General features: G+C 36.4%; 1 protein-coding gene, 1 long non-coding RNA gene and 1 pseudogene across 14 annotated transcripts; 1 reads left to right on the top strand and 2 right to left on the bottom strand.

Annotated features, from left to right (window-relative positions):
- Positions 1-11,598: 11,598 nt before the first annotated feature.
- LOC107780585 (uncharacterized) lies at positions 11,599-17,248 on the top strand. 9 transcript variants are annotated; one of them, XR_001646858.2, is made up of 6 exons: positions 11,599-12,021; positions 12,123-12,240; positions 12,346-12,421; positions 12,661-12,822; positions 16,275-16,372; positions 16,888-17,248. It is a non-coding gene; the product is annotated as an uncharacterized LOC107780585 (long non-coding RNA). The 9 variants fall into 9 exon arrangements; XR_012705201.1 differs by having other exon boundaries at positions 11,600-12,021; positions 12,669-12,822; positions 16,275-16,351; XR_001646861.2 differs by having other exon boundaries at positions 11,600-12,021; positions 12,661-12,791.
- Positions 17,249-27,836: 10,588 nt separating this feature from the next.
- Positions 27,837-31,400, bottom strand: LOC107767394 (cathepsin B-like protease 2; annotated as a pseudogene).
- A 12,712-nt stretch (positions 31,401-44,112) lies between these two features.
- On the bottom strand, positions 44,113-66,708 carry LOC107767387 (uncharacterized). Of its 5 annotated transcripts, none has more exons than XM_075243745.1 (18): positions 66,431-66,708; positions 65,240-65,374; positions 63,707-63,798; positions 56,090-56,134; positions 55,664-55,704; positions 55,482-55,563; positions 53,022-53,066; positions 52,734-52,790; positions 52,499-52,558; positions 52,274-52,401; positions 50,232-50,499; positions 50,085-50,151; positions 49,361-49,431; positions 49,195-49,284; positions 45,996-46,104; positions 45,501-45,592; positions 45,066-45,171; positions 44,113-44,530 (listed from the first exon to the last, which is right to left on the bottom strand). In XM_075243745.1, exons 3-18 carry the CDS (start codon positions 63,743-63,745, stop codon positions 44,406-44,408), a joined length of 1,425 nt encoding a protein of 474 aa, XP_075099846.1. In that variant the 5' UTR covers positions 63,746-63,798; positions 65,240-65,374; positions 66,431-66,708; the 3' UTR covers positions 44,113-44,405. The 5 variants fall into 5 exon arrangements, with proteins under 5 accessions (XP_075099846.1, XP_075099848.1, XP_075099847.1 ...); XM_075243747.1 differs by having other exon boundaries at positions 63,678-63,798; positions 65,240-65,364; positions 66,431-66,637; XM_075243746.1 differs by having other exon boundaries at positions 63,678-63,798; positions 66,431-66,579.
- Positions 66,709-72,089: the final 5,381 nt, after the last annotated feature.

Genomic DNA, 72,089 nt, shown 5'->3' with positions numbered 1-72,089 from the left:
ATGAGCATTTTTAAAACATTTTCAGTATTTTGTTTTGAAACATTTGTTTGAATCATTAAAAATCGCTTTTGTTTGACATCTTGATAATTATCAATGGTTTGCTATTTTATTATTTATTACTATTCTCTACATTTTTCTTTCTATAGCATTACTATTTCTTATCGTGATGAACCAACAATTGTGACATGTAATGAGACAACGCAACATAAGGATAGTGACTCAGAGGAAATAGAAGAAGAGAATATAATACTCGAGGAAATTGTCAGAGAAGTGGAAATCTTTGAAAACAAGCCTAAGTCCAATTTGGATGAGACTGAAACAATTAATCTAGGAGACTCCGAAACAGTCAAGAAAACACGTATAAGCATCCACCTATCACCATCAGAGAAGGCAGAGTATGCCTAGTTCTTGAAGGAGTATGAGGATATCTTTGCATGGTCCTATGATGATATGACCGGTTTGAGCGCGTCTATAGTGGCTCATAAACTACCTACCAACCCAATGTGTCCGCCGGTAAATCAGAAGCTCAAATATTTCAAGCCAGATATGAGTTTGAAAATCAAAGAAGAAGTTACCAAGCAGATCAAAGCTAAGGTTCTCAGAGAGGTTGAATATCCAACTTGGTTGGCTAACATCGTGCCAGTTCCGAAAAAGGAAGGAAAAGTCAGAGTATGCGTCGATTATCGGGACCTAAACAAAGCAAGTCCCAAAGATGATTTCCCGTTACCTAACATACACATACTGATCGAAAACTGCGCCAAGCATGAACTCCAATCCTTTGTGGATTTCTTCGCAGGATATCATCAGATCTGGATAAATGAAGAGGATGACGAAAAGACAGCTTTTATTACACCGTGGGGGGTGTACTACTATAAAATGATGTTGTTTGGTCTGAAGAATGCTGGGGCCACTTATATGAGGGTCATGACAACTATTTTCCACGACATGATACATAAGGAGATATAGGTATATGTGGATGATGTCATCATCAAATCCAAGAAGAGTACATATCACATAGCAGACTTGAGGAAATTCTTTGATCGGCTTCGGAGGTACAATTTGAAATTGAATCCCGCAAAATGTCCCTTCGGGGTCCCCACTGGAAAGTTATTAGGATTCATCATCAGCCGCCAAGGAATTGAGCTAGACCCATCAAAGGTCAAGGCTATCCAGGATTTACCACCTCCAAAGAACAAGAATGACGTGATGAGCTTCTTGGGACGTCTTAATTACATCAACCACTTCATAGCACAATCAACCGTGATCTGTGAGCCGATTTTCAAAATGTTAAAGAAGGATGCTGCAATCAATTGGACTGAAGACTGCCAGAAAGATTTTGACAAAATCAAAGAATATTTGTCCATACCGCCAGTCTTGGTCCCGCCAGAACCTGGTAGACCACTGCTACTCTATCTCTACGTATTAGATGGGGCTTTCGGTTGTGTCTTGGGACAACATGATGAGACAGGGAGGAAAGAACAGGCCATATATTATCTGAGTAAGAAGTTCACACCCTACGATGCATGATATTCTCTGCTAGAACGCACATGTTATGCTTTGACCTGGATAACCCAGAAACTGAGGCACTACTTCTGTGCCTATACCACGTATCTCATATCAAGGATGGATCCTTTGAAGTATATCTTCCAGAAACCCATGCCTACAGGGAAACTAGCAAAATGGCAGATATTATTGAGTGAATTTGACATTGTCTATGTGACTCAGAAGACGGTTAAGGGACAAGCATTAGCGGATCATCTTGCGGAAAAGCCTATAGGAGGAGAATACGAACCACTAAAAACATATTATCCTGATGAAGAAGTATCATTCGTATGAGAAGATATCGCCGAAGCCTACGATGGATGGAGAATGTTTTTCGATGGAGCCGCAAACTTTAAAGGAGTGGGTACTGGAGCCGTTTTGGTGTCAGAAATAGGTCAACATTATCCGATATCTGTGAAACTCAGATTTTCGTGCACTAATAATATGACAGAATATAAGGCTTGCATATTGGGGCTCAATTTGGCCGTTGACATGAATATCCAGGAATTACTGGTAATTAGTAATTCAGATCTTCTGGTACATCAGGTGCAGGGAGAATGGGCTACAAAGAATACCAAGATATTACCATATCTATATCATGTGCAAGAGATGATGAAGAGGTTCACGAAGATAGAGTTTAGACATGTCCCGAGAATACAAAATAAGTTCGCAGACGCATTGGCCATTTTGCCCTCCATGATACAACATCCGGATAAGAATTTCATCGACCCCATTCCGGTAAGGATTCATAATCAGCCAGCTTACTGCGCTCACGTTGAAGAAGAAGCAGATGGGAATCCATGGTTCCATGATATCAAAGAGTACTTGGCAAAAGGAGAGTACCCGGAGCATGCAAATCGTACTAAAAAACGCACGCTCCGAAGATTGTCCAACCATTTCTTCCAAAGTGGAGGAATTCTGTACAGAAGTACTCTAGACTTAGGGTTATTATGGTGTGTTGACGCCAAGGAAGCTTCCAAACTGCTCAAAGAGATAAACTCTGGAACTTGCGGACCACATATGAATGGTTTCATTTTAGCCAAGAAGATACTGAGAGCAGGTTATTTTTGGATGACTATGGAAACAGACTGCATCAGGTATGTCTAAAAATATCATCAGTGCAAAATACACACAGATATGATACGGGTGCCGCCAAATGAACTCAATGCAACGAGTGCACCTTGGCCTTTTGCCGCTTGGGGAATGGACGTCATTGGACCAATCGAGCCCGCCGCTTCAAACGGGCACATGTTCATTTTAGTGGCCATAGACTACTTCACAAAATGGGTCGAAGTTGCATCCTACAAAGCTATAACCAAGAAAGTCGTCGCATATTTTGTCAGACATCGTATTGTTTGCCGATTCGGGGTTCCAGAGTCCATCATCACCGATAACGCCGCCAATCTCAACAGTGACCTAATGAAAGCTATGTGCGAGACCTTCAAAATAAAGCACAAGAATTCCACAGCATACTGGCCTCAAATTAATAGAGTCACGGAGGCCGCAAACAAGAATATCAAGAAAATACTGAGGAAGATGGTAGACAACCACAAGCAATGGCACGAGAAGTTACTATTTGCCTTATTGTGGTACCGTACCGCAGTCCGCACATCAACCGGGGCAACTCCCTATTTGCTGGTCTACGGTACCGAAGCTATCATTCCTGCCGAGGTTGAAATTCCTTCTTTAAGAATTATACAAGAAGTCGAACTCAGTGATACATAATAGATAAGAAGCCGTTATGAACAATTAGCTCTCATTGACGGGAAAAGAATGAATGCAGTGTGTCATGGTCAACTCTATCAGAATAGGATGTCTAGAGCTTTCAACAAAAGGGTCAAACCTAGACAGTTCGCACCGGGGCAGCTGGTACTGAAGCGGATATTCCCGCATCAAGATGAATCCAAAGGAAAATTTTTGCCAAATTGGCAAGGGCCCTACATGGTTCACCGAGTACGAATAGGAGGAGAACTCATACTCGCAGAAATGGACGGAGAGGTTTGGCCAAGGCCTATCAACTCAGATGCAGTCAAAAGATATTATGTCTAGAATGTTTGCATTTCTTCATCTGATGTAACTGAACTATACTTGACCTGATTCCCGTTTAAGAGGGGATACGTAGGCAGCCCTGTGGGTTCGGTCACAATTCAATAAAATTTTCATTTTCCCCACAACCAGAAACTGGGGCAGAATTTTGAGGAGGACCCTCAAAATTCCGGAGCAAGTCCAGCCAACGTCATCATATGCAGAACGGTCAGAGAATCGCCTAAGTAAACTGGGGTAGAATTTTGATAAGGACCCTCAAAATTCTAAGGAAGTCACAATCTCTCTAAAATGTCACAGTCATTGGTTCATCTAATTTATTCGATATTGCATACTAATATATTTTAAATAACTATATTTATCATATGCACACACATTTTTCGAAAACTTTATTTTATGAAACAACTAGATGCTACCCATGGTAACTCGAGCAGGATTTCTATGCAGAGCAAGGGAAGGAAAGCAGGCGAAGGCACGAACCAACCTTCCCCGTAGAACTCACGATTTTCCTTTGGATGCAGGAACAAGGAATATTCGCAAATACGTACACACCTCAGGATCACTATCTTCATAACGACAAAGCTGCCAAACGCGAACGCATTTCCAACTAAGAAATACTCTGCTACTACTTATTATTTGTTCATTTCATGAGACTAAGCATTGTCTCCATCTTGTATGAGGCTAAGCCATGCCTCCTCAATTGCATAAGGCTAAGCACTGCCTTCCCTTGCATGAGACTAAGCATTGTCTCTATTTTGCATGAGGCTAAGACGTGCCTCCTCAATTGCATAAGGCTAAGCACTGCTTTCCCCTGCATGAGACTAAGCATTGTCTCTATTTTGCATAAGGCTAAGCCTTGCCTCCTCAATTGCATAAGGCTAAGCATTGCCTTCCCCTGCATGAGACTAAGCATTATCTCCATCTTGAATGAGGCTAAGCCCTGTCTCCTTAATTTCATAAGGCTAAGCACTGCCTTCCCCTGCATGAGACTAAGCATTGTCTCCACCTTTGCATGAGGCTAAGCCCTGCCTCCTCAATTGCATAAGGCTAAGCATTGCCTTCCATTGCATGAAACTAAGTAATGCCTCCTTAATTGCATAAGGCTAAGCACTGCCTTTCATTGTATGAGACTAAGCACTGTCTCCAATCTATGCATGAGGCTAAGCCATGCCTCCTCAATTACATAAGGATAAGCACTGTCTTCCATTGCATGAGGCTAAGCCCTGCCTCCTTAATTGCATAAGGCTAAGCACTGCCTTCCATTGCATGAGACTAAGCACTGTCTCCAGTCTTTGCATGAGGCTAAGCCCTGCCTACTTAATTGCATAAGGCTAAGCACTGCCTTTCTTTTGCACGAGACTAAGCATTGTCTCCATGCCTGCATGAAACTAAACATTGTCTCTCCTTGCATAACCACAAATGTTATGCTATTCGAAACCTTGCGCTATTCTCTACCTCGGGGCTAAGATCTGCCCCCGATCTTACACGAGACCAAGCTCTGTCTTGTTTCGTTTTGCATCATGTCTTTGCATCTCATGGGCTGAAATATCGCCATTCTGTCCAAAGGCGTCATAGTCCGAAGGCATCATCCTCATAGCCGAAAGACACCATGCCATGGCTCGAGGATCTCTCAATATTGCACATCATTATTCAAAGGTGTCATAGTTCAGAGGCACCATCCTCATGGCCCGAGAACATCATTTCACGGCCTGTGAATCCCCTATCTCACGATTCATGGCCCGGGACATCATGGTCTAAGGACACCATCCCCATCGTCCAAAGACAACTTTCATGGTCCAAAGGAAATTTGCATCATGCTTAAATTCTCACAATAATCCATATATACTTGCATGCATTGTGTTTTAAGTTTTGCAGGTAATCCAGGAAATAACCGTTCTCCTAACGGGAGCAATCTTTGCTCCAGTTTTCGTTCAACGTTCATATCTTACAATTATTTCAAACGTAACCAACCACCGCCCGTTACCCGTTCCCATCTGATAATCACTCAAATATCCATATCCACCCCCTAGATACATCCATTTACAATCCTGATATCATCCTATCCAGAAAAGCTTGTCTGTTCCTACAATAACTCCATCAGTTTATTCCACTGTTGGATCCAGAACTACACATGACCTGATTCCTGTAAAACCAAGGATATGTAGGCAACTCAGAAATCAGGGTTCGGCCTATATTTTTCAAAATCACCCCATTCGGTTATATATATATATATATATATATATATATATATATATATATATATATATATATATATATATATATATATATATATATATATATATATATATATATATATATATATATATATATATATATATATATATATATATATATATATATATATATATATATATATATATATATATATATATATATATATATATATATATATATATATATATATATATTCAAAATAGTGCATATGCATCATCATTTGATTTATAAGCATACACAAGTATTTTTCATAATTTTTCATGATTTTTAAAGACTTTAAACCAATTTATTTCTGCATTTTTATTGTATAAATATCCAATAATTATCCTCCAAATTATTTTATGATTATTTAATCATCTAAACTTATCATTTATACCAGAATGAGGTTTTAAATATTTTTTCAGTGCATTTCTTATAATTACATTTGCATTTTAAGGCTAAATTGCATATTTTGCAATAATAGCCCACATGCATATATAATTACATTATTTATGTAGAAAATGACTTTTTATACTTTTATAATATTAAGTAGTTATTTCTAATCACTTTATTACACAAATAATATTTTTTATATTTATTAATTACTTTTATAAATTATTTATTTATTAAACATTGGGTATTTAAAATTTGGCCCAAAACTTACCTATTTTCGGACCTAGACCACCCAGTCCCAGCCCAATAAGATCTAAGCCCAAACCAAATAACCCCCGACCCAATCCAATTAAACCAACCCAACCAATTAAACCAACCCGACCCAAGACCTCCAACCAATCATGGCCGTTGATCTTTACCCTAACACTCCCATAACCCTAAATCACTTTCACCACCGGCCTCCTTTGAACTCTCTCAAACCCCCCTTCTCTCTATCAAACCCTAGTCGTCTTCTCCCCCAAATCCCTCGCCTAATCCCACCAGACATGGGATTATACGGCCATTTCTTGCCATATACGACTCTTCCCTGGTACTGGATCCTTCTCTAAACCGCTTTCCTAAATATGACAAGCGTATCTCATCAGAATCGAACAAGCGTATCTCATCAGAATCGAACCAAAGTAGGTTCAACTTCTTGACCTTTCTACTATTCTGTCTATGTTCATTCTTGCTCTATTATGGGTATGAATCTCTGTGTATCTCTGTTGATTCTTACTTACCCTAAAATTAGGGTTTCATATCTCTTTAGATCGAACCAAAATTGGTTTGATTCTTTGATTTTAAGCGATATTTCTGTCTATATTCATCTTATTCTGTGCAACGTTTGATTTTTTATTTTTTAGATTCTGCCGATTTTTGTACTTTCCCTAAAATTAGGGTTTTGAAATTTCTCTCTTTGCATTACTGATTCCGATTGCATGTGATGTTCTTTCCTTTCTAGTGTTTGATTGATGATTTTCCTTGTTTGGGTGTTCGATTTCTACTGCTATATAAACCCCTCCCCATTCCCCTTTAGGAGAAGGGGGGATCATTAAGAAATTTACTAAAAAAAATTAAAGTTGCGTGCTCTTTGTTATCTAATACTCTTGCTTTATATTCTGGTTCCTGGCCGGCTGAAAGCCAAGGCCAGAAATTATGGGTTCTTGCTCTTTGTTGATATTCATAACACTGTCGACTTCCGTTCTTTTTTATTCTTCACTTAACTAATGAGTTACCAAACCTTTGTCATTTCATTCCTATTTACCTGTTATTAGCATATATTTTCACTTCTGAAAATTATGGTTTAATGCATTTCTGGGCTGTTCTCGTGTGCAATTCTGACTGTCTTACTTCAATTTTAGGCATTTCTAATCTTAATTCCATTACGTTTGTAGTTTGAGACATGCTTAGACCTGACTTGAGCTAATTAATTTCTTTTTAAGTCTGCCTAGCCTATGTGTTACTAATGTTTAGAACCTTTGCACTTTAGCCATCTCTTTAGTGTTTAAATTTGCTATTAACCCTGTTACTTGAACATGCTTTCATATCCCCTTTTATGGATTAGATGACCAAGCATGAATGTATTCACTAAGTATCTAGCATAAGTCTGTTTCTGAACTTGTTGTGATGACATGTAGCATGTTTGATCCTGTATGCTTCTACCATGTCTTGACTTCCCAATAGCTGCCTTAATTTGTTCTCATTCTGTTAAGTTTTGTTACCAATTTATATGATCCCTTCTAGGGACACTAGCATCTACACTTAGCATAATCTGAACTTTTTTCTTACGATGAGTCTGTGTACATCAATCTTGCAAACCTGTCTTGTTAGTATATGCATTATGTGTTGAACTTGTTTTTCTGAAACTTTGTTAAGTCTGTTCTCAAAACCTAAGCATGTTCTACTACCTGTTCTATGTGCTCAACTTGAATCTGCTTGTATCCCTCAGTGTTGTCCCTTAACCTTAGTTTATTCCCTTACTGCCTGGTCTCTTTTGAGTTCTTATTCTTAGCCGGCTGAAAGCCAAGGCTACTTAGGTTCTATCATTTGACCTCCCTAGTGTGAGCACTACTCGGCTTCCTATTGAGACCCATGTGAACTCTGACACACTAGGATTTGGTCCTTAGTCTTTCTCCGAATTTCCCCTATCAACCTCCCTAGTGTGAGCACTGCCCTGGGTTCTTGAAACCCTTAGGAACTCTGATACACTAGGGTCTTGGTTCTATTTGCTCAACTCTATTTTCTACCTACTGGATGAATTAATTGGTTTCTGGCTGCCTTATATCAATGAAGATGTAATTTTTGGGCTGTTGTGAACCATGGGAATGAAGGCCTGGCCTGGCTGGGTATATCTTTGGTCCTGCTATAGGCTCACTATAGTTATTTTATTCTGTAATTTATGCCATTCATTGGGTCTGTAATAATGTTATTATAACAATTGGGGATATTAGTAAAACTAGGGAAAGGGGGTTTATCTTAACATTTGCAGTGAAATAGGTAGAGATCCTGCCTATAGGTGCTCTACTTTGCTCAAATGTATTATTATGCTCAAATGTGTTCAGTTATTATGCGTTAGAAATCCTGCCTATAGGTTCTCTACTTTGCTCAAATGTGTTCTGCTTTTACCTATTAGAAACCATGCCTATAGGATACTAAATGACCAATATCCCAATGTGCACATGCATTAGGCTGTATAGGATCCTGTTAATTTACATGCTACCTAATCTGCAATTCAAATACCATGCCAATAGGATCTAAAATCAGTCTTAATTATGACTATAGAAATCCTGCCTATAAGGTCTAAAACCAGTCTTAATTATTATCCTGCTCGTTTCTTTCAAGTGCTAATGTTGAACTTTCAACACTATTTCGTTGTCACTATTAGAAAGCATGCCTATAGGACCAAACTAAGTAATTCTTAATATCTACCGTGGTTATCACCGCCAACTACTGCGTAAATCACCTAGATAACATGTCTATAGGTTTAATTGCTTATAAAACGTAATTAGTAGGCAATTGTGTAGTCACTTAGAAATTGTATCTAAGGTAGCATCTTGCATCTGAAACTGCCTGCATGTTCGAATCCCAAGGTCACATAGAAACCATGTCTATAGGGCCTAATGGATTTAATTTGCCTCAATCCTGAAATTGTCTAACGCTTAATGTGAAAAATTTATTCGCGTGCATTTGTTGTCTAAGTGTAGAGGCTAACTTAAGCCCTTATTTGCTTTTACATGAAGTCCAACTTGTTTTGTATATCACCTAGTTTTATCATTTCTGAGCAGCCTAAGCTAAGTCTAGAAACCATCCAAAATAGAGGTCCAAACGCCTCCTGGGCCATAGGCATGGGACGGGTAGTGCACGCATAGGGCACTGTTTAGAATCAACTAATGCGCTTTAGGTAAAAGCTTAAAGATAGTAATCGTGTAGCAGGAGATGATAGTCTGTGCCCGCTGAATAATACGAGTAACACCCCACCTCGAGGGAGTTACGAAGTATTATTTATGTTGCACGAGGTGATCATTTAGGCTAAAAAAGTTAGGACCCCCCATCTTGTCTTTAAACCAATTATCTGTGTTTACTCAAACACTTTCTAATAGTGATTTTTTTAAAACTTCTTGTTTTTCTCTCTAACTATTTGACTAATTCATATAATTCAAGTTCGGTCGGGACCCACAGTTATGGACCCCGAAGAGTGCCTAACATCTTCTTTTCGAGGTAATTTGAGCCCTTACCCGATCTTTGGTAACACAAACTGGTTAAACCAGAGTTATTTACAAATAGGTATCCTAACACACCTCAAACCCGTTAGGTGGTGACTCTCTCTAACACCCTTCCTTTTAAAGAGTTGTCACGTATCGAATCCCGATTTTACGAGAAAGAAGGGGCGCGACAACAGTCCCTCTTCACGGCCTCGAGGTGGCTCTTTGTTATCGAGCACATATACATCGACACATGCTCATATCGGCCCGGGATCGATGAAGGGTTTTCAACCTTGAAGTCAGATTTTAGAGTACACGGGCCGGGAACATACTCGTGGAGAAGCGGCTCCACCGCCGCCTTGCCGCCAGACGGCCGGGAAGAGGAGCAAGAAGCTTTCTCCTTCTGCGGTACGGTCTTTGAGGTTTTTGCCATTTATATAAGTAAAGAAGAGCGAAGGAAGATAAAAAACTGGTGGTCTCAGTTCTAACAAAGATGGCTCTACAGGCGGCGAAAAGGAGGAGACGAAAAGTGTGAGAAGACCTAGAGGTTTGATTAGAGCAAAAGTAAAGTTTGATTCAATGAAGGAGCGGGTATTTATAGGCTCATGGCGACGGTTCGGTGGCGCTAGTGGCCAACCGCTAAACTAACAGACTTTAATGATTTGGGGAACTGAACCAATGGGACATTTCGATCACATCTGTCACTTACGTCATGAGGACTACATCATGATCGAGGTTTCGAAAAATCAAGGCTCAAACCGTTTCTTATCATTTTATTCCAAGAAACGCGGGGACTATCTGTATACGGTCGAAATCGGGCATGTCATATTTCGTAGGTACGAGGAGCTGTCTCGAAGAGTAAGCTCGTAATAGACCAGGCTCGGGCTCAATGGCAGAGTATGAAGCACGAAGATTGAAGTGCTCGCTGAAGATCGAGATCGAGCATGACCGACTTCGAGTATGGCATAATAACGGAATGACGAGATATTAGCAACCGACCAAAGATCTCGGCGGAAATTCCGGAACAGATCAAATTAAACGGTTATTGACGCCAATCATGGGATTTATTTTCGTTATTAGAATTGTACCTTATTTAGGATTCCTCTACTATATAAAGAGGGACCCAATTCATTTATAAGGGGCATTGATTCACTGAAAAAGATATACAAAAACGTTGCTCTCTATTTTACTGACTATCCATTATTGTTCATCATTGTTTATCCTCTGTTCTTCACTATTCTTCTTACCCAATCTCGAGATCATCTCAAATCGAGGTCGAAAGCGCTGCTAGAACACTGGTTTAATTTATTTTACTATTCAGATTATCTATTCAATTCCTTGTTTGTCAGTTGGTATTGGATTAAATCACGTATCCTTAAAACCATTAAATAAGTTTAATTGTTACTCAGATTTCTGGATAAACAATAATGCAACCATCCAATAAGATTCAGAAGGAAGACACTACAAGAAATATGATTTTTTATGACGACTTTTAGCAGCGAGACATATAATAGCCACAAAATGAGGGTTTTTGTGGCGACTGGAAAAAGTTGCCACAAAAGTGATAGTTTTAGTGGGGATTACAGTTGCCAGAAAAAATAACATATATAGTAGCGACTATATGTATGCCGCCCCAAAATATGTACTAATTTTTTAATTACGTATATGGCTGAAAAAGTATTTGCAGCCAACAGTCGCCTCTAAAAGAGCTCTTGTGGCGACTTCTTCGCTACTAAACGTAGAGTTTTTGTGGCAACCTTTTATGTCGCCTCTAATTCGTTTATTTTGACATCGATTTCCGTTTTGTGAAAAACGCAAAATGGTTCACCCCCACCAGTTCAGACTCAAAATTTCCTCTCCCGTTCCTCCTAAATCCCATTTTCCCCGATTCCCTCTTGCCCCTTCCATATTTCATATTCCTAAAAAAATAGATTAATGCTTCTCTCTCAACTCGTGTTCCCCAACATTAAAGAAACCCAATTTCCTCTCGGCCGAGAAAAAAATACATCTCATTTCTAAAAAGAGGAGTAGATTTGAAGGAGGTAGGAGAGGTCTATTTCCCAAAAGCTAAAATTTGAGTAACATTGAGGTACACATCATTCTTTTGTGTTGGTTTGATTCAGCTTCTTTTGAGTCGATTTGGCTTTTTTTCTTTCACATCATATTTCATGAAAATACTCATATTTCCAGTCAATTTCAATTTATGTGCTATCGAAGCAACGAAATAAACATATTTCGACAATTCCATATCTTGTGACTTCCTATTTCTGGGGTTTCGTTGGTTCTCACAGCTATTGTTGCACGGGAGGTAAGCTGAGGTGTTTCCTTTCTATTTTAGGGTTTGTTATACTATTTCTGCATTTTGTCGATCTTTCTCGATCTCTGAACAACTTTCGTTTTGTTGCCCTTGAAGGTTTTTCTGCTTATAAAACAGGTGATCGACCGCGACCAGTACCATTTTTCTTCAGTTTGAGAAAATTTCTTTGGGGGTAAGTCAAATCTAGTTCTTTTAATGATGAATGGAATTTAGCCACTGAATTGTGTATGTATTATTACTACATCTAATTAGTTGTTTCTTTAAATTTTTATTTCTATCAATTCTTTGTTCTGCTTCTTCTTTTGTTTATTTCAATTCTTGATTTTGCTTATCTTTACTCTCTTTGTGTGCACGTGTTTGTGATTTTCGTTTTGGCCTTTTATCTTTTTTCTTGGTATCTCATTCTTTAAGCTCTCAAGGGTATCTATTTGTACGACAAACGAGATAGCGTTAGTCAAGAATGGAGTTCCCTAGCAGACCACACAATAACTAAAAAGCAGCATGCAGTACAACAGAACATTAATGAAGTTGAAGAGAAGAAGGTGTGTGTTACTAGTGGCATATCTTTCCTAGGTATAGCCATTGTTAACTAACTCCTACTCTGTGGCTACTATGTTCGTGTCATTGTCGACAACCCAGACACCTACCATTTTCTTCTGCTCAAATTTCTAAGTACATATTCTGTCCTCCATCTATTTGGCGTTAAATTACTCAAACGAATAAGGAACACAAGTACAACCAATTAAACAAGTCCTTCAAATATAAATCTTTCACATATAATTCTTTCAAATAAATACCTTCCTAATATATTTCTTTCAAATAAATATCTTTCGGATATAAAATTCTTTCAAATAAATATCATTTGAATATAAAATTCTTTCTAATAAATATCTTTCGAATATACTTCTTTCAAATAAATATCACTATGTGACACCTCATTTCATAAACATAAAATACGGGTCTCAGCCCACTTTCATATTTTTGTAACACGGGTCTCAGCCCCCTTTTCATATTTTCGTAACACGGGTCTCATCCCGATTTCATATTTTCGTAACACGGGCCTCAACCCACTTTCATATTTTCGTAACACGGGTCTCAGCCCACTTTCATATTTTCGTAACACGGGACTCAACGCACTTTCATATTTCCATGGCACCTCGTGCGTATATTTCTATCAAAACCGCAAGGACAACTCACGTGCCAATAATAATAATAATAATCATATTTTTCATATTTCATATCTGTTGCGGCGTGCAACCCGATCCCATATAACATAATCCGCTCAGCAATAGCCACTGACTCACAATTTCAACATAGATCAGACTATTATCAAGTTTACCGAAACAACAAGACAAGTTGCACAAGGTATAAAAATAAACACAAGGAAAATTACAACACCACATGAAAATTACCAACGCAATAACCCCACATCATCACATATCATCCATGACAATAGCCACCATTATCTCTACTATAGCAACCCTTATCACTCCTATAATAGCCTCTATTATCCCTCCGCCCTGACAATATCAATTGCCACCCTTATCGCTCATATAGGCACCCTTATCACTCCTATAATAGCCTCACTTATCCCTCCGCCCTGACAATATCAATAGCCACCCTTATCACTCTTATAGCCACCCTTATCGCTCCTATAGTAGCTTTCCTTATCCCCCGCCCTGACAATATCAATAGACACCCTTATCACTCCTATAGTCACCCTTATCGCTCCTATAGCCACCTTTATCGCTCCTATAATAGCCTCCCTTATCACTCCGCCCACACAATATCCCAACACACATAACAATAGTGAAATGCCACCCTTATGCCCGCATAATGTCAACAATGGAATGCCACCCTTATACGCCGCATAACAGTAACCCAAATCATACAACAATTCACACAGGATATTATCACAATATCACATCATCATCAACTCATATTTACAATTTGTCCGTAGGCCACAACATTTCCAAAGGTACAACAAAGTCAATTAATTTCACAACAGATAGTACATGGCTCAATACAATGTATATAAAATCTCAAAAACAACCACAAGAATGAGAAAATAACTCATCATAGGACAACGCCTTCTTTAATCTAAATTTTAGATAAATATATAAACGCCTCAATTTAAAATTATTTAATTAATTATTTGCAGATGAAAAATCCATAATGTGATTATTTCCAAGAAATATCAAATCAACAAACACGCGGAATTCACATAAAAATCCAAGTGGCAATCACACCAAATTATCATATACAATACAAACTCAACAAACAAGGAATGAGGCATGAAAAATCAAGGATTTACTATAAATCCAATTTAATACATAAGGGCGTCTACAAATTCCAAACAATATAATTTGCACATATAAACTAAGTACGTACTCGTCACCTCACATACATGGTTTTCAATTACATAATTTCCACATAAGACTCAATGCCTAAGGGGTAATTCCCTCACTCAAGGTTAGGAAAGATACTTACCTCAAGTAACTCAATCCACCGGTAAGCCATTTTTCGCGATTATCCAACTCCGAATGGCTCGAATCCAGATGAATATTTCCTTGAAAATGCTTCGGCAAAATCGCTACAAACCGAGCTTTCTTGATTCAGCTCTTTAGTGATATTAAAACCTCCAACTACTCTTACAACTTCGATCTACATCAACATAATTCGGTTGGACCAATATCAGTAAAATTTCCAGGTTTTAGGTTATTTAGGCAATTTATCAAACACCTAGTAGGCATCAATCTCTACATCTCTTAACCATAGAATTAGTTCAACCAACTACTACCATTTACTAACAATTTATCCCACCATCATTCTTAAACAATTCATAACTTCCAACATCACATACATTGACCATCCATCCATACCTAACCAACAAAATTCCATCAAATAGTTACCTTTCAATCTCTACAATAGTTATGTATTTAAATTGGGAACTTATTGCTTCCAATCATCATACCATAAGTTCCAATACTTAATTCATACTCATATTCCCATAATATATCCATACATGTAAATCTAAGGGTGTAGGATTACCTTTTGGAATAAATCTTGCAAAACCCTCCTTTGAGTTCTTGAAGAAATTTCTTGAAGATCTAAGTATTTTATGTGTAGATTTCATCAATACTAGTGTAGAAATGATAGAATTTCATACCAAGATAATGAAGATTGCTTACCTTGAAGAAGAGAGGAGTTGGTGGTTTTGAGAGAGTAGAGAAGAGCTCCAAAATTCATCGAAATAAAATGGGGAAAATGAACCCCGAATTGGCTTAAAAGAGCTGGAGCTGGGGCACGTCTACTCTAGCGAAGCGTGCCTCACTTCGCTGTCCACTGCAGGCACAAGATCCATGTCTGGTCTGGCGAACTGTCCGCCAAAATAACTGGGTGATCTAACTTTGGTAATTTGATTATAACTTTTAGTAGGAATGTCCAAATGACGAACGACTTGATGCGTTAGGAACTAGACTCAAAGGGCTACACTCTAGACGCAAAATTCATGGAAAGTATCTTCACATTATGAGAGTTATACCCATTCAAAGGTAGGTGTTGTGCAAATTAAGACACATTTTCCACTTAATATTTCTAACTTTTGCCAATTAGTGTCGAAACATTTTAGACCTATCCAAATGCAAATCCGGGCATACGCCAAGTCCAAAATCACCATCCGATCCTAACGGAACCATCAAAATTTCGATCCGAGGTCGAATACTAAAAAGTCAAATTTGATCAACTCTTTCAACCTAAGGCTTCCAACATGGAATTTATTCTTCCGAACTAATCCCGAAACACTTGAAAATCAAAACCGACGATTCACACACGTCATAATACATCATATGAAGCTATTCAAGACTTCAAATAGTTGGAAGGAGCGTAAATGTTCAAAACGACAAGTCGGATCGTTACACGAGCGTAAATACCTAATGATGGATATACATGTTATAATATAAGTACTCCGTATATTTATCATTTATTTTAGATTTGTAACTAGAAAAACTGAATCGAAATTGCAGAAGTCTTGGAAAAGTTAAGAGACATGGAAATATCTGGGAAAATGAGAGAGTCCAACAACAACATAGAAGCAGTAATGGCAAGTCTAACTCTTCATCTGGTAGTTTGTACTCTTATGAAAGATAGAGTTATATGCCTGCATATGAAAGTTTACTTTGTACTCTTCATCTAGTATTTCACTTTGAAATTAGTAAACTATAGCTGGAAAGCCTATTAGAAGAAGAAACAGAGAGAACATAGTGCAAATTGGGACAGCCTTAGGAATATGAAACATGACTCAATTTATATCAGCTACTCAAGAGTTATTTCAAATAGTATGTTGTCAAACTATTCTTCCATCACAAAACTATAATATGATATTTATGAGGTTTGTTCTTTTACAGAGAATATGATTAGTGTATAAGCAGTAAAGAAAGTTCATATTTTATATATCTATCACTGGTTGTTGGTATGTGTTGATCGGTTTTAATAGTTTGGGCACTTACATGTGAAATAAAGTAATTTTAGTCATCATTGTTAACGTGCTTTTTAAAAATATATTGACATGATTACATCATTTCACTTTCATGATATCTAATGTGTTTTCTAACAAATCTCTCCTAATTTCTTTTGTAGGTAGTAACTAATTTGTCCAATATTTAAGCAAAAAGATAATAACGTGCCTTCTCATGGAACATTATAAAAGGAACCGCTCTTGGGAGTGGCTAATATTATTTCCTTCTGATTTTTTTGCTCCCTCCTTTGGCTGCAATCTAGGACATGGGAGCTTCTTGCTGCATTTTGAGGCCATATATTTTTCCGGAGGAAATGATGCTAGCAAAGGAGCTCGAATAGACTTTATTTTTGCTTTTTTTCGACGTTTCATGTGTGCACAAATTCTATGTTATGAATTTTTAATAAAAATCCTTGATCATTTTGTTTGACAAATGCTTTGAATGGTGCCTCTTCTAATATATTTGTGTAATTTAAATACAAATATTGTTTCAACTTAATTATTTTTAGAAAAATAATATTTATTGAAAAAATAAGTTTTAGTAGCGACCAAACTTTGTCACAGAAACTATTAGTATCTGTAGCGACTAATCTCGCTACTAAATCTCATACTATAGTGGTGATAAGAGCTGCCACTGAAAGTATAATAGTTGTTGTGGCAACTATAGTCACTACAAAAAGTTATTCTTCAGTGGCGACCTTACACAAATCTACCTTGTCATTGCGGATTTTTCTTACCTATTGTAGCGCCTAAACCCGCCATTAATGGATTCTTTTTGTGGCGACCTCTAAGAGTCGTCACAAATAACATCGGTAACGGCTTTACTTGGAACGACCCAAATGTCGCTACTAATTAGTATCAGTGGCGACTGTGCGTGCATTTGTAGCGACTTCAGTCGCCACAAACAATTTGATTTCCTGTAGTGAGATATTCGGGAGAAGGTGGGCGTGGCTCCTATGGATGCCATGATGCGAGAAGTGAGCCTTAGATGGTTCGGGCACGTACGAAGGAGAAGTTTGGATGCCCCGTTCAGGAGGTATAAGCGGTTGGTTTTGGTGGGTACGAGAAGAAGTAGAGGGCGATCTAGAAAGTATTGGGGAGAGGTGACCAGATAGGACATGGCGTGGCTTTAGATTTTCGAGGACATGACCCTTGATATGAAGGTGTGGAGGTCGCACATTAGAGTTGTAGGTTAAGAGGTGGCTGAGGCTAGTCTGATAGGATTGTCTCTGACTGCTAGTGGTTAATGTTGTGTTCGCACTATTCTCCGTTTTCGTTGTGCCAAGCTTTATTTTACTGGCTATTGTTATTGCTTTACATCTATTTTCTGGTTCTTATGTTGTTGTCATTATCTCTTGATTTTTCTATTGATGGTACTGATATAGTATTTCTTTCGTCGTCTTAAGCCGATGGTCTTTTAGAAACAGTCTATCTACCCCGAGTAGGGGTAAGGTCTGAGGAGGATAGTGGAGAAGTGTGCGTACAAACAGCCCTCCTCATACCCCACTTATGAGATTTTATTGGGTTGTTGTAGTTGCATGCAACAACCATCCAAACAAACTGTTAGTATATTTTTCACATAAATTATTGGTCTTGTATAATTAGGTATTGACCTAAAACAACACGTTAAATTTCATAACAAGTTTGTAATATTACTGAAATTAAATCAGAAACATGCTATAATTAGTCAAATTACAGTGTTAGCATAAGGGAAAGAGCTGTGAACGGAAAAAAGCCAAAGACCAGTAATAAGCCTCTACTGATCCATAGTTTGATCCCATCTGAATAAATAATTTCTTCAACATCCGAAAAGGACACGCCATGAACCGCCAGTAGACTACCGCCGGCCGACATCCGATGCAGAATCGCCGACGCTTGCCTAGCCGAACATAGCTTCCTTTTCTCCTCCTTACACGTCGGCGCCGCCTACACCACCGCCGTATCACAGTGGAGTTGGACCATAAGGAGATTTCTACACCACCTTTCTTAAGCATTTAATATGAGTTTGTAACTAGTGGAACAATAGTTTGTTGTTGATATATATGTAAATTGGTGAAGTTTAATTTAATTAAAAATAATGGTCATTAGTACGTTTATGACTTTATGTACTGTGTATTTCTAGTAATGCCACATGGAAGTGTAATGGGCAAAATCACTTTTAGCCTGCAACCGAAACTATTTATATTCGGTAATCGCAAAAGTATATAAAATTTGTGTATTTTTTATATATAATATATAGAAATATATATATATGTATATATATATATATATATATATAATATATATATATTTTTAAGTTATTATTTTGAAAACAGCTATAGAGTATCATTTTCCATTATAATATTCTTCGAAAAGTAAGGAATTTGGTCTTTTTGAAATATGTATAGAGCCGGAGGTGTCAAGTGAGTGTCATCATTTGCAGCATGTTGTTTTTTTAAAAAAATAAAAGAAATGAGATTTTGATGGATAGAGATGCGGGTTACAGGGAATATATAGTTCACTTTCTGCTTAATTAATTACTTCTTAAGCAAAGTAATTGTAATATTTTAAATTTGGACGGTGGGATTAATGGGAATTTTTTTTTTTCTAGTATCTACCGGGAAAGAGCAATATGTAAAACATGCATTGCAATTTGCAAGTCATGTAACTAGAAAATGAGGATTTTAATTTTTAATAAAATTAAAGTTATATATAGTGATAACCATGACTTGCGAGTGCGTTCAAGGTTTGAATTACAGGTTTGGAATCCTATGCTTATATATACAACTAGTGAATTTGACCTCGCTTCGCTCGGTCATAAAAAATAATTTTTTGAAAGATAAAATTGTAAATTCATTGATAAATGAAAAAGAAATATACAAACTTTTTTTAGTTGTTGATAAGTAAAATAAAAGTAGAAAGAAACTAATTCATACATTTACATCATAAATGCGTAAGAAAGTAAAACTAATATGATAATAAAAATAAAAGCTTTACTAAAAAGGAAAATAAAAGAAAGAGATCATTGTATTCTTGCTTATACCTAATTGATAATCCCAATACAATCATCTGAATCTTCTGAATTGAAGTTTTGGAAAGCTTTAACTTGGAAGTTATGCACAATATTTGGCACCATTTATGGCTTTTGAGAATTGGGCCGTGGAACGTAGGTACATTGACGGGTAAGTCTATAGAGTTAGCGAAAATCCTCTAGAAGAGGAGGGTCAATATAACGTGTGTCCAAGAGACTAGGTGGGTAAGGTCGAGGGCGAAGGACGCGGACGGGTATAAACTTTGGTACTCAGGAGTCCAAAAAGGTAAGAATGGAGTGGGCATCTTGGTGGATAGGGAACTCAGAGAGTCTGTGGTCGAGGTTAGACGAGTGAATGATAGATTGATGATTATTAAGTTGGTGGTTGGAGAGTACACCCTAAACGTCATTAGCACCTATGCGCCGTATGTGGGCCTAGATGAGGAGGTTAAACGACACTTCTGGAAGGGGTTAGATGAGATTGTGCGTCAGGTTCCGCCTACTGAGAAGCTATTCATAGGAGGGGATTTCAATGGGCATATTGGGTCGACTGCAGGTGGTTATGGCGAGGTGCATGGAGGCTTCGATTTTGGGGAGAGAAACGGATGAGGTACATCGTTGTTGGATTTCGCTAAGGCTTTTGGGTTGTGATTGTGAACTCTAGCTTTCCAAAGAGGGAGAGGCATTTGGTTACTTTTCAAAATGCGGTGGCGAAGACTCAGATTGACTATCTTCTCCTCAGGAGAGGTGACAGAGGAATGTGCAAGGATTGCAAGGTGATTCCGGGTGAGATACTCGAGACGCAACATAGGCTCTTGGTGATGGACGTTGGTATTATGTTAAAGAGGAGGAAAAGGTCTACTCGAGGAAGTCCAAGAATCAGGTAGGGAGCCTTAACTAAGGATAAAGCCCAAGAGTTGGAGGGGCGGTTGTCGGCTATAGGAGCTTGGAGGAGCAGTGGTGATGCGAGCACTATGTGGTCAGCGATAGCAGACTGAATTAGGGAGGTTGCGAGAGAGGTGTTAGGAGTCTCGACGGGCATCTCTAGTGGGCACAAAGGAGACTGGTGGTGGAATGAAGTGGTTCAAGGTAAAGTGGAAGCTAAGAAGGTGGCGTACCTGAAGTTAGTGGGGAGCATAGATGAGGAGGAGAGGCGAGCATGCATGGAAAGGTATAAGACAGCTAGGAAGGAGGCTAAGATGGCGGTCACAGAGGCTAAGACTGCGGCATATGGTCGTATGTACGAGGAACTGGGGAAAAAGGCGGGGAGAAGAAGTTATTCCGGCTGGCCAAGTTGAGAGAGAGGAAGGCTCGGGATTTGGACCAAGTGAGATGCATCAAGGACAAAGATGGTAGAGTATTAATGGAAGATGCCCAGATTAAGAGGAGATGGCAGACTTACTTTCATAAACTTCTGAATAAAGAAGGGGATCAGGATATTGTGCTAGGCGAATTGGAGCATTCCGAAAGTTACCGTGACTTTGGGTACTGCAGGCGTATCGAGGTTGATGAGGTCGTGGGAGCTATGCGTAAGATGAGTAGGGGCAGAGCGACCGGGCCAGATGAGATTCCGATGGAATTTTGGAAGTGTGTGGGGAGAGCAGGTTTGGAGTGGTTGACTAGGTTGTTTAAAGTTATTTTTAAGGCGAAGAGGATGTCGGAAGAGTGGAGGTGGAGTACGGTGGTCCCATTGTATAAGAACAAAGGTAATATCCAGAGTTGCAACAATTATAGGGGTATCAAATTACTAAGTCATACTATGAAAGTGTGGGAGAGGGTGGTTGAAGTGAGGGTAAGGATGACAGTATCTGTATCTGATAATCAGTTCGGGTTCATACCGGATCGTTCGACTACAGAAACTATACACCTTGTTAGGAGGTTGGTGGAACTGTACAGAGAGAGGAAGAAGGATATGCACATGGTCTTTATTGACCTAGAGAAAACGTATGACAAGATTCCTAGAGAAGTTCTCTGGAGATGCCTGGAGGCAAAAGGTGTATCGGTTTCGTACATTATGGCGATTAAAGACATGTATGATGGGGCTAAGACTCGGATTAGGACAGTAGGAAGTGACTCTGAGTATTTTTCGGTTGTAATGGGGTTACACCAAGGTTCTGCGCTCAGTCCGTTCTTATTCGCCCTCGTGATCGACGCGTTAACACACCATATTCAAGGGGAGATGCCATGGTGCATGCTATTCGCCGATGACATAGTTCTGACTGATGAGTCGCGAGCCGGTGTTAACGAGAGGCTAGAGGTTTGGAGACATGCTCTTGAGTCTAAGGGTTTCAAGTTGAGCAGGACGAAGATGGAATACCTGGAGTGTAAATTCAGCGCTGAGCCAGGGGAAGTGGGCGTGGATGTGAGGCTTGAATCACAGGTCATCCCGAGTAGAAGCAGCTTTAAGTACCTTAGTTCGGTTATCCAGGGGGGATGGGAAATCGACGATGATGTCACACACCGTATTGGGGTAGGATGGATGAAGTGGATGTTAGCATCTGGAGTCCTGTGTGACAAGAGAGTGCCACCAATACTCAAAGGTAAGTTCTATAAAGCGGTGGTTAGACCGGCCATGTTGTATGGGGCTGAGTGTTGGCCCGTTAAGAACTCACATATCCAGAAGATGAAAGTAGCAGAAATGAGAATGTTGAGGTGGATGTGCGGGCACACTAGGATAGATAAGATTAGGAATGATGTTATTCGGGAGAAGGTGCACGTGGCTCCCATTGATGACAAGATACGGGAAGCGAGGCTTAGATGGTTCGGACATGCTCAAAGGAGAAGCCCAGATGCTCTGGTACGGAGGTGTGAGCGGCTGGTTATGGAGGGCACGAGAAGAGGTAGAGGGCGGCCTAAGAAGTATTGGGGAGAGGTGATCAGACAGGATATGGCGAGGCTCCAGATTTTCGAGGACATGACACTTGATAGGAAGATGTGGAGGTCGAGTATTAGAGTTGTAGGTTAGGATGTAGTTGAGTCTTGACTTACTTCGTACCATTGTGGGACTAGCCACATAGGATTTTTGTCTAGGATAGCCAGTGACAATGTTGTGTTTTACTACTTCGCTTTTCAGTGCATGTCCTATTTACTAGCTATCGTTTTTGCTTTGCATCTTTCTTCTGCATTTTATGGTGTTCCTATTTTTTCTATGGTTGTTGTGGTGATACTAATATTGTCTTCTCTTGTCGTTTTGTCTTTTTGTTTTTTTGAGCCGAGGGTCTTTTGAAAACAGTCTCTCTACTTCTTTGGGGTAGGGGTAAGGTTTGCGTACACACTACCCTCCCCAAACCTCATTAGTGAGATTCTACTAGGTTATTGTTATTGTTGTTGTTGTATGTCTTCTTCAAGCCACCTAGCAACAAAAACATTCAGTTCAAGTAAGAGTAGTAGTGTAAGGCCAAATGGTGAAAAATCTATATGAATAACATAAATGCCCGTGTTAAGTTTTGCAAGTTTATTTATATCTATCACATTTATAGCTGACTTCATTCATGGTAAAGAATTTCTACTAACGTTATGTCCCACAAATAAGAAATTATCAAAATAAGATAATCATCTGCTGTGACATGTTTTGGATAACTGATCACGCCCAATTATGCCTCCTAAGAGATTTAGCGGTCGTTACAAATATGATCTGGTTTACAAGTCTGGAGTCGAATCCCACAGGGAATTAACACACTAATCACAACCACTAGTTTCGCAAGAATTCAAGTAATCAACCTTCAAAAATATTGAATAATGAGTTGATTGTTTACTAACTAAACACAAGGTAATTAAAAAGCTGCAAATGTTGTAGACAAGATTGGAAAGGTCCAGGGTTACGATTTTCCTTCTCGTTGGAATCCTCCCTGCCACGTCTCATATAAATTCGCCTAGATAATCTCTACCGATCGTGAGTACTTTAGGTGTCATAATTCTCTTTCGAGCAAATACAACAATTTACTAGACGTATTCTTCTGAATTACGCTAACTGGTACTAGTTTACCGATCACTAAGAACGCACCAAGATTTCGTTATTCTTAATCCCACTTTTAAACCCTCCGTATTGATTCCTCATATACGCTAGAAGTGATGTTGGTCAACAACTACCTAAATGTGTATTATTTTCCAAGCAATACACAATATATAGGCACAGTCAATTGAGGGCCCTTCAATTAACCACAATAATCATATAGTCGAACAAGTAGAGAAAAGTAAATAGCAAATTCATATTAAACGTAGTGAAAAAGTCATCCTTCAAGAGGTTCCATCAAACCCTATGTGAGAATTTAGCTACTCATAATTGTTTGCACAAATACAAGATTAGAATTCAAAATAATAGAAAATTAGGAAGAAAGAGGAAAAAACATGAAGTTGAATTCTTCTCCTTGCTCCAAGCGTGTTCTTGTCTCTCCTAAGTTTTCTCCCCCTTCAAAAAGTGGCTAACTTCCATATTTATATGGTTTAGGGTTGAGTTGGGCCGAATTAGCTTCTCCTAATTCGGATTGGAAAAGCTGAGTTTTTCTGCTCCAGTCCCGATCTGGCGAAGTGACCCTCACTTTGCTGTCCGGGACTTTCCTGATTTCTTCTGTTTCGGTCCCGGTCTGACGAAGTGAACCTCGCTTCGCTGTCCGGGATTTTTCTCTTCAGCTCTTTTTTCACCAATTTTTCTCTCATTTGATCCTTTTCCGTGCAAGTTTATCCCTACACATAAGAAACACGTAATGAGCATATTTTTTACTTCAAAAGCGACATGAACTCCCGCAACTCACACACGAAATAACATACAAACACACTCAAAACAAGCGTTTTTCATCCTTTATCAATATCTATTTGCAAAATTTTCCATTCACAAATACAACAAAATAAAGTAGAATAAAATAGAAGTACATATTAGAATCAGAAAAAGATCACAAAAATAAAAGAAGTTTAACTTCTATACATAAACAATCTAAAGGAATTGAATACTATCAAAGCTCCTAGCAAATAACTACATATAACTGATCAAAAAATGAAGAAAAATAAATATCGTTATATACACAAAAAAATAGTTAAAAAAGAACTAATAACTGCATTGTAATAAATAAATTAGTTCATCTTCTAATGATCCCATCGATATGTGATCAATATTAAAAATAAAATTCCTCCGCATACTAAATCAATTGAAGAAAAAGAGATAGTACTATTATGAATAATATCTATGTAAAATACACAATCTATTTAAAATAGAGGGAAACTGCATAATTGTTTTTCTTTCCGCCTTGAATAACGATGATTCTAGACAAAATTGTACATTAATATTGAATTAACATATTTGATATTTAAGAATTCAATCTAATCATAATGAATAAAATAATTACATAGTCTAAGTGGTAGGAATCTAAAATGAAAATTTGGAAACCTACATCCTATACACTTATTTTAAGCATTTTTTAACACGTATAATTTTGCAAATGCACTATTAAACAAAATAACTATGCTTTTTCTTTGTTGCTCAACAAATTAAGAGATTCTTTTGTTTCCTTCCTTTTTTTCTTAAGGAAGTATATATGTGGAAAAAAAAATCATAGAGTAGAGATAGAGTTAACTCTCTAAAGAACAATCACGGGATTGCCGTCTGTACTAAGGATATTTAATCTTATTAAGGAACGGCCATACCTTTGGCTGAAAGGACACTATTTTCTTTATATTACGTTAGAATAATGTGGAACAATACCCATACAAACTGGAGAACTAAATATCAAGTGTAGCCCTTTGACATGCTTATAACCAACTACAAACCGTAAATACATGATAATATGTATGAAGTTATATTATATAATTATAAATTACCTGTCCGTTTGGAACTTCATGCGGCTATACACTTGCGAGAATATCTATGGCAAAAAAAAGATACGGTAAAACCTTTTTTTATAATACTAAGGGATGGTTCCAGATATTCTTATTCAGGTGGGACTTGTATGGAAGTAGGATGTCTGATTGGTATAAGAATTCAACGCAAATTTGTATTACTGTGAGGTTTTTTATGTTAGAATTTTAGTTTAGATTGGAAAAAAATTTCAGCCTTGGATAATTTACAATAACGAACATCCTTAAATTATACAAATATTTAAGGGCATAAAAGTCGATTAATATTTCGGAGATATTTTAGTCGTTCAACATTTAGCAACATTTAGCATAAAATATTCGTGCTTTTATAATAATATAGATAAGATTTCAAAAGGTAATCACGTAGGATTCCTAACGTATAGTATTATGTCCTAAAACTAATAGGATTATAAGGCTAATATCTAGAATTTCGGTTATGTCCTTTTATTATGAGTTATTATGGTTAATATTATAAGGTTATTTTTATAAACCGACATTGTATTCATACTTTTATAATAATATAGATAGATAGATTGATAGATATATGTGTATATACAATGAGGAAACTTGTATTTAGACTCGATCGTTTTAATCTTAATAAAATAAGCGGGCCTACGAGTCTTTAAAGTTCGTAGAAATGGCGTGGGATAGCCACGTTTCAACATGATATTTAGTTTTTATCCAGTATTACTAATGCTTAGCAAAAATAGCCACTACTCTATTAAAATTAATACGAAAAGATGTTTTTACCCTTTATTCACGAGTGTTGTGTAAATATTAAGGACATGGTGTCCTTAACATTTGCACTGCATACATGAAGTTAAGGATGCCATGTCTATAACATTTACACTGCACATATGAAGTTAGGGATATGATCTCCTAAAGTTTAACAACGGAAGGTGCAAATACAGGACACTTTGTCCTTAATATTTACACAGCATTCATGAAGTTAAGGACATCATGTCCTTAATATTTACACATCACTCATAAAGGTATGGACAATATGTCCTTAACATTTACACTGCACACATGAAGTTAAGGACACCATGTCCTTAACATTTACACTGCACACATGAAGTTAAGGACACCATGTCCTTAATATTTACCCTGCACATATGAAGTTAAGGACATGGGGTCCTAAAGTTTAACAACAGAAGGTGCAAATACAAGTTAAGGACATTATGTCATTAACATTTACACTGCACATATAAAGTTAAGGACATGATGTCCTAAAGTTTAACAACGGAAGGTGCAAATACAGGACACTTTGTCCTTAATATTTACACAACAATCATGAAGTTAAGAATAACGTGTCCTTAATATTTACACAGCACCCATGTCTAGCACGGGGGTACTTTCATCCAGGCGGATAAAAATTTATTAAGCACTGGTTGAAGAGTAAATATATTTTAAACAACGTAAAGACATCTCTAATTAGTGGCTAACTGTGTACTTCCCCTTAAATTTCATAAGAAATTTGTAGGTATGTAGAAAATGTCGATAATTTTTAGCTTTAAATGCCTAAATTATATAAATTGAGATGGAACTAAATCGACTGACATGGAGGAGGATTGATATAATTGACCCTAACTAACCTCAAATTAAGACGTAGTCTTTGTTGTTTGTTGATCATGAAAATATGCATCTTTCAAAACTCCTAAACTAGAAAAGCACAAAAAAAACTCGATAAAGTGAGGAATATTTTGCAGTTTGTAAATATTCGATATGTTTTTTTCTCTTTTTTAAAATTCTTATAGATGGAAAATTTTCATATCTGGATTCGACTTACCTTTTGATTGTTTTACCTTTTCAAAAACAGCCAAATCTTGTATTAAGCAGTAATCTAGTCAACAGAACATAAGCGGTACATACTCTTAACTAGCAAATTGAAAAAATATATTTTTCCAGAAGTCCGACAAACAAGAGAATTACCATTTGTATATATGCTTTTCTCTAAATTTGGGCCAAAGTTGTTAAATAAAATTGTGTAACTTGTGTGAACAACTTGGATGGCATGCTAAGCTCGTAGGACTTAATTATTACTCCTAAGTCCTAAAAAATAAAATTATACTTGAGTCATAAAACTGAAAAATAAAATTAACAACATAACTAAAAGGTGATAATTATGAAATTAACAACAGTTCAGTAAAAGCACCTCCACCTACGACCGCTAGGTCCTGGGTTCGAGTCACGCTGGAGGGGAAGTGTGGAAACACTATAGATCCTCCTAATTTGGGAGAGGTTTTAAAAAAAAAAAAATTATATATATGCTAGTTCATAAGTTTTTCTCGTCTGTCTCCAGTATACTTTGCTACAGTATTATGTAGTGTCCTGTTGAAGTAGCAGCATTTTACATTGAGGCATCAAGGAAAGCATCAGAGATGACATCATCTAGTTCCACATTCAGATTTTTGGCTGAAGGCAATCCAGCCACCACATTATGTTCAATGCCACACTCATTTGTTCCTCTTCTGATCTTGAAGTACCCATCCTGTCATATTGGAGATATACATTCATTTAGAGAAGAAGATAGTTTAACTTCTATACATTAATAGCATACGATTTATTTGCATCATTACGACAACATGTAACTCTCTATAGTAATCCCAAATTAGTAACTTTAAAAAATGCAGTAAATAACTTGCCAGTTACTTTATCTACAACAAGAAGCTATGGCTAAGGACTTTTTGCTCATATATGAAAATATAGGGATGAATTAAGGACATACATCACCCCAGCCTCTGTTCCAAGAATTTGCGATAAGCTGCAGAAGATATATAAGGAGATTAGATTTTGACAAAAAGATATGGTTTTAAATAGAAAATAGGAAACCACAAATTGGACATGCCAACATACCCAATAGTCCTCTCCCTGCTCACTAGTTCCCCATCCAATAAGCTTAACAGCATGGCCTCCCATACTTTGACCTGTTACGTGCTTGTAAACTCCTGACTTGTAGTGAGCAAAATCCTGTGATTGACAAAAAAAAAAGAAAATTTAACTCATTGGGTAGAGGAAAGCATTGCTGAGAAAAAGATACAATAACAGTTATGATCAAAGACAACAAACAAAATCTAACAAATCGACTTGCACAAAGAAAGAGATGATGCAGTTTTACGACACCAGGTAACTTCTGATATTGTCTTGTGGTTAGCATTAAATATCTCATTTACAAATATAAGTTTGCGAGTAAATCTCGGACAACATAAATTGGGAAGGTAACCGGTAGTTAAAGTTTCTCAATTATCATAACAGTTACACTATAGGTCACTTAAAAATAATTACATGTATCACATTTTGGGATAGGTAGGTAACCACATATAAGGTTACCAGCTCAGATAATGTCATATACGAAAAACTGTATCAAATAGTTTTAGGATCACAACTTAACATTACCTCATACACTGTAAAAGAGACCTCAACTGGTCCATTTTTGTAAATTTCTGTCATGATACTGTAGGGATCATGGTGGATTCTGTATGCATTGACACCATAATGCTTTGATTTCCTCCATAGTAGGTTCTCCTTCACACGACACTTTGGGGTGGGATATCCTGGTTCACAACCCGGGTGTGAAATCCCTCATTATCAAAGTAAGGGTCACACTGCCAGAAAAAACAACTTTATTAGTGGTTGATCAAAAAGATCCACAGTAGCTAATGGTTTTAGTGGAAGCTGTAACCTCTGTGAGGTGAAAATAAGTCAGCATTTACCTCTTCTGTGACCACACCCCTACGGATAAAGTATCGCCATGCTGATATAGGATATCCACCATCACAACCACTCCCACGTAAAAAGCCACAGCATGCTAACAGATCATTTACGGACAGAGAGATATTCTGCAATACACATTAAAAGTTTAGCATCAGTGACCATAACTACAGAAATACTTCACAAACATTTTGTGCTAATTAAGATAAGATGGTTTCCATGTGCTTGGCCCATGAAAAAGAATCAGGGCTCGCACGTGAGAGAGCATGCTGAAGATATATAAATAACTAAATAAAAATGTGTCATCTAAAGCTTTTAAATGAGGCGGTCACACAGTGCAACAGAATTTACCAAGTTATGATGGATACAGAAACGATCAGACAGAGATTCAACAGCACCAAAAGCCCAACAAGAACCGCAATGTCCCTGATCTGTGATGCAAATTTGTCCCGGTGATTGATGTGCAAAGATGGAAAGCATTAGGATCACTAAAATAGAATTATAATTCAGTAGTAGTAAGCAAGAACAAGAAGAAACTGACCTAGAATTCTTCCGATAGTGCTACATTGAGGCCAAGCTTTTCGTGCATCAAACTCTTTTGGTAGCTCCAAAAGCTTTGGATGAGTTAGAATCGGAATTCCCTCCAAATCACCTTCTCTTGCGGGCTTAACTCCAAGAAGGCGCTTAAATTGTGAAACCTGTGAATACCAAAGATGGAGATAATTATAAAAGCATATTTTCATTGTATAGCTGCAAAATAAGCAACTGTTATTGATGGTTCGAGAAAGCGCTAAACTATATGATGATATGACGACAAGAGGGGGTTGCTCCGATGGTCAGCATCCTCCACCTACGACCCCAGGATTGTGGGTTCGAGTCACCAAAGGAGCAATAGCTCCAACAAAGAGGATCACAGGGGAATCAAAAGGGGAGGGGAATTTTAAAAAAATGATGATCTGACCGTGAAATTCGAGAATCGAGGGTTGAATGCAGCTTTCCATCCAGCTTTGGCATTTTCATTAACCTCTTTGATGATTGATTCCTGCATGATCATCCAAAAAAGCTCTCTCAGTTTTCGAATTGAAGGACAAGGGCTATAACATCTTGAATCATGAAAAGAAGAATAATGTACCTGAAGGATTGCAGATTCAACTTTAGCTTCAGATATTGGCTTCTCTGCAACAACCTGCTTTCCATAAGAACACATCAATTCTATTCATCAATAGACAAGCTAAAAGCTTTTAGGAAACAGAGTTGCAATTCCAGGAACAAAAGTATGACAGTACTGTGACAAACAAAGAACTAAAGGTTTCACTTTAATCAAGATGAAACGCTTCCAACATTTCTTATTTTCGACATTATAATCCTCTTAACTTAGGAAAATTAATAAAAAATTTGTAGCAAATGCATCATATGTCTAAAGCACTATAACATAGAGGAAGAACCATAGAACAAGCATAAATTGTAACTATTCCATTATTTGTCCTCCTTTTTCTCCCCTTTCTGTATTTCTTTGTGAAGCAATACTTCCTCTCATGTTATATATAGAAACATGTAAGTTAGCTAACACATAAGTAATTTGCATCAAACCATATATTTAACTTCAGAAACATGTCTATACTTCTGTTTTCTCATTCTCACTAGGTAATAAGAAAATCATTAAAATTTATTTCTACTCATGATTTCAAGTCAACGCTTAACTAAAGCATAAAAAGTCCAAAATACCCAACAATATTTGATCTTTCTGAAGAAATACAAAAAGGGTAATCCATGTAATCATCAAAACCTATATAAATTAAACCAATAATCTAAATCCATCTAAACAAAGAAATACTCTTACTGTAGAAAGGTTCAACGAATGAAGAAACAAACCTGCAATATAAGGATACAAAAAGCACCCAAAAACAAAGGAGCTGCTAAAGACTTCAGAGTCAAGGTCATCTTTGCTTCTTTTTTATCTTTCCAGTTGTGGGGTGGAAATGGAGGAAACTCAAAGGTATATATAGATAGATGAAAAAAGAAAAAGGAGAATAACAATCAATTATTGGCCCATTCTCTTGACATATAAAAATGATGGCTTTATCAAACGGAAGATGATGGCTACTGGTGGTTTTATAAGATATATTTTGGATACTTTTGTATTGAAGAATTTAATCAAGTTAGTCCGTTTCACCTTTCCCAAAAGTCTGGTTCAAGTTGGAACGTTAGGTATTCTAGTTGGACTATTTTACAAGCAATATTGCATTCTCCTTTTTTGTTTTTTTGTGTTTGGTTAACAGAAATTTTTAAGTCTCATGTAGTCATGTGATTGGGAAAAACATCATAGGGGTGACAATTTTTGGCCAAACCCGTCCAAGGTTGGATAGTCATTGATCCGTCAACCCGTTCAAGGTGGGGTGGTCATTGATCCGTCTATTCGTAGAACCCATCTAAAGTTTAACTTTTTTTTGTCAAATTGATCCGCGAGTAACTTTGCTAAAATATCGTTAAAATATTTTTTTTTTGTTTGATGTATTATATATGACCATACAAAAGAAATATATCTTATTTGATAATTAAATAATATATAAAAAAATAATACACATTAATTAAAGCTTGGTAAGAATTGGATGGGTTGGGTATGACCCAAATTTTAGCCCAACTTGACCTAAATCATCTCAGACGATGTTACTTTTGGACGGGTCATTAATCCGCTCATTTATTGACTCAGTCCATTTTGATCCGCCAAAAATAGTCAAACACACCTGTAGGTGAGAGTACACAGACCTTTATATGTTCACCATAGTCGATATTGCCCTTAATAGAAATTAATGTCTCTAAGCTTCCGTTAATCATTGGATTAAAATGCATATTTATTTTAACTGAATGCCAAATATGCTTAATAATTAATAGAGGAACTGAAACTAGAATAATATAATAACTCAAGGGTTAAAAAGACTTAGTTTTGTAAAAATTAAATGGATATTATAGTTAAAAAATAACATCTCTCTAAATTGACTTAGAAATCAAAGCCACCCAATTTTTAATTTGATGGTATGCCCGGATGTTTTCTTTGTAAATCTATTAGTTTAGTGGTCTAGAAAACTCTTGGAAAAATGTAACAAAGCTGAATAAACAATTTGGAAAGATAATGTAAAAAGAAAGTGAAATGAAATGTAAAATAAATTATATTTAACGGAAAACATATTTTTTGGTACATTAAACCCAAAGCATAACATTGAACTAATAATTCTATTCTGGTAGTATAAACATTAACTTAGCGCTGGCGTGACTGTGCCATGGTAAAAGTTGTCGTCTATTCCAATTTTCAAGTCAATATATGAAATTCTAAGGCGTAACATCGAGTTTTGCTTATCTGGAATTGTTAGATGCGACACACTTGATCTTAGCCTTTGCACAAAAGGCAAAACTTTAGAAATATGTGGTTTCACATAAGCCATAATATTTGTGTTAACGGTAAAATTTTTCTTATCATCTTAAATTGTTATAACATTATTTGTGGAGCTACAACTACTTCCTATTAAGAAAATATTGAAATGTGTCAATCTTTTTAAAATGATTACAACTTGTTTGGATGGTAGTTGCACGTTGTATCGTATTGTATTTTATCCCAAAATAATATTTGTTTTGATTATTTAGTTAAAATTGGTTGTATTATATTATTAAATCTATTGTTCCGAAACAATAAAAAATTCCCTTTTTTTTAAACAACCGATTTGGTATGGTAGAATTATTTCTTATTTTTCTTTCCAATTATACCTAAACTTATTACATTACTAATTTCTCGGCACGTGTATGCCGAGTCATATACTTTGCAAAATAAATAAAAAAATATTTGAGTAAATAATTATACATTAAAAAATAAAATATAAGTTTCTGTAATTGATAAATGTAGATCATCTGACTTGCTTGTTGAGATCAAGATAATTGGATATCAATTGGATCTATGAAGATGAGCAATCAAATTTAATTAGATAAATGAAATTTTTATACTTAATTTAATTTTATGAGATACAAACAAGTAATGAAGCGTATCTCACCAAATATTTCTCTATATACGATATTCCTGGTATATATTCATTTCCACCCTTTTTAATGTCGTTTCCAACCAATTATTATGGGTCGTTGTTGTCTTCTTCAAAAAATTTAGAATCCAAATATAATAGCAACGATCATATCTCAATCCATTCAATTCTTCACGAAAATTCAATCTAGAAAAGGATCCACGCACCCAAAAAATACACAAATTTTGTGTTATTCACTCTGTATTACTGTAATAAATAATAAAAACCATTAAACTTTCTGAAATAGAAACAAAAATAGAAAGTTAGTAGAATCAGTTGCACGAAATAAATTATGAAAAAACTATATTGGAATAAATCGAGCCCACTGAATGCATAGTGTGTCCTTAAGAAAATTATTTCCCTCAAGTACCAGAGGTGTTGAAAAATTATCCTCCCAGGATAGAACAATTTAACTCACCAGCGTATTGGTACCAAAAACGCCGATGAACTTCGAACCACTCAATGGTCGCAAAACACACTGGAAAATGTTGTGCAGAAGAAGATAATCAGAAAATTTAGTAAGTAAAGATCCTAGGATTCAAGGCATATTTATAGACCATTTGGCACTGTTTCTGAAAAGGTTTGCAACCTTTCAAAAACAGCCATAGCTGTTGGAAGAGGTGGGAATATTTCCGTTAAAATATTGCGGAAAAAAAAATAAATTTAAAATAATCCGGGAAAAAAAACGGGCCGGACCGGACCGGATCGCAGGTCATGGGTTATTTTGAATTGATTTTTTGTTAATTAATTAATTAAATAATTAAAAGAAATTTTGTCCAAAAAGATTAATCAATCAATCGATCTTTTACTAAATTCGAATCCGAATCCGAAGCCGAACCGAGCGAGCGAAGGCGACGACAGCGCGAGGCTTGTCTTCTTCTTAACTTTTTAAGAGCTAGAAGAAGAACAATTGTATATATGCCCATCAAAAGCCTTTTCTTCCTCCAATATGGGACAATGTCCTTTTGCCAAGGAGGGAAATTCAAATATTTCATTTTCCCTCCATTTTTCATTCACCCTCTTTAAGCTATACCATGCTTAAAAGCCCAACAATCCCCCACATGAATAGGGAATGGCTATAAAATAAAGGAATGCACGGACGCATGTGTGTTTTACATGCAAGAATTAATTGCATCTGGATAAGTAGGTTTTCCTTTAAACTTTCCGTAGTGAACTTATATCGGATATACTCGGTCAATAGGTAGATTTGATTCTTTGAACCGTCGAGCTTTGTTATATACCTAGACAACATAAGTCACACAATTAACCCTTAACAATCTATGGTTCTCACGGTTGTGTTCGTTTCAGCCATAAACATCGCCTGGTTTCATGAGTGCTTAGAGAATGGGCCTTTACTTTCATTCCCCTTGAAGCAGCTTACACTTCACACTCACATAGGTGATTTCTAAACGTGTAATCCTATAGACACACTATCTGGTCATATCCTGCCAGACTTAGCAAATCATTAAAAAGCTTTAAGCTTTATTGACTCATCAAAAAACCTTAATACTTTACCTCGATTTCTGAACATTGTCTTCATCGCGAGAATGGGTTGAGTTATTTGACAATGTTGAACCGTCATTCATAATTTTGTTTGATCTCTTTGAACCGAGCTCTTGGGATCTCCAGTCTGCTAGGTAGAGTTACCGCCATGATGACTTATCCTAGGCCTTAACCCCATTCCCTTTGATGATCTTTCAACTGCCTCTCTAGATAGGCCTTTTGTAAGTGGATCTGACACGTTATCTCTTGGCTTTACATAGTCAATCGTGATAATACCACTAGAGAGTAGTTGTCTAACGGTATTGTGTCTCCATCGTATGTGACGAGATTTTCCGTTATACATAACGCTCCCTGCCATGCCTATTGCCGCTTGACTATCACAATGTATACATATTGGTGCCAAAGGTTTGGACCAAAATGAAATATCTTCCAAGAAATTACAGAGCCATTCAGCTTCTTCACCGGCCTTATCTAAAGCTATGAATTCAGATTCCATTGTAGAACGGGCGATGCACGTTTGTTTGGATGATTTTCAAAACACTGCTCCACCCCCAATTGTAAAAATATATCCACTCGTGGATTTAACTTCAGATGATCCGGTGATCCAATTTGCACCACTATATCCTTCGATCATGGAGGGATATTTGTTGTAATGCATAGCGTAATATTGGGTATGTTTTAGATACCCCAAAACTCGTTTCATTGCCATCCAATGTATTTGATTGGGATTATTTGTAAATCGACTCAGTTTGCTAATAGCACATGCTATATTTGTTCGCGTACAATTCATGATATACATCAAATTTTTCAATACTCTTGCATAGTCTAGTTGTGAGTCACCTTCACCTTCATTCTTTTGAAGTGCATAACTCACGTCAATTGGAGTCTTGGCAATTTTGAAATCCAAATATTTGAAATTACCAAGTACCTTTTCAATATAGTGAGACAGTGATAATGCTAGACCTTTTGGAGTCTTGTGAATTCTGATTTCTAAGATCACACCAGCAACTCCTAAGTCTTTCATATCGAATTTTCTAGCCAACATGTGCTTAGTAACATTTATATCTGCCATATTTTTGCTCATTATCAATATGCCATCAACATATAAATAAATAATGACTTCATGACTTGGAGTGTTTTTAATGTAAATACATTTGTCACACTCGTTGATTTTAAACACACTTGCCAACATTGTTTGGTCAAATTTGGCATGCCATTGTTTGGGTGCTTGTTTAAGTCCATAAAGCGACTTAACAAGTTTGCACACTTTCTTTTCTTTACCAAGAACCACAAAACCCTCAGGTTATTCCATGTAAATCTCTTCCTCCAATTCTCCATTTAAGAAAGTTGTTTTAACATCTATTTGATGTATTTCAAGACCATACACGGCCGCTAGTGCCACTAACACCCTAATAGATGTTATCCTCGTTACTGGCAAATAAGTATCAAAGTAATCAAGGCCTTCCTTTTGTCTATAACATTTGACAACAAGTCTTGCCTTATATTTGTCAATAGTGTCATCAGCTTTCTTTTTCCGTTTAAAGATCCATTTCGAACCTAAAGGCTTATTTTTCGGAGGAAGATCAACCAATTCACATGTATGGTTATCCAAAATTGATTGAATCTCACTATTGACTGCTTCTTTCCAAAATACTGAATCAGAAGATGACATAGATGCTTTAAAAGTTTGAGGCTTATTTTCAAGCAAGAATGTCGCAAAATCTGGTCCAAAGGAAGTAGATGTTCTTTGACGTTTGCTACGCCTTGGATCTCCTACACTTAGAGTATTTTCGTTTGGTTCTTCCCGAGGTCGTTTAGGTCTTTCACTTAACGACTCGCATTCAGTTTTATACGGATAGATACTTTCAAAGAATTTAGCATTATCTGATTCTATTACCGTATTAACATAAATTTCAGGATTATCGGATTTATGAACCAAAAGCCGACATGCTTTACTGTTTGTAGCATATCCAATGAAAACGCAATCTATAGTTTTTGGTCCGATTTTAACCCTTTTAGGTAAAGGTACTTGTACCTTTGCTAGACACCCCCACACTTTGAAATATTTCAAGTTGGGTTTTTTTCTTTTCCATTTTTCATATGGAATAGATTTCGTTTTGTTGTGGGGTACTCTGTTGAGTATTCGGTTAGCTGTAAGGATAGCTTCCCCCCCCCACAAACTCTGCGGTAATTTGGAACTTATTAATAAAGAATTCATCATTTCCTTTATGTCCTATTTTTCCTTTCCGCAATTCCATTGGATTGAGGTGTGTAAGGTGCAGTAGTTTGATGGATAATTCTATATTCCGAACATATTTCTGCAAACGGAGATTCATATTCTCCACCCCTATCACTTCTAATCATTTTGATCTTTTTATTTAATTGATTTTCCACTTCATTCTTGTATTGCTTAAATGCTTCAATTGCTTCATCCTTATTATTAAGCAAATAAACATAACAATATCGAGTGCAATCGTCAATAAAAGTAATAAAATACTTTTTCCCACCTCGAGATGGTGTCGACTTCATATCACAAATGTCAGTATGAATTAAGTCTAAAGGATTTGAATTCCTTTCAATAGACTTATAAGGATGTTTTACAAACTTAGATACACATATTTGACATTTTAATTTATTACACTCGAATTTAGGCAATACTTCTAAATTAATTAACTTCCGCAAGATTTTGTAATTGATATGTCCTAAACGAATATGCCATAAATCATTTGACTCCAATAAATAAGAAGAAGCTGAAATTTTATTCATACTGTCAACAACCATTACATTTAGTTTGAAAAGGCCCTCTGTGAGGTAGCCCTTTCTAACATACATTTCATTCTTGCTTACAACTTTATCAGAAACAAATACACATTTGAATCCATTCTTAACAAGTAAAGAAGTAGAAACTAAATTCTTCCTAATAGTAGAAACATGAAGAACGTTGTTGAGCATTAACACCTTGTCGGAAGTCATCTTCAGGAATATCTTCCCATAACCTTCAATCTTGGATGTTGCAGTATTTTCCATGGAAAGCTCTTCTTCGGGACCAGCAGTAGAGTAAGACGCAAATGCTTCTTTGACAGCACAAACATGTCGAGTGGCTCTAGAGTCAATCCACCACTCCTTCGGATTTCCAACTAGGTTGCATTCATAAAGCATTGCATACCGATCATCAATGTTATCATTCTTCTCCACTATGTTGGTCTGTCCCTTCTTCTTATCCTTTTTCGGGAGACGATAATCAGGGGCTTTATGACCAGCTTTTCCACAATTGTAGCAACTGCCCTTGAATTTCTTTTTGTTCTGCTCCTTAGTCTGTCCAGAAGACCTCTTTCTTTTCTTACTTTTTGGAGCAGCCTCCTCAACGATATTAGCTCCCATGATCGTTGAATTTCCACGAGACTTCTTCTCGGCTGTTTTGTTGTCTTCCTCAATCTTGAGACGAATCACAAGATCTTCCAACTTCATTTCTTTGCGCTTGTGCTTAAGATAGTTCTTGAAATCTCTCTACAAAGGAGGCAATTTTTCAATTATTGCATCCACTTGAAATGCTTCATTCACGACCATACCTTCAACAATAAGGTCGTGAAAAATAAGTTGAAGCTCCTGAACTTGGGTTCCAACAGTTTTGTTGTCTATCATTTTATAGTCTAGAAACTTGGCAACCACAAACTTCTTCAAGCATGCATCTTTAGTCTTGTACTTCTTCTCAAGTGCGTCCCATAATTCTTTCGAAGTATTCATCACACTGTACACATTGTACAAGTCATCCTCTAAAGCGCTTAAGATATAGTTGTTGCAAAGAAAATATGCATGTTTCCATGCCTCAACAATCATGAATTTCTCATTGTCCGGCATGTCCGCAACAGGCACTGGAGGTTCTTCACTAGTGAATTTCTGCATACCAAGTGTGGTAAGCCAAAAGAACACTCTTTGTTGTCGTCCTTTGAAGTTGGCTCCAGAATATTTCTCCGATTTCTCGGCCGGTGGAACAGCAGTTCGGCTTGACGAGGCTATCATCATTGCCGCAACAGTCATAGAAGAATTTCCGCTATCAATTGCCATTTTTCACTGTCAATAACATAAGATTTCAATTAATGGCAGAAAACAGAATGGTAAACAATACTATAATTAACAATAACCAGTACGTTTAGTAAATAAAAAATCAAAGTTTTTATATTTGTTTCACAGAAAACGATGAAGCTTTTATGTTCTTCAAATCGTTTCTGAATTTCAATACTCTGATGAAGTTTTTATATCTTCAAGTTAGAATAGTAAAATTCAGAAGGAGTAGAAAACCACATAGGTTTTAATCTTCACAAACAGAATACATAATACAATAAAATAATTTTCTTAAGATTGTTATTCACTCTGTATTACTGTAATAAATAATAAAATCTATTAAACTTTCTGAAATAGAAACAGAAACAGAAAGTTAGTAGAACCAGTTGCACGAAATAAATTCTAGAAAAACAATATTGGAATAAATCGAGCCCATTGAATAAACAGTATGTCCTTAAGAAAATAATTCTCATCAAGTACCCGAGGTGTTGGAATATTATCCTCCCAGGATAGAACGATTTAACTCACCAGCGTATTGGTACCAAAACTCCGCTGAACTTCGAACCACTCAATGATCGCAAAACACACTGAAAAATATTGTGCAGAAGAAGAAGAAGATAATCAGAAAATTTAGTAAGTAAAGATCCTGGGATTCAAGGCATATTTACAGACCATTTGGTATTGTTTCTAAAAAGGTTTGCAACCTTTCAGAAACAACCATAGTTGTTGGAACAGGTGGGAATATTTCTGTTGAAATATTACGGGAAAAAAAAAAAAAGAAAAATGGATTTAAAATAATCCGGGAAAGAAAATGGGTCGGGCCGGACTGGACCGGGTCGCGAGTTATTCCAGATTGAATTTTCGTTAATTAATTAATTGAAAGGAATTTTGTCTAAAAAGATTAATCAATCAATCTTTAACCAAAGCCGAAGCCGAACTGAATGAGCGACGACAACAGCGCGAGGCTTGCCTTCTTCTTAACTCTTTAAGAGCTAGAAGAAGAGCAATTGTATATCAAAAGCCTTTTCTTCCTCCAATATGGGACAATGTCCCTTTGCCAAGAAGAAAAACTCAAATATTTCATTTCCCTGCATTTTCCATTCACCCTCTTTAAGCTACACCAAGCTTAAAAGCCCAACATGAGTTGAAGATGTGAGAGTTGAACTGAAGATATTATAGTAACTCAAATGATCAATGTACAAAGGAATATAATATATACTGGTTTATATGATAGATCTATAAATTTAGAATAGCTAAGATTTAAAATTCAATTTGGAAGAAGACTTGTAAGAATAATGAGAGCATTAATAACTTGAATAGCTACTCCCGACAATTGATGTTTTATTGCCTTCTAAACAAGAGTCTGTTACAATTCAATTTGACACAAGCCACTATTTGATTTTGAGAGAAAGTCAAAATTAGAGGTGCTAGAATTTCAAGGAAGGTATTAGAAGATATGGATATTTGCGAATGGTCAAATCTAAAGAAGAGCTACATGGTATAAGATGCATATCAAGAGAATAACTTAGCCCAAAAGAATTTAATGAAAGAAGAGAAAGGAGAATGTAATTTACCCAATTTCTATTCACACAACCAACAATAGAGGGATTAATTACTGAAGTACATTCTACATAAATTAAACATTACTCGATAGAAAGGTAAGTGAAAAGAGAAAACAGTTGAATCCTCTTTTTTATCAAGCCCTAAACGGATATCCACTAAATTAATAGAACTCATGATCAGCACTTAACACCATTTCCAAATAAACATTAGATATCAACATGTATTTGCTGAAGTATATTGTGATACATTATGTGGATATCAAATCATCCTATTCTATTTCGGGAAATTTATACTAAGACGTTTCACATCAAAGTAAACTAGTCTAAATAAGGACATCTTAAGAGGGTGGAGATTTTTAACAAGTACAAGCAGTGGTGGCAATGTAGTTGTTAGTAAATTAATTATGTTTAATATTATAATATGCCAGTTAAACCACAAAAGAAATTCAAGTGAAATATTTATGAGTGGTTTATAACTTTATATATATTCCTATTCTTTATATACTAAAGCCACGCAGTCTTGGTACTTCATTTTGTTTCCCAAGCGCAATATAATCCTTCCCCATTGAGATAACCATTTTGAAAATTTCTGTTAACCTTTGCTCCTTTATTTTGTCTATTGAATCGTTGACAAGAAACTGAAAAGGATGGGAAGAGAATAAAATGAATTACCCAACTTTGCAATCGAAAAGAATGGACAAAGAAATTCCTAGTAATTCGCTCAAAAGAAAAGTATTGGTATGACTGCTACTCTCAATAACCACACGTGCGAATAATTAACCCAGTAAAAATTGATTAGCAAAACCCCGTTGTATCAAGCATGCAAGTATAAAGAAAAAATTACTGTTAAGTGGTAAAAAGTGTAGTGTTGTAACCAACGATTTTGACGGTTTGAGAGCTGTTTGTAGGCATTTGGAACGTTAAGTGGTAAAAAGTGTAGTGTTGTACGTGGCAATTTGAGCAACCTAGAAACAGCAGATCATGAAGCGTTGCCTTCTCCTAGGCGTTGGGTTTTTATTTTATTAAATAGGATATTTAGTTTAATTAATACAAAGGGTACTTACGTAGATTTAAAAGTGTAATTTGGTATTTTGACTTTTTAGTTAAGGGCAAAAATGATAAGTTTTTAACTGTATACATGTTACAAGAGCATTTATTTAAATTATATAAAATTATTTATGTGAGACATGTAAGAATGGTAACTCTCTTACTATTTGGAGAAATAATGATTCTTGCCCTCTTTTGTCAACATGATATTCCAGTACTATCTTCCTCTAATTTTTATTCTTTTTTTCCTAATTTTGGACTTTTCGGTCACTTTACATTCGAGTGTAGTTGGATAAGGTCTAAATCTATTTACAATTTTATCTTGTAATATCCATAAATATAAATTAAAAAGACAAAAGATTTAGTTGTCAACAATTAAGACACACATGTTATCCTTCAAAGAAATTGAATGACTTACTGAATATGAAAGTCTTTGTTGTCAATTAGAAGCAAATGAGTATTGTTACCTAAAAGATCAAAATGTGATAATAATCACAGTAAGAAAAAATTTAATTAATCAAAATTCAACAAAATAGAAAAGAAATTAAAGCCAAAAAGTAAACATGTAAACATAGATCTCCCTCACCCACCCTCTTAATTTTTTCTCACCTGGAGAATTATATTACCCATATAATTTAAGATGAAAGAAATATGTATTGATCCATCAAATTTGCTTCTTTAAGAGTTTAGTTCCATACCTGACAGAAAATAAGTAATAACAAACTAAGAATACATTTGAAAAGTCTCCTTAAAGAAAAGAAAAAAATATAGAATACTTACACAACAAAACTCCAACATTAGAACCATCAAAAAGAGGATGAGTGCGAAATTGTGTTCTGCATAAACTAATCCACAAAATTCATGACTTTTTCTCTTCCTTTCTTCCCTAACTTCCAACCCTTCGTTCCCATTATATTTATGTTAGTATTAGCTTTAATAAATTGAATATGATTCTTTATTGAGTTATTCAATGCAAATAACTCTTCATATTCTTCAGAATTTTTATATCAAAGAAGAGATTGTGGGTTAAATTTAGAGGGTAAATTGGTCATTTAATTTTTAAGGATATATTAGTAAAATAACTTCACCTGAAAGTATGTATGCTTATTATATAAAATGATGATATGATATAGATAGATTATTCTATTTTACCCTTTACTTTTTTTTTATTTTAATCCAAATCTCCTACCCTATAACCTACGTCTTTATTCTTTTTTTCTTTTTGCCACTTCCAACTCCAACGTCAGGTATAGGTTTTGCCTTCTTTTTGTTTTGTTCTTTCTTCTTCTTTGATTTTTAACTCAAATTCTAATTACTTGATCTCCAATTAGCTATATAATATTGATTTTTAATTCCAACTCTAATTACTTTATGTGTAATTCTTGATAATATTTAAAACAATTGAGGGTATTTTAGTAAACTTATCAGTTACAGTACAGTACGATACAGTCAAACCAAATAGCAAAATGTTATTTGACAACAACAAACAATACAATCTATCCAAATGTTGTATTCATAAAACGATACAATACAACATCATACAGTATAATACGATACATTATAAAATGATCGATAACAATGATCCAAACAGAACGTTAGTTACGAGGGGTGGTATATTCTCGTCTATTTTGTATGATAATGCTGAACGTATTATACTTCTTTTGTGTTTATAAAACGTGAGCACTTTTTGTCTAATTTAACAGAACGGTAGCAGATATTACAAAGAGTTAAAACTCTTTCTGTTAAACCCGTAATTATATATATATATAATCCAAAGTGCAAATTTTAAATATATCTTTTTCACTTACCCTTATCTTCATCTCTTTTTCCACTGGTAATATATCTTTTTCACTCCCTTTTTATAACAGTTTGAAGAGGTAGGTGACCCTATAATGAACATTTACTCTGATAAGGATCAAATGATTGTGGAGAATCTGATGGGCGAATGTAATGTCTTTTCCTCACATTACAATCGACTTATACTCTATTTAAAGTGTAATAAAAAAAAATTATTCTTGAACCATGTTTGTAAATAGTGAATATAATAATGCTTAATTTAAAAATCCTAAATCAGAGACGTCTATGAATTTCTTTAGCATTTGGATTATTGTTTATTTCAATTTTGCCTCTGGAATGCTAACATCCTTGCTTTAATTTATTTTTTTCCGTCTGAATCAGCTCATGTGCAACTCAACTATTCCAACGGATATATGTTAATTCTCACTAACACAAGTATCAGTTAACTCATGTCTTAGGTAGATAGAAACTTGCTTCAATTTAATCTTGGTACACTTGAAAGTAACTCCTTGCTAGTTTCAGTACCAAAAGTCTTTTAAATTTATATTCTTTACAAGTGAAAACTCATTGCAAACTATCTTCTAAAACAAATTGCATTGTTAATAGCTCTGAAGTGTTTTAACGATTGAAGGAACCCATATAGCTAATTAAAATGCTTGTCGGAGTTCTAGTCACAAGGTCACTAAACCCCTTCTATACAATCATATGCAAGAACAATCAACGCTTAGCTCTTGCAAAATTAAATAGACCAATAAAGTACATATAATTTTGCATTAATACAAGAAATAAGTGTATGATAATTTGACATTCATAATCAACACTGGTGGAATGAGGTTGTACATGTCCAAAGGTAAAAGGAAACAATAACTTGGAAATTTTACAACTACAAAGCTAAAAGAAAGACCAATACACAAAATCTAATCAAGGTGATTTCATCACTTGAAGAAACAGAACTCCATGGGGGGCAAAAGGAAGCTCAAACCTTATAGATTTTAAGGCCAGAGCAGTATAAAAGAAAACCGCTAAGCACAAATTCATCAATTGTCAGCTCTCTCACTGGGTGCAGCATCTGCTGAACCGTAAGCAGCATCAGCCGAGGTTGTGTCCATGTCATTAAGACCCAACTCCTCGTTCTGCTCCCACGACCTCACATACTCTTCAACTGCAGTAGTAATGCAGCATATATATTCATAAATGAGAATTTTAACACGCTTAGCATAATATTTTGTCAATTAAAGGAGGTTTGTGTAAAAGAGAGAGAGAGAGAGAGAGAGAGAGAGAGAGAGAGAGAGAGAGAGAGAGCCTTATCCACAAGCTTGGGATATCTTCTTTATCCTTCCAACAGAAATCAAAGAAACATTACTCCACTATAACTACACCATTCAATTCTTATTATAGCGCAAATGGCTCGTTTATCTGAGGTTCTTTGTCCTCTATCTTTCTTCTTTTAAAGCGCACCATTTTTTTCCTGTGGGAAGAGAGGAGGGGGGTTGCTTGACTTTACCAGCCAAACAAATATAATTCCTGTATAAACCTAACAAATAGGTAGGATCGAATGAAGACGAGATGATGTGCGAAGCTTAAAGCATGAAATTTACCAGCCATACTTGTTTCCAATCGAAATTTCATATTACAATATTATCAAAACAATTCACACATCTTGCATGAACTACTCTGGAGCTGCAAATCTGACTTACATGTTAACTGTTTGTCATCCTTGATGTCATCGGTTGCAGGTGCAACAAAGGAATTTGAAAGTGCATCGTCGATGATCAATGTCCACGGTTGTCCCAAGCTCAAAAGCTGTTGAATGTTTGAAATTCAAACAAATAAATTTTAGAATGGAGTTATATAGAGGAAAGTTGAAAGGAGTCTTATATTTGAAAATACAGATTGTATCTTCACATCTCAGTCATGGACCAAAAATGGTTACATCCACCTAAAATAGCTCCTCTTAGGAAAGCTAGAGGTAATTGTCGCATGTTGATAAATTATTTCCATTAACGTATTCGTAGAACCTGGTGATTCACATCTCATAACCTTGAATAGATATGAAATTCTTAATAGAGAAATTACAGATAAGCTCAAACCATATCTGATATAGCAATTAAGAGGTATCTCTCCACCTGTACCTTGTCTAGTCTTGCTCGGAAGTCCAACCACTTGCTCTTCCTGTCTTCATCAAGACTGTCTCCAAATGTGAATCCATGTACTCTCTCAAGACCTACATTTAAAACAAAATTTTCATTCAAGAGGATGTTTAAATGACAAAAATTTAAGAAAACATAAATATAGATACCACAAAAGAATAGGTCATTAAGATTGAATAGGACGATTCAGTAGTCCATGTAAAATAAGATATTGATTAGATACTTGTCATTTGACACAAAAAGTCTTAAGGTTAACGGACGCATAATAACTGAAATAAGAAATCAAAAACATGCAAAGAGTCTTAAATACAACAACTGTAGATTCACAGAAGTTCAACTGAAGCTCGACCTTGGGGAGTTTGACAAGTATGTCTCATTGAAATATTCCATGTACTGAATATGCATTCAAAGATATTATTGTCCAAGAAATTGAAACAAGGAAAGGCATAAGAAAATAAGGAAAAAGAAGATACTCACTTTCGCTAATTTTTGTGATTAGACCCTCAACTGTCGTCACCATTCCACCCAAAGTGCCACTAGCAAGCTCTAACTCAAGCTCAGGAATTTCCACTCCAGCACTATCAGACTGGTATACATAAAACAATTTGGAGTCAGGGTGCAAAGAAGCAGAGTGGAACAGTTAAATGGCTCCAAGCCATTAAAAACTATTTTCCTATTTGTGACATGCGTAATGTCAAGCAGATTCAAGACAATTAGGGCTCAATGGTTAGGATGAAGGTAAGTATGATAAACGTAGAAGAAATGCATCCATAGAGATGTAAATGTCAACTGCCAAGTAGAACTAATTAAAGACGGCTTCTTCAACACTCCTCCGAATTGCAGCAATTCCACACTTCCTGCTAAAATTTTTTTCCTTTTCTTTTTGATTTTCTTTTCCATCCCCCTTTGTGGGGGGGGGGGGGGTGGGGGGGGTTTCGCTGTCATGGATGAAGTTTAGTTGACAAACTCTGTTCCACTTCTAAATGTGTTTTATTTAGCTGAAGAAAATTGAAGTTTCAGACAACGCATATTCTCCCAGCTCCAGAGAAGAGGGAAGCCAGATTTTAGAAGTCAAGCAAGAGATGAGTGCATTAGTCAAAGTATATTGCAAAAATACATGCCCTAATTTTTTTTATCCATTTAGCTTAACTGTCTATTCAGGTTAACTGTCCCTTTTTATGAAGGAATAGATTCTGGTCCAGAACAGACCCAAATCTGTTACAAGCTCTATACCAGTTAAAGACCAAACAAAGGCCACTGTGCTCAGCTAGAAAGTTCAGTCAACATTATAAGTTTGAGATGTATCAGACATGAATACAAAATAGTAAAAAAGTGAACAGAAATACTTAAGCGGTGCCAACTCCTTCAAAACTTCTTTTATGCATCAGATGAAGATGCCTGCTCTTGAACATGATATTCATGCTGTCCTCTCATTCCATTTCTTATTATCTTCTTTTTTTGATAGGTTATTTCTTATTCTCATGCTGTCCCCTCATTCCATTTCTTATTATCTTTTTTCTTTGGACAGGTCATTTTTTATTCTCTTTATTAAATTATAAACGAAGTGGTTGAATTCAATCAGTATTAACGCAGAGACTTCAGAACAAAACCACTAATATAAGGAGAAAGGAAATGGACAAAAATCCTGATTAACCTTATTCAAGACAACAGAGGAGCGGCATATAACTAGTGGGCCACTGAAGAAAACTATTAAGGTATCGGGTGCTTTTCTAGTCTTTTTTTTTTTTTTTTGGGGGGGGGGGGGGTAATGGTGATGTCCGGGTCAACTTCCACGACATCTCGACTATTCCACTGGGTACCTGATACAGCTACATCCCACCAGCACATGCACTAGATAACTCTGCTCACCAAAGTTTAGACGGATGGGAAGAAATCACCTAATGTGTTTACCTCTGTTGGGAATTGAACCCTTGTCACAGGTCACCACACCCACTTCATTGACCACTAGGCCACACACCCTTACTCTTGGGTGCCAGGGTGCTTTGCTAGTCTTAATTTCGTGAAAAATCAATTCTCTCTGATCTGATGCTGGATTGTGGGAAGTTGATGTCGTTTGTTCTTTAGTTTTTATCTTTGCCAGCCAACATGTATTTTTTCCGCATTTACTTGTGGCTATCTAGAAACAATTTTTATAAATCTTGGGTCATAAGCATAAAATGATTCCATTTTCAGATGCTCATTTTGTCTTTGTTATTCAAGCATGCTCTCAAATGCTGTATCAATCAATCCACAAGGAAAAAATAATAAAAAAAGTCCCAACTTCCAAATGAAAAAAATCAAATCTTGGCACTCATGCCAACGGGCTGGATATTTTACATCATTGCACAACTTTGCTTTCACTAATCATGATCTACAAAGTTTGAGAAGTACATGTTACATGTGAAAGCAGGATGTAATTGTGCTCTCTAAAGCCAAATATAATAGAGCAAATAGAAAAGTAAAGTTAAGATAAAAAAGAAAACAACTCTTTTTTGATAAGGTAAATAAAAAAGGAAATAATTTACGGTTGAAATATTCCAAATTGAATAGCAAAATGACAGGAAGAGAGACATATAGATGGGGTATATCCATCTATATGGCATAGAAGATTCTGAAATGATAAAACCATTTTTGATTGGACATATATTGAAAACGAATTACTCGACTTGGGTCTACGAATCTACTGAATTCCTAGAATTCTAGGAGGAATGGGATTGTAAATATTATATCACCATGGAGAGTTTAAAATGAGTTATGTTAACCATTCCATTTTTCACATAAACCCTTCGATGACTTATCGGTAGGGACCGACAAACTGGAAAAATTGGAATATAGAAGAACGACTATAGTTTTTTATGTAAAATATCCCGCTTTTCAGCAGGTCATTTTCTACTTGAAATCGATTTTGAATTTCTTTTTTATAAGGGCTTGGTCCTTTGCCAAAACATATATCTGTGAACAGATAGCATGCTACTAGAGAGAAGGCACAGAAGTAGGGTCAGGAACGACGAATCTTTTATGGTAAAGAGATCCATTTTGCATGTTCATTATTACGGGTAGTTCCTATAAAGGATCGGATAACGTATACAATACTTGTACTTTAAAAAACCAAAGAATAGAAATAAGCCAGCTATCGGAATCGAACCTATGACCATCACATTACAAAATGCGATGCTCTAACCTCTGAGCTAAGAGGCCCAAGTAACAAAATTCTTATATATGTAGTAATTGACTAAACTATTGCAATCTTATTTATTAACTATTAAATATCATTTTGAATAGTCTGGAATAAGGCCGAGATCCCAGGGCGAGTCAGTCTCCGAGTTCGAACTGTTGGGTTAAACTATTTTTTGATTTTATCCATTTATTCATTCAATTCACGGTCACAAGGGGCCAGAAGGACTTCTAGTCTGATAGAAGCTAGAATAGTAGGGAAATGAAATGTCTTTAGTCCCACAAAGATATAATTTCAATGATTTGTCATTTACTGATCTCAGCTTTATGGAACCTCCACAAAGTTGGCAGTATAAGAGCAATTCTAAAAGTAAAATCAAATGTTGCCTCCTACAGGGGAATTGCAGAATGAATGAGAGAACACCAAAATAAATAAAATAAAATAAATCAGAAAACAAATAATTAGCAAGTATTTCTGTCAAACACAGGTTGGAGAGTATACCTTAATCACATCACGGCTTAAGTCTTTAATGTTTTCCACATGAAGCGTAATTTTCTTTCCCTTATCAGATATAGGACAACCAGGTTTCAGCTGTGAAGACGAGCATAATCTCATCATTAATACAAATTCCAAAAGCTATTCCTTTCTAGCACATGACAGTGATTACCTCAGAGTTGCGATAACCACAAGCATCACAAGAGGATGCCATAACTATTACTTCTTGAAAATATGGAATATCTTTAAGTGGTTAAGTTCAACAAGTACCATAGAAGCAGAATAGCTTGCAGCAGATGACAGTTACAATTCTTACAAAAAGAAATGCTAAATCAAAAATTAATTAAGGGCAAACTACAGAAACAGCACCACCATGCACCAACCGGTACAAGTTCTATCTTTAAAAAAAATGAGAGCCAATTAATTCTCAGTCTAGATGGAAGTATGCAACTCCATTGGAAAGAAATAAAAAATACAATAAAGTTTTCCATGATGAACAAGACATCTATTAAAATCTCTTTACTTACATCTAATCACTCTAAAGAAGCTGCAGTCTTGGTACAAAATCCCCTCTAGATTTTTTAACTGTTTTAGGTTGTCCCTCTGTTATGGAGATTTAATAACAGAGACATCCAGGGATCCTCCAAAGAACTGAAAATTATTAGCTAATACATTTAACCATTTAAGCTCTTACAATTGTCAATGTTTGCAACCCCACATGATCAATTAGAAGCAGATGCCTTGATAAAACAAAATAATTTTATAACAAATATAAATAAACAGATGGACAAAAATTGCAACTATTAATATTTCCCTTCTATGATGCGGCAAGGGCTGTGTGGGGTGGAACGGAGAAATCACGAGGTTATCTATTGTGTTAATGTAGAAAAGGATACTGGTAACAAACATTCTACAGTCACACCTTGCAGCGCATGCTCCACAAGTTGATGGAAACATCATCACCTGTCGAAAAGAGGAAGCTATCAGAAAGAAAATTTAAAGCGGACACACATAAATGTAAGTAACGCTGCAGAACAATGTACCTCTTCAGGAGCTGAATATCGAAATAGAGCTTCAGCTATTTCTGCACTGTTACCCTGAGCAATAGCCTGACGTCCTGCTCTTGCTCCAACTGATCCATGTGGTTCCTTTAGTAGGTGATGAGGAACATTATTTATACCCTCACTTGATACCTCATCACTTTGTCCTCCAAGCTGTGATGGGTCGGCAAGATACCCTAAAGCTGCCTGTTGTTCAGGAGTACGCTCATAGAATGTGATTTTCAATGAGGGATCAGGAGATGGAGCTAACCTGTGAGATAGGCATTCACCTGAGCATACGATTAACAATAATAAAACGGAGCAAAATGTAGCGAAGATAAGCCTACTTGTATGTTTTTTAAAACCACATATTAATAGAGGCGCTTTTGAAGTGAAATGGACCTACTAATACTTTTTTACCGCCATATTAACAAACGCAGTTTTGAGATAAAATGGACACGAAAAGAGCAGATTGGATAGAGATTAGCAAAGCTAAGCCTACTCATTGTTTAAACCACATATTAACAAGGGTGCTTTTGAAGTGAAATGGACCTACTTATAATTTTACCGCCATATTAAACAACGCAGTTTTGAGATGAAATGGACACAAATAGAGCCGACTGGATAGAGATTAGCAAAGATAAGCCTACTCATTTTTTAAACCACATATTAACAAAGGTGCCTTTGAAGTGAATTGGATCTGCTTGTACTTTTTTTTAACTGTCATACTAACAAACGCAGTTTTGAGATGAAATGGACATGAAAAGAGCACATTGGATATAGAGGATTCATATAGCCAACCTGCATTGAGCCATAGTTCATTAATTGATTGATCAATGAACAAAGGCAGTTTGCATAAGGCAGCAAAAGATCAGTCACATTACAGCTTAAACTCAACTATTAGATGAAGAAGTTATTAAGCGTCAAAATTGCACCTCAAACTTTTGTATTTTATGTGATTGGGGTCCTTATGCAGAGTTTTGGATCTGGCTCAGCCTACTTGCTTTAGTTTTAGGTTTTGCACCCGAGACATGTAAGACATGGATAACAATAGCAGTACCACATAGACAAGTCTAATGTCTAGCAAGTACTGTCCTAATTATTTACTTGATTTTATAATGTTACCCAGTTTGAACATTTGCTTCACACTACTGTACAACAACAGTGCGTACTTCACTTCCTAACTTTATGTGAGTTACAGAAGAAAATGTTCTTTGAAGTAAAAGATAATTTTTTTAATAATAACCACTAAATCGTTAACCATACAACAAAATAAATATGGAACAAAAACCTTGATCAGAAAGTAAAAAGAGACAGCACTATACCACAATTCAATTTAGATGTTTGAGTCGCGTTTGTCATATTCTTCTAACACTTGATCGCGGTCATTTCTTGATCTGTATTGATGGTATATTTTATGCCTATATATTCACATGTGGTAATGCTTTTCCTTTTTGGAAGATTAACAGCTAGTTCCTAATTTACACTCTAAAGTAATTTGGTTCACAACAGTGTTGTCAAAGGCGCGCGAGGCTCAATTACTCAAAACACGTTGAGCGCTTCGCCTCGCTTTGTGGGCGCTTTAGTGTAGCATCAAAGCTCTAAGGCATACCTTTTCTTGCCAATGAGTGTAATCCTGAAAAGGCGACCTTAAACAATTGATATTTCACTTTATCGTGAATTTTTTTTCAATTTCTTTGTCCATATAATTGTTATTCGTGCTTATAATGATTAGTCTTGGACTACATACATATTTTTACTTTTTCTCCCGTTGCGCCTTTTTTCATTAAAGCCCACGCTTTATTTGCGCTTAAAGCCCCAACGGACCTTAGAGCTTTTTTGCGCTTTTCGCCTTTGATAACACTGGTTCAGAATTTTCAGGTCACAGCGTCCAACATGGTGCCAGTGTCCATGACTGTACCATGATATATCATCTTATTATACAACACTATTTTTCCATTATAGGCATGAATCTCTCCAATATATAACTAGATAGGGTAACAGCAGAAGCCATAACTTTATATCATATAAAATGAGTCTCTTACGGGTTCTCAATAAAGCTGTTACCAGCAGGATCATCAAGAATGAAAGTAAAGGATGAATCTCCTGAAGCACAAGCTCTCAGTTTTATCAAGAACCGATCTATTGCTTCAGCCATCTGGGGATCCACTTTCTGCAAACACAGTGAGATGGAAATATCAGAACGCGAAAAATACAAAGAAAAGGACAAGATCAATGTGTGAGCCTCTAAACCAAGAGAAAAATTCCACCTTCCGTTCATCTTGAAGGGCCTCCAAACCGTCGGCAGCTCGAACCAGTATGCCTTCTACCTGTAATATATAACATAGAGATATTTATTAGAGCAAGAGGCAAGCAATTAAGTATTTCTTCCTTTCAAAGATATGCTGTATTTGCAGCTGGGAAAACAAACAACGACTGAATCATATAACCATTTAATCATCAGCATAATTTTTTGAATAGGCAAACTAGTAAAAGGCCATATACCGTTGACAACGATCCACGCTGAGCCTCGGGGGGGATCTCAAAATCCAGTTCAGGGATCTGCACAGCACAGCCACAAATTAGCAAGATAAACAGAGTACTGTATAACTGATTATTAAAGAATAGATATGTGTAAGTGTAACTCCGGGAAAAAATAGCTTGCTTAGGATCCTATTCAAATTTTACTGATCCTTCCTAAGAAGTACAAGCATCCATCTAAAACATGGAGATTTAATAGGCTTATGTACATTTCGAGACCCTAACAAGTTACAAGAGAGTTAAATAAAGTACCTTGATGGTAGCACTTTCAGACTTCACAACCGTTCGGTCGAGCATCTGCAGTTTCAAAATACCAGTAATTCAACACTCACGCAGAGTTAAACTCAAAATTATGTTTACCTTAAAACACCCTAGGACTCGCAACATTCTTTATTTCACAAAGATATGCATCTAGCAGTCTGAAATAGATAAAAACCAGAATGGCAGAACGAATCATGCTCTTGAAATTTTGCTAAAAGGTCTATCACAAGGGCCTGAGAGGCTTCATCGAAAGAAACATCTTGAAGAACCATGCAGTTTTCTAGTGACCGCTGTTTGTCCGTATCAACAATTTCATTAGCGAATTTGAAGACATTGTTAGGATTGATGAAGGGCCTTTTCTTGGTTGTGTTTAGCATTTCCAGAAAGAAAATTCTTAAAGATTAGGTCTATCTTTAATAAAGAATAAGTCTGTCATCCAGCATATAGTGTCTGCATCAGGTTAATGTTTAATAGGATGACTGAACAATGGCTCGAGAAGAGCACGTCTACGAGTAGATAGGGAGAAGCCAATGAAGTACTTTCTATCCTCTCATATTTGCCTCTGAAAGAAAGAAAGGTCTCAACTCCAAACTACATTCTTCCACACAGAACATTAGTAGAACTAGATTTTCTCCTCCTTAGTAAGAGCCAACTTAGTTCCATTTCACCAACTCTGATGATCTTGAGCTTGAACAAAGAATTGCCAGGTATGTTCTAAATTCCAAACACTTCTCCGTCCGGGTCAAAGCAATTTATCTGATGACTATTCCAGAATCTCTTTGAACAAAAATATTGCACAACTTTACCCACAATTTTCAAAATTGACATCTACCACTCTACCTTTCGTCTCGTGGGATCAAACTGATATCTATTGCAATTCGAAGAAATAGCATTGACTCTCTACAGCGGATGCCCTAGTTTTACATCACAGCATGAGCAAGGACTAATAGCGTTGTATGAGAGCAAAGAGCTAGTCTATAGACAATTCTTTTCCCTTTTCAGTAGGAAAAAGCATGTAGAAGAAGCAGAAAAGGGAAATAACCAAGCTACGTGATTGTAAAACACGAATATTATCCAAAAGAACTGTCTAAAACAAACATTGACCCTAAAGCAGTGTTTTGGATAGCGTGCGGCAACAAATAGCGACGAGGGCCCGCTTCACTGAGGCGAGAGGCGCGCAGCGAAGCGCTCGCTTTTTTGATGTGAAGCGACAATTTATACAAAAACATAAAATATTATATACATATAACTAAAAACTCAATAACAATAATATATTAATAAATATATCGTTCAAAAATTAAAGACTCAATAGATAGTCATAGACTCATAGTAGATTCATAAACTAAAGTCTAATAGTCTAAAACAAGCAACATCTATTCTTCTTCAAGATTTCAAATTCTACAACTTCATGAATGTTAGCATTATATTGGCTATCATCTTCTTCATCCTCGGAAAAACAGCAAAGAAAGAAAGAAGAAGAAAAATGAAGAAAGAAAGAAAGAAGAAAGAGCTGATCATTGAATGATTGAAGAAAGAAGAAAGAAGAAGAAAAAGAAAAAAGAAGAAGTCGCTGCTGAAATAGAAGAAGAAGGAAGTAGAAGAAAAAAGGAGAAGAAGAAGAAAAGAAAAGAAAGTAACATACCTTGGTGATGATAGCTGATGATGGAAGAAGAAGAAGAAGATCGAAGGTCGCTGAAGGAGAAGAAGGTCGCTGCTCGTCGCTGAAGGAGAAAAGTGAAACCCAAGCCCTAATTTTGTGTTTTAATATTAATGCTGCCTTTTCTTCCGTTTTATTCAAAAAGCGACGCCTCGCAGCGCCTCTCGCTACACAGGCAGAGGCGCTCGCCTTTTCTTCCTCGCAACGCAACAGACCAAAATAGCGATGTTGTCTCACCTTGCGTCGCTACACGCTATTAGCGTTGTAGCGCTCGCTATTTACAACACTGCCCTAAAGAATTGGCTTCACTGTGCGAAGCATGTCAAATCACTAATTAAAATTAAAAGAATAACACTGAGAAAAGGAGAAGAATAACAAAAGTATCACAAAAACTTCACGAGAGAACAACTAACCCTTATTCCAGAAGCCATTGCAACATAGGCAACTGCTTACCCCTAGTTTATATCAACTTCAATGTTTCAATTCTAGACGGCTCAACGATTTTCGATCAAGTCTACTAGCTCTCTAGCATTGCCGAGAGTTTTTTCTCACGAATTAAAAAGAGAATCAAGTTAAGTATGCAACTCCACACTATACAGCAACAACAAGACATTATACTACGTCAATAACTACCTGAGAACTTCTTGGAGAAAGGATAGTCCAAGTTCAATGAGAAATGCAATAGAACTACTGTAGTTATTGCACACAGCAACTTAATACATTATCTAACAGCATATAGCAACATCAACAGATATAATACACTTTCATCTTAAAATCCTAACTCGTGGCAATACCTTTTGATCACCTGATGGAATATGCAAGCTATAGCAACATCCTCGAGGCTGAATTTCACCAGCGAACTCCACTTCATTATTTCTTCAGAAGGGGAATGAAAAGGCAGAAAAACAGGGTAAGGTAGGTAATTGAGCTATAAGTTACTCCAATTTCTAATGTCTTCCGAGATGAAATGCCATACCTTTCACTACAATGTGGGCAGTCAAATGCTGACAATAATATCTGGAAGAATATTATTTTCCCTTTAGAATAACAATCATTGATGAAAAATAGAGAGGATGAAAACAAGAGTCACACAAAAACGAAAAATTTTAATTTTTCAAGAAGCTATAAATCTTATACCACATTCTGCAGTTTTTTTAGTTTTTCAAATATCAAACAAAATTCTGGTAAAATAGTGCATGTTAAGGATTAGACCTTGATTATATGAAACGAAATCGATACTAGACAATAACAGTATGCCTTACTGATCAGAATTATCTTCTTATTTGTATTATTCAATTCTAGAAAAATATTGACCAATCAAAACTCTGGTTTAGGTTGAAACCTAAACATCTCTTTACTTGCATAAACACACCTCAGAAAAGAGAGCAAGGAAGCCAAGTACCTTTCTAAAATGTGGAATCAGTGTTAAGAGAAACCTTGTTGTACCCTGTCAAAAGAAACAATGACCCTTAGACAGAGCAGTATCCTGCTGACCTTTCCACATAAAACAAAAAGAGAAAATAGATTTTTCACTAAAGTAGGTCTAACAAAAATTGCAAAAGGGGAAGGGGAGCTTAATGCACCACATTTATTACCAAAAAGCTAACTTTATAGAAAATAATGGATAACTACTATGTATTAAAAGTAAAGAGACGAACCAACGCGTATGCATTCTTCAATTCAGCATATTTTCATGTTACCAACCTTTTATCATTCTCTTAAAGAAAATTCAAGAAGAAGAAAGCTATTGCACTGTTTCTCCTTTCCCAGATTAACACCAAAAAAGAAAAGACTTAAACAAACACAAAATCTCCTCAAAGTGGTAACTTTATAGCAAAGTGTTACGATCCATAATAGTTTAGTTTGAATTCCATATTTTATCAATTTTCGTTCAGCTGAGAGTTAGTAGAAGTCACGTGAGGTGCACGTGCGCAGAGAGTTAGTTAGGCAGTTAGAGGAGGAGGAACTTTCCGGAAGTTAGTTACTGCTGATTCCTTTTCCTTTCCTTCCATATAAGCTTAGATCAAGGCTGTTGTAATGCTCATTCAATTGTAATTGATTCTCAATGAAATATCTCTCTTTCTCTCTCTAAAATCTCTGAATCATCTCTCTCTAAGTGGTCTGTTCAAGAGAAATTCTCTCAATTCTCTTTAGGATACTTAGTTGTTCCTTTCATTTCGATAGCTTGTATCATTGGTATCAGAGCAAATCTTTCCTTGGATCTGTGAATTGAAAATGGGGGAACATAACACCAAAATTCAGGAACTCCGTCGAGATTTGGATGGTCTTCGAGGATCATTCGAAGGACTCGCTGGATCAGTGGAAGAATTGTGTAGATCTATGGATGAAAGACTTGCACACTAAATGGAAGAACTTAAGAAGATTCTATTGAGTGGAGATAATATACGAACTGCAAAAGAAGAGGTAACAGCGACAGCAGAAAGGGCTCAACGAAGGGAGGAATATGAGTTGCCCACTAGGAGACATCAGTTGGAATTCCCTAAATTTGATGGAACTGGGCTTCGCGATTGGTTGTATCAGTGCGAGCAATTTTTTGAGGTGGATCAAACCCCTAGAGTTTCAAAGGTGAAGTTGGCCTCTTGTCGTTTGGCTGGAAAAGCTCTTCAATGGCATCAAGTGTACATGAAAACTCGACTGTCAAGGGATTGGCCTAATTTGGGGGAGTATGTTGAGGATACGAGGTTTGGGTCAGAATTGTTCGATGATCCAATGGGTGATTTGAAGGATCTTAGACAGGTAACTTCTGTGCAAGATTATGTAGACTTATTTGATGAATTACTAACTAGGGTCGAGTTGAATGAAGAGTATGTTGTTAGTTGTTTTCTTAGACGTCTTTAACCTGAAATTGGTTTGCCAGTCAAAATGTTTGCACCTAGATCTTTGCAGAAAGCTATTAATTAGCCTTGCTAGAATCCAAGAACAAACTTTATTCATACAAAAACAAACTCTAAAAAATGCTCTTGTTCTTTCTACCCCTAGACCAATTCATAAACCCTTTACCAATCCTACTTACTCACAGAACCCACACCCAAACTACTCTAAACCAATCCAAAAAAACCAAGGTTCCTACTCAGGAACAACTAAACCATCCTACAGAAATCCAAGACTTTTGAGCCCTGCTGAAATGGATGAGAAGAGGGGTAAGGGATTGTGCTTTAATTGTAGGTCATGTATGTGCAAAGAGAAGACAGTTGCATGTGCAAAGAGAAGACATTTGTTCTCTATTGAGGTGGTAGCAACCTGAGGAAAAAGAGAATGGTGAGGAGGATATCTTGTTTGATCCCTATGAATTACTGAACATGGAAGGATTTGCTTATGATATTGATTCTGATGGGGCAATCCTACCTCATGTTTCTGTACATGCTATGACTGGCACCGAAGATTTCAGAACTATGAGAGCTACTGGATCAGTTAAAGGAAAAGCAGTGAAGATCTTGATTGATACTGACAGTACCCACAACTTTATGGATCTTAATACTGCAAAGAGGCTAAGATGCTATTTAACAGGGATCCATCCATTTGTTGTATCTGTAGCTGATGGGAATAGAATGTACAGCAAAGCCATCTGCAAGGGATTCATTTGGAAAATGCAAGGGGTTCAATTCATGTCTGAGATGCTGACTCTTCCTCTTGGTGGTTGTAACATGGTTTTGCGAGTGCAATGGCGGGTAACATTGGGTGACATTTTTTTGATAAGATAAATTGTATTAATCAAAAGGGAGAGAACTCCCGTATACACGAAGTATACCAAAAACGTAGAGAATTTACATCAGAACATGATTCTCTACAAAAGACGCCCAATCTTCTATACAAGTAGGGGCTAAATGAATGCACCAAAAAGCGATCAAAGATAAAAGACTATTCTTAAGATGTGAAAAAGGAGACTCAATCTACTCAAAAGCTCTCCTATTTCTCTCCCCCCCATACTATCCACATGAGAGCTAACGGGGCGAACTTCCACGCCTTTTGCTTTCTTCTTCTACGAAAACCGGCCTAGCTATATAACATTTCCTTTACAGTGCTTGGCATCACCCATTGAACACCAAAAAGATTCAGGATTGCCCTCCACAAAGCAGAGGACACAGGGCAATGCAACAAAAGGTGATCAACTTTTTCCCTTGAGCTTTTACACATGTAGCACCAACTAACAAGTGTAATTTCTCTCTTTCGGAGATTTTCAGCAGTCAAGATCACTCCCCTCGCCGCTAGCCATGCAAAAAAGCACACCTTCGTGGACGCCCTAGGAATCCAGATCGAGGAGTATGGAAAAGTGGTCTCCTCTCTCACCAACATACTCTGGTAAAAGGACTTTACGGTGAACAAACCATCGCCACGCAAGCCTCATCTCCAAGAGTCGCAGGATGGCTGGGATCTGTCTTGCCCATATAGCAGTGCCAACAAATCTTGGAGCTCCGCAATCTCCCAATCTTGCATGTTGCTTCTGAATGAGAGGTCTCATACTACCCCCTTCATGCTCCTTACGAATCTGTTGGACCATCAGTTCCTTCTGGTTTGAAACTCTGAAGATGTGGGGGAAGGAGACCCTCAGAGTATCCTCTCCACACCACCTATGATTCCAAAAGCTGATTCTCCTTCCATCTCCCACCCTGTAAGTGATGTTGCCACTGAATGCTTCTCAATTCTTCATGATGCTCCTCCACATGCCACACCCAAAAGGTGTTGCGATTGCCTTGGTCCTCCAACCCCCTCCCGTGGAATCGTACTTTTGTACTATGACCTCCCTCCATAGAGCATGCTCTTCTACCCCGAATCTCCACAGCCACTTCCCCATTAAAGCTCTGTTAAATACCCTAAGATCTTTCACTCCAAGTCCACCCCACTTCTTTGGGGAAGTGACTGTCTGCCAATTCACTAGATAAAACTTTCTAGTTCCATCCGCCGCATCCCAAAGAAAGTTCCTTTGAAGTCGTTCCAGTTTTTCTGTGATGCTCACCGGTGCTTACAACAGGGATAAGTAATAGGTGGGCATACTCGATAAAGTGCTTTTGATAAGCACTTCCTTACCTCCTTTTGACAAATACCGTTTCTGCCAGCCTGCTAATCTTTTTTCAACCCGCTCGATCACTGGATTCCAAACCGTAGTATCCTTATATGAAGCGCCCAATGGGAGGCCCAGGTAAGTAGTGGGAAAGGAGCTCACCTTGCATCTGAGAACATAAGACAAGGCATCAATATTAGCAACCTCACCTGCCGGGAAAATCTCTCACTTGTCGATGTTGATTTTGAGTCCTGATACTAACTGAAACCACTGCAGGACCTGCTTCAGGTAGGTCAACTGATCCATATCGGCATCACAGAAAACCAGTGTGTCATCCGCAAAAAGCAAATGTGAGACTCTTCGGGCACTGAGCACCCCAATCGGAGCTGAGAATCCTCTCAAGAAGCCTCCGCCCGCCGCACGATCCATCATTTTGCTCAGAGCATCCATCACTAGAATGAATAACATGGGGGATAGGGGGTCACCTTGCCTGAGACCCCTGGAGCTGCCAAAGAAACCACACGGGCTACCATTAACCAGGACAGAGAATCTGACTGAGGAAATGCAGAACATGATCCATCCCCTCCATCTTGCCCCAAACCCCATCCGCATCATAATGAAGTCCAGGAACTCCCAATTGACATGGTCGAAAGCCTTCTCAAGGTCCAACTTGCATAGTAAGCCGGGTTCTTTATTTTTCCTTCTAGAGTCTCCAAGTTCATTTGCCACCAAAGCAGCATCCAGGATTTGCCTACCTTCCGCAAACACATTATGGGAGGACGAAACAGTCATGTCAAGAACCTTCTTAAGTCTGTTGGAAAGCACTTTAGAAATAATCTTGTAAATGCTCCCCACGAGACTAATAGGCCTGTAGTCTCTGATACAAGATGCACTTTCTTTCTTAGGCACAATAGTAATAAAGGAAGCATTGATACTTCTCTCGAAAACACCATTCACATGGAAGTATTCAATGGCTTCCATCAACTCCCCCTTGATGGTGTCCCAAAAGAGCTGAAAGAAAGCCAAGGAGAAACCATCAGGCCCGGGGGCCTTATCACCAGCACAACTCGACACAGCCTTGTGCACCTCCTCCTCCTCGAAAACCGTTTCTAGCCACTTGCTGTCTCCCTCCCCTATATGGTTGAACTCTATTCCCCCCCAAAGTCGGCATCCAGCTAACTTCCTCTTTATATAAGTTCTCATAAAACCCCGTTATCGCCCATTTTACCTCCTCCTCTCCCTCAATCCTCGCCTCATCCACAACTAAGGACTTTATGAAGTTTCTCCTTCGATTTGCGACCGCCACCTTATGGTAAAACTTGGTATTCGAATCCCCCTCTTTTAACCAGAGCACCCTCGATTTTTTTCCGTCAACTAGTCTCCTGGGTTATTGCTAACTCGACTATTTCCCTCTTAACCTCCCTCAATCTCGCTTTCTCAGATTCATCTAACTCCCCCGCCCCTTCCCCTCTTTCTAATTCCCCTAATTCATGCATAAGCTCCCTCATTTTAACGTCTACCCTCCCAAAAACCTCCTTATTCCACCTAATAATATCTCCCTTAAGCAATTTGAGTTTCTTCGAAAGACGGAATGAAGGTGTCCCTGATACCCCGTAGCTTGTCCACCATTCTTTCACCTTGTCACCGAATCCTGGCACTTTCAACCACATGTTTTCGAATCGGAAGGGAGCACGCACCCCCCTCCCTCTGCATCCATCTAGCAAAATAGGCAAATGATCTGAAGTCAACCTAGGTAACGGAATCTGCAGCACATTCGGCACCAGCTCATCCCATGAGGGAGATGTCAAGAATCTATCAAGTCTAGACCTTGAGTTAGAATCCTCCGCCCTGGCCCAAGTAAACCTTTCCCCTGACAGAGGAAGGTCAATGAGAAAGTGATCATTGATGAAGTCAGAAAACTCCTCCATGGCCCTCGAAATCACACTACACCCTAATATCTCCTCCGGGAATCTAATAGTGTTAAAGTCTCCCCCTAGAACCCATGGAATGTCCCATTCCCCCGTAATATTGGCCAGTTCCTCCCAGAAAGACACCTTGGACCCTTCCCCTACCGGCCCGTACACTCCCTCAAATCCCCACTCCACCCCACTCACTCTATTTTTGACGAGAGCTGCCAAAGAAAAAACTCCCTTCCTAATCTCCTTTACCTCCAAGCTTCTATCATCCCACATAAGTAGAATGCCCCCGGCACTTCCCGTTGCTGGGACCCAGTCATATTTCACCCAACTACCTCCCCAGACACTTCTCACGATTGCATCCGACAAAACTTCCATTTTGGTCTCCGAAAACAAACTAGGTTGGAAGGTTAGACAAGAGACTTACCTCGCTCCGAAGCTCCATAGCCGGCTCCAACGCCACTCTAACACCTCAAATCGATGCTCGTCGATCCAAAACTATGCAAACAAGGTGCAAACCAATCAAAATGTGTTATAATACCCATAATTAATCAATTTAAACAATTTACAACTCCGCTCGACCGAATTTCGAAAATATTCGAAGATAAACTTTACCCATAACATCACGAACTCAAATATATGATTTATTCCTAATCCCATGTCCGATTTCGTGGTCAAAATCCAAAAAATACCCATTTCTAGGTTTTTCTTCAAAATTCCAAATTTCTACAAATTTTCATGCTTGAATCCATATAAAATCCTTGTATTTAACTCACAATAGGTGGGGATAACTTGCCTTGCCATTAATGATGAAAACCTCCATTTGAAGCTCTCCAAGAATTGCCCCAAACCAAGAGAGAATGACAGAAATGGGTCAAATCCCGTCTTAAAAACAACTCATTGCCCAGCCCCAACCTTCGGACCTGCGGTCCTTTTGTCACTTCTGCGCCTCCGCTTCTGCGGAGGATTACTCGTAGGTGCGGCTCTCCCCCAAGACCAGCTCCTTCGCTTTTGCGCTCCTTCACCGCAGATGCGCATCCATTTCTGCGGAAAATCTTCTTCACCTGCGGACTCCCAGTCCCTCACTCCCTTCCGCTTCTGCGACCACTGGGCCGCTTCTGTGGGCTAGCACCTACGGCCCTTTTCACGCACCTGCGATCGCACCAGATGCCCAACTGCTTCAGCAATTCCTCCAAATCCAAATTCGATCTGTTGACGATCTAGAATCCACCCGAGGCCCTCAGGACCCCAACCAATTATACCAACACGACCCAAAATGCAATATGAACTTAGTCGAGCCTTCAAGTCACATCAAATAACGCTAAAACCACGAATCACACCCCAATTCAAGCTTAATGGACTTAAGAACTTCAAACCTCTACATCTGATGCAAAAACCTATCAAATCACGTTTGATTGACCTCGAATTTTGCACACAAGTCACATTTGACATTATGGACCTACTCCAACTCCCGGAATAAAAATCCGAACCGGATATCAAAAAGTCCACTCCCGGTCAAATTTTTCAAAAATCTTCAAATTCCCAACTTTCGCCAATTGAAGCCGAAACGACCTACGGACTTCCAAATCGACGTTCGGACACGCTCATAGGACCAAAATCACCATACAAAACTATTTCCAGGATCGAAATCCAGAGCGAACATCGATAACATCAAAATCCACTTCAACCCAAACTTAGGAAATTATCAAACCTTCAAAATGCCAACCTTCCGTAATAAGCGCCGAAATACTCCCGGTCCACCCGATTGTCACGACCCAAACCCATGGGCCGCGATGGGCACCCGGTACCTTACTCAACCGAGTACCAACATAACGTATCTTTTGTATCATTCCATCATAAGTAAATGAACCGGAGTAAAGCATGAGGGAATAAACTTATGCATATGACATACTGGCCTATAAGACCCAAAACGATCACTCGTACACTGAACATAGGCCGACAAGGCCATACAACCTTTCATATGCATGACATCTATCTACAAGCCTCTAAAAATACATAATTGTCATAAAGGTTGGGACAGAGCTTCGCCATACCAAACAATGCACATCTAAATCATACTGACCAAACAAGCAACTCCGGAGCAAATGGAGTGCACCAACATCTTCCACTGAGCTGATCGCCTACTTGGAGGACTCTTAACCTGTCTATCGAGACCTGCGGGCATGAAACGCAGCGTCCCCAGGCAAAAGGGACGTCAGTACAAATAATGTACCAAGTATGTAAGGAATGAAAATCAGTAAATAATAAACATGAGAGAAATATGGAGTAAAAGACTCGACATGTACGTCTGCACAGCTCTGTAAATCATTTCACTTTTATAATACCATGCATATGCGTATAAATGTCATACCATGCATAAGTATATGCATTCATAACATCATCAAGCCTCTGAGGGCATCCCATCATATCATTTCGGCCACTGTGGGCAAATCATCAACATATACCAGTTGATCAGGTGGTGGTGCGTATATAATGCCATAACCTTTTCCCGTATCCCATATACATATAATATACGCGTATATAACGCCATCTGGTCATGGGTCAATGTACATGTATAAATGCATGAAATGCATAATAATTACGTTAATAAGATTTCTCGGAATGCCATAAAAATTAATATGCCTTTCGGATAAACTTTATCAAATAAGTATTTTTCTGAGACCCATGAACAGAAGATATAATAATAATTCACATGGGGAAACAAGAATATAGACACCCCTAGTATTTCTATGAATAGAGTCATTTATGAAAGTTGCGTATTTTGCTCGTCTCATTTTTATTATTTGGATCACGCCAAAAGAAAAGAAGGGATAGCCTTAACATACCTGAGCCGATTCTCTTGACACAACCTCTAACATACATAAATTGCGACAAATCATTTAATGGCGGATCGAAGTAGGGAAAAATCCATATGATATTCTTGAGAAAGATTGCACCGTACTCCCTTAGAATCGCAAAATCTTGTTGCTATTATGCTAAGAAGTATCGTATGAATTGAAGTAACTTACGTTACTATCATATATGATCTTGGATGATCTTGGATGAAATTTTTCCTGCTGAAACCTTCTTTGAATTGTAGACTCAAAGTGAATTAAAGAGATCTCTTTAATCTTTTGGGTGTGGGCCCCACATTTTTGTGATGACTAGGCCACATAAATTCTCCAAATGTGCCACCTATTTTATTCACTTAAGAGTCACATATTAGGCTTTGATCAAGACTTTATGGGCTGCCACGTTTGGGCTAATTGATTCTTAATGAAATATCTCTCTTTCTCTCTCTAAAATCTCTGAATCATCTCTCCAAGTGGTCTGTTCAAGAGCAATTCTCTCAATTTGCTCTTTAGGATACTTAACTCTTCTTTTAATTTCGATAGCTTGTATCACAAAGACAGAGCAAATAACAATCCATGTAAAAGTAAATTAACCAACAAAAGCTTTTACATTCTTCAGCTAAAGCAAACTTCCCATTTTTCTAAAGAAGAAAGAAAAAGATTACATTTTTTTCCTGAAATAGGATAAAAATAAACAACAAAAACCTTTTTTCCTCGTACAGAAAATAAAAAAGAAGCAAAAAGGAGAAAGAAGGTTATCATACATTTTCACCACAGCGCATACAGAGACTTTCAACGACATAAAGAGGAGTATCAATCTCAACATCATCTCCGGCGGTTGCTACTGCTTCCACCACCGACCGAACATCCATTGTCTGTTCCTTAGCACCTGCCATTCTCTAATAAAATAATAATCAAATGGTGAGACAAAAATAATCAAAAGTATATTTCAATCATGCTTCTCTTATTTTTTTTCTTGAAGCAAGCTTTCTAAGGTTCGTGTGCTAGTTAATGGTGGCAGAAGACAGGTTCTAATAATATTGGGTTGTAGAAGTTTTGGTTCGAGAAGCTGCGCAAGAGTCTAGTAGAAGCGCGAGGGCACGAGATGGGCACATTCGGCACTCACAGTAACTATAAAAAAGGACCTAATAAATATATTTGCATAGAGAGGAAAGTTCGACAAGTCGTCTTAGCTCAGCGGTAGCGCGCGTGGCTTTTAACCTATGTTGCTCGGACTCTCCAAAAGTGCTGACGCACCCATGTCGGATCCTCCAAAAATGCACTAAATTTGGAGGATCCGACACGCACCCAACAATATTTTTGAAGAGTCCGAGTAACATAGCTTTTAACCACGTGCTCGTGGGTTCGATCCCCACAGATGGCGCTTTTAACACTTTTTCGTTTTTGAAAATTCAGATTTTAATAAGTGGCCTAAACTTTTTTTAATATATATTTATATATAATTAAAAGTTTAAGGTCTCTTATTAACATTTGGCTTTAGGCTAGTGTTGTCTTTTTTCTTTTTTTCTTTTTTGCACTTTGTTGTTTATAATGTAGTATGCTTACAAGACATAAAGCGTTTAAGATCATTACTTATACTGGTAGCGTTTAATTCAAGTGAATAAGATATTAGCCATTGTTTACAATATATTACCTTGGATCTTGTTGTAGAAAGCTCTATTTATTAATATGAAGATTTGAATAGTTTTATTAAAAGTTCTAAAATATTTCTATTAGTAAAAATTAGCCATTCTTTTCTTTCTTTTTATAATGATTATGTACATTTTTCTTTTGTTCTGCAAATTTTAACAAAGTAAATCCTTTCTTTAAGTCATGACTAACTACAAAGATAACTGAGATGCAATCTTTTACTGCTGTATTTCAGTATTAGGCTAAAATACATAGAATAATAAGATAGATAAAAATAAATAAAAGAAAAAGAAAAAGAAAAGTACCAGAGACAGAATCCAAAAAAAGCTGGAATATTCGGCCTTCTTTGTGTGAGAGCAAGGAATAGAAATTGGAGACTCGTAGTCATATAAACTTGGCTTGAAAAAGCATTTCCCATGAATAACCGAACGAACTGTTGCGCATCTCTATGATTGAGGGCGAGCGCATGAATTGTTCAAATTAAGACAGTAAAACTCTACCGTACCAAACCATTTGATACGCTTTAGGGTTTACAAATAAAAGGGTCTTTGCTCAGTCGCATTAGCAAAATAATTCCTGTATAAATTTTACATGAAATAATAAAATGCCGAATAAAGAAAAATCTTTGCATAATTAATGCAATACAATTGGGATTAAGTTTTATAGGTTGTCATTTAGCTTTATGTTATTATACTAAAATTATTTTTCTTTTTTTGGTTACGTAACAGTCAATGTTGTGTTTATTACTCAAAAATTATTTTTCTTTTTTATTTACACAAAAAATTATTTTATTATGCTTTACTTATTACAATAGTCACTTTGATTAGATTTTTATAAAAATTTTACCTGAAAAGTTTATTATGCCCCTGGCATTGTAAATCCTCTCATTATATAATACCTTATATATTATATACTATATAATATATTTTTACCTAGGTATTTTACTTATAGTTAAAATAACTTTAAATTATTTTATTTATTATTTTATAATATATCTGTATATTTAATTTTGTCATGGCACTCAATTTATTTAATCATATTCAAACATGAACATATATTGAAACATAAAAAAGACCAATAAAAATAAAAAAAAATAAAAAAAAAATAGTTAACAAATGATAGTTTTTTATAGTCAGTAAAACTTTCAAAAACATTCAAAGATATTTGTGTTTAATATTAAGTCTTTTAAAGCTTTTATCTGTTAATTTTTTTTTTGAAAGTGTTAATTTGATGTGTTACTGTGCTAAATGTGGATATTTTGTTTATTTGATTAACGAATACGGCTTGACTGATAAATATATGAGCTTTAATTTTATAACTTTTGTTAAAAATATTTCATTAGGTATAGTTAAGAATATTGACTTGAAATTTATTCACAGTAATGTTACTAACAAATTTAATAATGTTAGCTCTATATCTTGAAAATTAACTTTAAGAAAAAATTAAATGTCGAATATATTTAAAAATAATAAATCAAATAATATTAAGTTATTTTAATTATAAATAAAATACCTAGGTAAAAATATATTATACAGTATATAATATAGAAGGTATTGTATAAATGGGGGAATTTATAATGTCAAGGGCATAATAGACTTTTCATGTGAAAGTTTTATAAAATTTGGCCAAAATGACTATTATGATAACAAGAGTATAGTAAAATATTTTTTGTGTAACAAAGGAAATAAAAGTGACTTTTGGATACTGAGCACAGAGTTGAATGACTTTTATGTAACAGCAAAAAAGAAAAGTGACTTTAGGGTAATGAACACAAAGTTAAATGACATCCATAAAATTTACTCTACAATTGGTGGTATTAAGCGTAATAGTCGCTTGACTTTCACTCCTACCATTACTAGTGAAACTAGTGAATTTGTTCGCGCAAAAGCGCGATACAGTAAAGAATTTAGAATTATCTTCTTATGAATCAAGTCGAGATAGAGAGACAAATTCTTTTTTGCTTAGTGTTGAGACTTCTTTTCCCTACTAACTAACAAAATAATTAAGAAGATCAATTTGTTAACATCAATTCATATATGTCTTTCATATATAAAAAAACTCTATTTTATTAAATATAAATTATATAGACAGTATAAAAGTATTCATAGGTTTTATTTATCCATTTATTTTTCACTTTTATCTTCTTTTAATACGGTGACATTGCCTCTTCTATTTCCTACTTTTATTTGTTTTCTTCACCAAATGCATCTACATTATAGTCATCAGACAACACATAGTCAGTGCTTCTCATTGCAAAAATAATAATAAGAAGAAGAAGAATGTAGAGACTTTTATTCTAACCATAGGATAAATAGGAAAGTATAAGATAAAAGCAAGAAAATGAAAAAAAATAATAATAATAATAGAATATACCATGTTGAGTAATAGTATCCTCTCGAGTTGTTGAATAAATTTTAAAGTAGTTTTGGTTTGACATAAGAGTAGAAAAACTAATCCAAGAAATAGTGAAAGAACCAGAGTGAAAATTACATCAAAATCAAAATCCAATAATACATGAATAATGTCTATGTACTACACTTTAGGATTTTTGCGGAGAATCATATGCAAGAGCGAAAATGTTATTGTCACAACTGTAACCAAGCCAAGGACCTGAATAGTGAATACAAAGCCAAATAGCAGGTACCGTCACCACTTGTGCACACACCATGATGTGATTCATCTGGTAATCATTATAGGAGAAAAGAGAATAGTGTTATTAAGCATACAAATTTATATAGAAGTAATAATGAAAGAATTAACAATACCTCTAGAGATCCCTCGTAAGTGAACCGGCACAAACAACAATACTGTTTCGCAGCTTTGGATAACAGCATGGTTTGAAGAGCAAATAAAATGTGCTCTTCACCATAGTGAAAATGCTGAGAATGAAAATTATAACGAAATAGTTTTTTGAAGAGCCAAACTCATGTGCTATAATAAAAGAGAAATTTTCATAACTACAACTTCTATAAGAGTATATTACATTATGTACAACTATTATTTGATTTACGTTTTGTACAACTGTATTTATGCTTTAAAAAATTAATGAGTATCGAGCTTTGTTAAGCCACCCTACAAATATGATAGTATCCCTAAAAAACCTCCTCTCTCCTCTCGAAATCAGTGAATGAGGATCCCAAAATTTTGGCATATTTAATAAAATTCTTATTATTTCCTAAATTTAAGCCTAACTGAATTGACTACAACTAAAATCTCTAAATCCCTAAAACATAGTTTAACCAAATGGACTACAACTCAAATACAATGAATTCTCTTAAAAGATGTCCTTTGGCTGTTATTTAAAAATAGGTAAGAGACTACACTATATATAATATATGTTCATCAAGTAACAATACGTTTTTTTACAGTATTGCATATAATTGAAAGTATACTGTATATCCCTTATACAGTGGTATAGATATATAATATATTGTATAATGTATTTAATCATTAATGAACAATAAAATATATTATATATTCTACTTATGAAATAATGGTTTAACTTATATACATAAAATAATATACTTTCTACCTAAGTAAATATACAATATACTTAAAGAAATTGTATGTTGTACATAGTATAAATATACTATATACTACATACTATATACCATATACTATAAATATACTATATATAATCCTCTTATATCCAATGTTCTTTATTTGTATATAGATAATAGAGCATCTAAATATATTTTGCAAATACGTATATTAATGTATTCATATATACTATATGAAAAGTATCTACATATATTATACCAAATTCATAAATAAATATTTTGGTATTTTGCCTTAATCCACACGTGATTAAACATTGTTACTTTCAAATGAAAATATTGAATCACAACAATGTCTCAGAAAATAAATTTAAGAATATTAATTTCTATTGATTGAATTTAATACCGAACAAAAGAAAGAAAAAAGAGGAAGAAAAGAACACCATTGGTGTGAACAACAAAAATCAAAATGAGTTTGAAGATCCGAAATCCAAATTCATTAGCGATATTGTTGTTCTTGGTGGCTTTGTAACTCATTTCTGCTTCCATGGATAACAGGACAAATATTTCCAAAAATAAGTGTTTTGGGTGACTCCTCTGAGTGCTCATACGAGTAGATGAAATTGAAGTGCAAGGAGAAAATAATATTATTTACATGGAATTGTGGTAGAGAATGTCTGTTCATTCTCAATATGGTTTGGTGAGATGATTGGATATTAAAGAGAACAAGTGTGTTATGATTTCTCAATACCATCTAGTTAATGAATGAGAAAATTAAGGAGTCAATAGTATTAACTCAATTAAGAGATATGTATTAGGAATGTGGAATGTTGTAGATTTTTAAAAAGTTGCATTATATATAATAATTTAAAATTAGTTGTAACTCATTTAAATAAGTATTAAATAAGTTGTATTCTATGTAAATAACTCATAATAAAATTGCATTTTAGATCTTTGCCTTAGGCCATATATGCCTTTGAGAACTCTTGTGATTCTTGAAATTCTCTTTTTCTTTTTTTATATGATTGAAATATTACTCAGATAAACCTTTAAATTAGAGAAAGGATATGAAATAGATGCAATTCCATGAGATATAAAAAGTTTGTCGATGGCTAACCTGTCTGCGAGTATCACTCGGAGCACTTTCAATATTATCAGAAAGAGGCTTAGATTACAAAAAGACATGATGCAAAAATAATTACGAACAAAGTTTACAACGTACTTATCATGTCAGGTGCTTGGCTTTGAAATTTAGTACTTGTCAGATCAGGTGCTTGGCTTTGAAATTTAATTCCCTTTACGATATAACAGATACGTTGAATCTTGCCGACCCTGCAACACACCCAAGGGAACACAAATAACAATTGCATAAGAGTATGAATAAGAAATTAAAGAAAAAAAATAGTACTTACCGAGTGCAAAGCCATAAACCTGGTCTTCAAATATAAGAACAAATTCATCAAGCTTTTGCCTCTTCGGCTGTGTTATAATGTAATGTCCATACATGTAAGTAAATTCTAATAATAAAGAAGCTAACGGTAGAAACTTATGGAAGAAATTAATAGAGGGTCTTTATATAATTTTAAGCAATATCTTAAGGTGAAAATAAGAGAAAAATGTCAAAAATTTGACAAAAAAGATAAATACCAATGCTAGCTTAAGAGATATGCCATGTCAGCATTTATTGGCCCTCTTTTATATATAGATATAGATAGATAGATGTTGGATACCTAGTAAACAAATATGCCATGTGAATTTACTCATGAATGAATTATGTGAAAAATAATATGAACGACCTTAATTTCTACGCATCGTTCAGATGTTGGCCAAGGAAATGATGACCCAATATATTTCTTGTAAAACACAAATTTTATCTAAATATATCCATTTTCACCTAGTTATTTGGGTGTCACAACCCAAACCGAAGGGCTGCGACGGGACCGATGCCTTACTCAACCGAATACGAGCGTAACGTATCTTTCGTATCATACAGTCATAGGTAAATAAGCTGGAAAGGCCGTCACGAGATAACCAAAATAAACATAAGAGAGTGCTAGACATAGAACAACCCAACAGGGATATTGGGTGGAGGCTTGCAGGGGTTTCCTCGATTAGAGTGGAGAGGGACTCTTGGCCATTCTACCAGCGAGGTTATCTCTTATGTGAATGCTCGACACATGGTCGAGAAGGGGTGTCTAGCTTATTTGGCTTATGTTCGCGATTCTAGTGCGGAGGTTCCTTCCATGGAGTCAGTGCCAGTTGTTTGTGAGTTTCCAGAGGTGTTTCCTACAGATCTACCGGGGATGCCACCCGACAGGGATATTGATCGCTGCATTGATTTGGCTCCGGGCACTCAGCCTATTTTCATTCCACCATACCGCATGGCCCCGCCAGAGTTAAAAGAATTGAAGGAATAATTGCAAGATTTACTTAATAAGGGCTTCATTAGACCTAGTGTCTCGCCCTG

This window comes from Nicotiana tabacum, chromosome 22 (assembly GCF_000715075.1).
Source record: "Nicotiana tabacum cultivar K326 chromosome 22, ASM71507v2, whole genome shotgun sequence".
NCBI classification, from domain to species: Eukaryota; Viridiplantae; Streptophyta; class Magnoliopsida; order Solanales; family Solanaceae; genus Nicotiana; species Nicotiana tabacum.
Note: the sequence above shows the minus strand (reverse complement) of the source record. Positions and strands in the feature narration are given on the sequence as shown.

Bases quoted from the DNA above. Each gene is read 5' to 3' on its own strand.
- LOC107767387 (XM_075243743.1), bottom strand. From the start codon at position 65,371: ATGGCAGGTGCTAAGGAACAGACAATGGATGTTCGGTCGGTGGTGGAA. The intron at 53,067-55,481 runs GTATTGCCACGA...TTGAAACTGCAG, and splicing joins TTCCATCAGGTGATCAAAAG to ATGCTCGACCGAACGGTTGT. The intron at 46,105-49,194 runs GTATACTCTCCA...TATGTATACCAG, and splicing joins TAAGCCGTGATGTGATTAAG to TCTGATAGTGCTGGAGTGGA.